Here is a 72,089-nt window from a genome sequence, read left to right as displayed (position 1 = left end):
CAAAAGCCTTTACACACACACATACACACACACACACACACACCCTTGATGGGATACATCCCCAAATCCTGGAAGGCCAGATCGTGGCGATCTGCTGGTCAGCATCTGTTTGCTGTCGAGAACAGCGCCTCCTGTTTCCACCTCCATCAGTCATCGCTCGCTCACGTGAATCTTTAGCAGACATATTGAAGGAATCACGCCACAACACCATTCTCCGTGTCATTAAATATCCTAAAGCTACGTGCGCCGGGTCGTCACAGAAGTGGAAAATCATTTGAGCATATTGACCCCCCCCCCCCCGGCAGGCCGGCCGCTCTTGGCTGCAGTGGCCTGGAGAGCTGATTCAGACGGGCACAGAGCAGCCGCTGGAGACGACGTGACGGCGATGCGGATGTCATGTTGGCTAGCGTCTCCGCAGCACCCAAGGGCACCTGATTCCTGGTTTGTAAGGGAGAAACTGTGAGCGCTGCACCCTGGGTTACCTGCGTTTAACACAGTGTTCTCTGGGCTGGGAGCACCATGGTTGTGGTGGGGGGGGTTAGGCTGGAACAGGCGTACGGTTCACCGTGGGGTCAGGACATGTTTATGAGAGGAAGATATGTTCATGTACACACACAGATAAATAAACCATGCATGCAATCCTAACGTGAATTTCAAATGACAGATGTCAGTGGTTCTCATTGTGTTGCATTTGTGGAAGAACATTTTCTTTATATATTGTAACGTCTCCTTTAACCTGTATAATGAGATGACATGAAGGAGATGAAACATTCACAAATGGAGTAACAACTGTAGATTGTCAAGGAAATCATGAGGCTTTAGTTTTTGATTGCTTCAAACACAGATATATTGTTCAAAAATCTAGTGTCCCGTATTTCTGACTCAAATTTTCTTTAATTAAAATCTAAATTTTAACTTATATTTTGCCATGTTTATACAATTTTTCATTGGAAAAAATGCGACCCATTGAGTACAATTAGTTTGTTTGCATGATAAACAGTCCATTAACCATTTTCTCTGATCCCAATATTCTATTTCAATGTATTTCTTAATCCCATTGCTTTAATGTATTTCCTTTATTTCCTTATCAAAAAACTGTGAATTGCTTTGGTTCTGAATGGTGCTACAGAAATACATACATTTTGCCTTAATCTGATAGGTGTTACGTTTCACTCCATTTCTGTACATCTGCATCCTCCTGCACGTGTTCAATGTTTCACACAGAAAAGATGTAATGTAATGCACCTACAGTGTGAGTCGCTACTAAAAGCGACAATCGAGTCTCGAACCTTCCTTCTGAACTTAGAGTTTCTTAACTGATCTGTTCAAATATGGACGTCAAATAGCAGTAAGATATTTCACAGCTGTTTTATGCACTTGGTATGATGGTAGGACACAGAAGGTTGAAAAATCAGATGGCGATCCATCTTAAGTTTTACTTAATTTGCAATCACAGAGGGTTGAAGTGTTGGTGTAGGCATGCAGACAGCACAAATCACCATTGGATGAATTTTTTTATGCAAAGAAATTAGTATTCTACTCAAAATGTTGTCTTTACCAGTTGGAAAAATCATTTTTTACTTTGTTTCAGTGACAATAAATCGAAAATCAGAAAGTATTAATAATGTAAATTGTAACTGTATATTTGCTCGACCTGAGATGTGCCAGACGCAAAGACAATTTCTGACAACAACAAAAAAAAAAGTGTCTATGGTCATTCACGTCCACTTATGTAAAGCAAGTCCCGCGACACTGTCATAACAGCTCCTCATAAGTGAAACGGCATCAGCTGTTGTCACGAAGGACGAATGTGTGATTTGCCCTCTTCACTTTCTCTGTACCACCATTAACATGATCCGTCTTTCTTTCCATTTAGCAGGTATTTTATACAGGCGAGCAGCGGGGCTGAAGTGCTGGAGGAGGGAGGAGGGGGGGGGGGGGCGTCGGTGTAACAGCAAGGAGAATGTCACAATAAGATAAACACCGAGTGCAGCTGAAGTGCCTTTGGGCTGACGTGACAAGAGTATCGGCTTGTGATTTGTATCCACTGCAGCTCTCAGCGTGGAGTGGTTCCCACACGCTCGCCGTGCATCCGGAAATATACGGCGTGTTACTGTAATCCGCTGCGATGTTACATCCACTTAATAGTTCCGTTGTGTTCTGTGTGAAGGCCCTCAAGGATTTGTTACAGGTTCAGTGATTAAGATCCATTAGACAGAATAACAAAATACATCTCGATACAGAAAATGGATTCTTGCCAATGGATTGTGTTTCGTCAGCCGCCGAGAACCAGATCAAGTAGTTGAGAATACCACTTGTGGGTAAAGTTAGACTCGACCAGGGGTGTTAAACATCAGGCCAGTGGGCCAAAACTGGCATGCAAGAGGCTCTAATCCGGCCAAAACACCAAGCAAATTGTAAAAATGTACTTAAAAATGTATTTTCATTTTTTTACTTCTTAAGAATAGTGATACAACACAACACTGATATCGGTGATACTGCCATGAAAGATATAGCAATCTGGTTGCTCTCAAATGAGCCTCAAAGCCATGCTGTCAGGGGGAGTTTGTAAAAACACCCAGAATGCTACAGCGAGAGGAGAAATTTTCTGAATATTTTACTGTATTTTGCACAAGAAGGTTTCATTCAAATTGGCTTTACGTAGAGATTGGAGTCATTTTCAGTTGTAATAGTTTGGTTTTGTGAAACTGTGTGGCAACTGGTGGCCCTCGGAGCAAATAGCAGCCGTCTCCTGCTTTTTTTGTGACCTCGACATTATTTCAACAAATATGATGCAATGTGATGCAAATACAAAGGTAAATTAAGCACATTGGCAAACAAAATTAGTTAAATTTTTTATTCAAATACTGTAGAACTAAATGTTTTAACGATGAAATTATCAAATGCCAGTGTATTTTCTTCAATTTGCAATTTAGGTCCTTAGTTAAGCTTCATTGTTAAATAGATTGTGGACTTTCACACACTTTTCCTTAACATTAGCGTTTTACCAAAAGATATTTTCAACCAGTGCAGATGTGATTCGATCGTTCACAGTGGCATTAGATTGTCAGTATGAATAGCTGGAATTTTGTGAAGTTCCACAATGTTCACACTGCAGGCGAAATTCAACTTTTTGTCCATATGGTTTCACAGAACAAATTTTTAATGACAGTCTGGACATCACTAAATCTATTTGCTTTTTTCAGGGCACTTCTGTCTGTGGTTCTAAGTTAGACCTCAGTTTAAATGATCGTGTTGTGATTTAGATTTTAACGTAATTGAATTAGGCAGTGAGCCATCCAGCCGGCATTTGGACGGTCAATTTTCAGAAAAGAGGGCCAAAAAAATGGGGGACGTGTTGCTCAAACTGTCTAAAATATGTGTATAATAACCGTCACTATTTGTCACCGTCTAATTTTGCTTGAATTCAGGGGACCATGTCTTCTGCTATGTGGTGAGTTACCGCGGACGTTAGCTTATGTTTTGGACTATTTTCGCCCAATGGTATTGATCTGGAAACGACTCACCGCCACACGCCGGTTGCTTTGGCTTCTTAGTTGTTGTCGGAAGGCAGGCGATGTTGACGTGACGTAGTGTCAAACACTCTTAATTTTCTCGTGGGTGGATTTGTAATGGTGGTATAATTTTGTTGTTCTGTTTACGTTTGTGGCGACGCTACATGTGGCACATTTTGTAAAACACTATTGTTTGTCCAATGTCTTCCTTCTTGAATCCAAACTACCGCCATATGATGAATCCCGTGCTCTTTTTGCTTTAGAATTAGCTCGTCTGATTCCATGTTTCATGTCTGTTCGCATATTCCGCTACCCGTTAGCACTCTGCTAGGCAAAGGTGTATGACGTAGCTCCCGCGAGAGTAAATCAATGATGTTGGACCTTGTTTGGTGCCATTATGAAACACTTTGGACACTACATTACCATTCAAACACAACTCAGTGTTTTTTGTTCTTTTTTTACACGGACATCACGTCCCGCTGGTTACTGTTGTTGCTGCCATTCTCTTGTTTTACATAAGCCATTCCATGGTGTTAACATCCAGAAGAGAGTATCTGTGAGTTAGATAGAAACCAACATTGAAGAAAAGCTCGTAAAGAATCAGGCTAGCTGGGCAGAGCTGGTTGGGAAAAGAAGCGCAAACACATCCATCCATTTTCAAAACCTTTTTTTAAATAGTGTCAGAGCTGGGTCTATTCGGTTTGCAAAAAAATATAGACACTGACAAACCTTTCACAAAACCCAAGACCAATCATTTCAAAATCAAAAATAATTCTTAAAAATCAAATCAAATGAGTTTCATGAAGAGGAAAGCATCAGTATAAAAGATTAAATAAATGAAAGGTGTTGTGAGAAGCAGCACACTGTTCCTGTGATAAGCTCTCAGCATCATGTTTGCACCTCTGTGTCACATCTAATTTTATCTGTAAAAATCTGTCTTCATTCGTTAGCTGTTTTCTTCCATCGTCCCGTTTTCCAATTTTATTTCCTCATGCTGAACTGTCTTTTTCCTTCTGAACTGTCTTTCTGTAAATGATTGGTGTGCTTAAACAAAGGGGGAGGGATGTCTTTGAGAAGCCCTCTCATCATTGCATTGAGCGTAATTAATAAAAGCAGCCTGTTCCAATTTAACAGTCTGATTAATGAACTCGATACGTTACAGGGAGGAGTGGACCATTTCTCTGGCTCATTCTCAGCCCATGAAAGGAAAATCACAAAGCGCTGTGTAATTCAATTAAGACAGAACGTTCCTAAAATGAAGCTTTGTTGACAGAATTGTGGCTTTTTTAAGGCCAAAACTTGCAATTAAAAAGGAATTAATGATGAGTTCACTTTCTGTTTGTTTGCTAATGATATATGCTTTTACAGCTGTGCCTTAAAACCTTGTAAAAGAGGGCAAGCAGTGAAGATTGGAGTAAAAAAAAATAATTTTTTTTTATGTGATTGAACTATTTCAGTTGCTACATGTTTATACCTTAAAAATATGACATATTTAGTCCATATGTGTGTGTGTGTGTGTGTGTGTGTGTGTGTGCGTGCGTGCGTGCGTGTGTGTGTGTGTGTGTGTGTGTGTGTGTGTGTGTGTGTGTACACTGCAAATATAAGTGTATATCAGGGTTAGAGTATTATTAGGCAAATTTAAAAATGTATAATGTCTTGAGCGCAACTTTGACTCTATCACCATTCAAACTAAATGTAAAATAGTAAGTAAAATTTTCAATATGAAGTTAGTAAATGTAAAAAGTGGAAATTAAATTCAAGAAATCTCTAGATTGTTATGTTTGTGGTCATCATCACCTTGCAAGTTTACAATGTGTGTGTGAGGACAGAGTATCACTTATGATAGAAAATGTCTGTCATGGAAAAACAATCTTTATTCTGAAAATCCATTCATGTTCTATATTGCTCCGTCCTGATGTGCATTTTATTTGTCTTGTGACCTTTGTTGTTGTTTTTCAGTCTGAAGCATGAATGTGCCTAGATGAACTGCTTTTGTTTATGATTTTGTTGCTTCCTCGTTCTTCCAGGGTTATCTGATTGGACGAGAGACATCCTATGAGTGCTGATCAATCCAACGCACATTTTATTTTTCCCCTTTGGTTGCTCATGTGATAGAAATGTTTGAATAAATTAACATGATTCACGGAAGCACTTTATTATTTGTGTTTTTTGAGAACAAAAACGATTCAAGAAATAATCGTACTTTTTTATGTTCATTACAGCCAGTAGTTAGCAGCATATGCCTGGTCATGACACGCCCTGCTCTGCCTTTGATTGTCTCCTCACATTGGATAGATTTAGGCCCCCTCCACATGAGCCAAAACCATGTTTTTTTTCTCCCCGTCATTCTTAAAAGAGCTTCCGTCCATACGTCACTTTAACACTTCACAAAACAATGTAGTACATATATCAGGCCTTTGGGTGGTGCTGTAACTGCCACAGAAATACCCCAAGGAGCTAGAAGACACGGAGAATACTCATGCTCCTTCTCGTCTTAGAGAAATCCAACATGTGGCCTTATTCAAGTGACCAGCATCAGTAGCTTCTGCAGCTCGATCTGGAGCATGTAGTATGTAGTCTGCCATTGTTGTTGTTAAGTGACGTCGCAGAGAGGGTGTCGGGGATATAGGTCAAGAGGTGGGTGATGACATCATGGAGAGGGTCGCAGGGTTATCGGGTCGCAGGGTTATCGGGTCGAAAGGTGGCGTGATGATGTCACAATTTTCAGCGAATGTGCATCTTGCCCATTCACACGTCAAAGCCGAGGCGGCATTTTATCCACTTTGGAACCCGTTTTATAAAAATATATAAAATTTCAGGCTCCTAACATGCCGCACTGTGTGGATTATCAGACAAGATCGTCGTTTACATGAAACGATGTTCTTGTGTGGACAGGGCCTTAATCAACATCGGATCAGTGAATGCAGTGAGTACTAGCTAATTAGAGGCAGAGTAGGGCGGGTCATGGCTTCACCATCCTAGGAAAAAACAATACCGGTACTGCTGAGTGGTGCATCAGCAAGGTTTAGGAATTGGGTGTATGCAATGCTCACTGAAAAATAAGTGGGTGTACGTAAAACACCCATTTATATCCTGGACGACACCACTGGGGTCCTCAGCTTGAAATGTTTGAAACCACTTATGCAAACAACAAACAGTTTGATGTTTCAATTTGCCGTTCAGTTTTAAACCCTGTGTCTTGTTAGGCCATGCAATTGGGGTCTTGAAGGATTGAGGAAAATACAGATGAAATTCCCCCCGTCCGTGCAGCATTGTGCTTTGGATAAATAAGAAAGGAGAAAAACAGGTAAGTGGTCTTTCCTTGTTTGGGGAAGAACTCCCTGGGGCTCCTCAACGAGCCCTGGTGGTCCCCGAATCTGACTTTGAGAAACCGCTATTTTGGAGCTGTGTAACCAATGAAGTACAGTAATGGAGTGTAGTGGCCTGAAGTGTAGCTATGAAGTCTTCCCTAATGACTCTAGCACATGTGTGTCTGGCTTTCAGCCCTCTCATTAACGTCACTGGACACTGTATACTTTGTAGACGTGTGTGTGTGTGTGTGTGTGTGTGCGTGTGTGTGTGTGTGTGTGTGTGTGTGGGTGTGTGTGTGTGTGTGTGTGTGTGTGTGTGTGTGTGTGTGTGTGTGTGTGTAAGCGAGAGCGAGAGAGAGAGAGAGAGACACGGCTGTTTGCCAATATAGCCGGGCTTAGAGTGCTCCGGTGATCTCATCTCCTCTTAAGAGTGCTTACCCTGTGGCTGTGGCTGTGTCTGTGTTTACGTGCGCACAAACCTACAGGGCATGCATGTGTGTGCCCGTGTAATGTGCAAGGGAGGACATTTTCGCCACAGGACCGCTTTCATTCTCCTGCAATTGGGACGATGCTTCACCTTTTATCGAAGCCGCCTTATTCTTCATTTCTCATTCTGCAGCAAATGTTTAGTGACTGTTTTTGGTTCAGGTACCGACGTAGCAGCTCCAGCCTGAACGTGTGTGCGTGTGTGTGTGTGTGTGTGTGTGTGTGTGTGTGTGTGTGTGTGTGTGTGTGTGTGTGTGTGTGGTAAACAGGGTGCTTTGCTCTGTGGAAGAAGGAATTTCCCCCAGCAGTCCCCATCAGTAATAGTGCCTGTAATGAGCTGCAGCTGTCAGCGTGGTTTCCGCACACACGCACACACGCACACACACACACACACATACACACACACACATACACACACACGCACGTACGCACGCACGTTCACAGCAAAGAGGAAGCAGTGACTCACACAGCAGTACGCCGTCACACTGTACGCTGATAAACTGTGGAACCCATCAGACTTTGCATCAGACGGCGGACACAAACATTTCCTCAGAAAATATCTGCGCCTGCTAAAAATATCTATGGATTTACTAACAGTTTACGCTTCGTTATGCAACCAAACACAAGCTTAATTGTGCTTCCAGTGGTAAAACATACAGGCAAATTTGTTGTTTAAAGTCTTTTTTTCTGCCGTCTCTTGATTTTAGGTAAACGGGTCGGTGACGGAACGGAGGCAGAAGATGTGCCAATATGAACTATTTTAAAACGCTTCTTTAAAAACGCAGCTTGGCTTGGAGATAAAAATGAAGCCATGTCTGACATCCATTCAGTCACGTTTTCGCAAAAATTATAATTAAATTTCCATTTATCTAATAGGAATTACAAAAAGACATAAACTTAAAGCTAAATGCATTGAAACAGCATCGTGCAGAGCAGTGAGGTGACCTCACTCTTTCAATTGATCGATGCCCGGCAGAAATTAAATGTACTCTTATTAGAGAAGAACAAATGTGCATGTAAGAGAGGCTGCTTTCTGAAGAAATACTGCAACAGTCCTTAAAATAATATGCAAATGATGGCAACAATGTAGCAACGAGTGTGGTCACATGGTCATAATCATGCAGCTGTTCTCTATGCACCTTTTATCATCACCTGTGAGCATGTAGTGATTTGAGTTCTACTTGTTTTCTCAAATTAAAAATCTATTGAAATTATTTATTTATAAAAAGAGATGCCAGAGTTGTTAAATCTGTACTTTGTGTTGCTTTTATGTAATTCATTTCTGTCTATTTTTAAGTTTCCTGAAAAAGCAACTGATGCAACCAGAACAATATGACACTTTTTTCAGCACATGAATGAATAAATAGCTAAAGGTTTAAATACATTTAAATATGTTTGTCTCTACATAGATAATCATATAGTTTGGTAATTGCAGGTTCACCCAGTCTGATTTTTAGTATAAAATTTGATTAAACTAAGATGATTACAACCTGAAAGTTGGAATAAATGTGATTCATCATATTAAAGTTTTATCTTTAACTAACCCACATGTCTAAACATTTTTTTTAATTTAAATATTATGAAATGAATAAACAGATAATGTTTCATCAGTCATAGGAGGGAACTTCTATTATACCTGTTGGTGAATTTGGTGTCACACAGCAGGGGATAGGCATACAGAGTATGAGATGTTAGATCATAATCTGGATTTAAACTAATAATTAAAATCTAAATCACATTTTTTTTAAATAAATGAAACCACAAAAGAGCCAGAAAAGTGCTTACTTTTAGTTACAGACAAAACTAAAAGAACAGTCTTAAAAAGCTCCAAAGAGCAACTTTCAGATCATTCTTGTGTTTTAAGTTAATTTTCCAAGTGTGCATGATAACAGACACATTTTCTCATTTTAGACTTGTCTTTCTCAATCTGGATGAAACAAGCTGATTCAGCTTAGCCTCAGTGCTGCTTCTTGAAACTCCCTGGTCATGTTATTTATTGACTTGTAATTCCAGCATGTGAGGACAGTTTTGTTTGGGCTCAATGCCACCATTCAGTAAAACAGGAAACATTTCTTTGGATTTTTGTCTGTAAATCACAGTGAAGTCTGTTAGTGAGTTAAGCTCAGGCATAATCTTTACCGAGCTTCTTAAATTCCATGTAGACTGCAAAATGCTTGTGCAACATAAGTTAACAGTTTGATTTATTGAACAGCATAAATATAAAGTGTGACTGCTTTATTTTCTTTTGTTTTTGTTTTTTTTGTTACATTTTCTAATGTGCAAACCAAGTTTATATTGAAAAATCAATAATTTTTCTTATCTTCAACAATTTTTTGAATCTGGCAAGTTTTCCTGTTGCAATGACTGTTTTTTTGTATTATCTGTGATAACTGATCTTTTTTTTAGATGAAATTAGAGAAAGTCTATTAAAGCTTGTTTTAAAACTAAGGTTTGTTCATCTCTCCTATTTGAAGATTCACGACTATACAAGAGTGCTAAAGATGGTAATTAAGTGAACTTTCAGATCTCTCGAAGTTCCAGAAGGTAATCAGTTATATGTTAATGGCTCACAAATAAATCAAACTTAAATTTAAAGTCTCGGTAGAAAAAGTTTGAAAATGTTAACAGAATGATTATTATAAATATGTACTTACACTAACAAGTTTGTTTGTGTGTATGTGTGTGTGTGTGTGTGTGTGTGTGTGTGTGTGTGTGTGTGTGTGTGTGTGTGTGTAGGTATGTTAGTAAGAAAATAGTGTAAATCTACCAAATCATGTATAATCGTGTTAATTATCCGACTCCTGTTGTAAATATGAGTTATTTATGATGTCTTGTTCGACTCAAAAATAATTTATTCTTCCAATGTTTGATTGGCTCTATGCTCTTTATGGAAATGGATCAGTCACATTCATGGCTTAGGTGAAAAAGAAAATCCAAATTGTTCTGAGTTATTATTCAATATTTTTGGGGCTATTTTATACCCAGACAACTGAGTGCAAATGAAGTGACCATTAAAAACATGAGAATTGTTGATCATTTTATAAATGTTTGAGAGATAATATCTATTTTAAATATAGTTTATTCAGTAGTATGAGTATTAGATGGTTACACCACAAGACTGATATGTTAAATTGATCAGTTTGTGATCATGTAGGTTTTTGAGCAAAAAGTGGCTGTCTCACCACAATATAGAAAATACTGAAAGATGAAAGACATTATTATTATTAGTAGTAATAGTAGCAGTAGTAATAGTATTGTTATTGTTGTTGTTGTCATTGTTATCAGTAGCAGTAGTCGTAGTATGTATGTATATATGTTGTATGTATGTATTTGCAAGTATTTAATGTTTGTGAATGTTTTTGAACCAACAAGTCTGATTCTTTTTCAGATAGAAGGTTAACTTAGTAAATCTGAGAAATCTTATCAATAGCTGACGCTGACACTGTGTGTAGAGTTCATTAAAACTGAGGCAATTATAAATTATAATAAATGCTCTGTGCTTTACTATTTAACATGCAAAATTGAACATAACATCAGGTTGTTCACTTAACCAGAGCAGTTTGGTCCATTGTCAGCACTTTTTTGACATGCATCTTTATAGGGTCAGAATAACTTTTTAATTGCACTAAAATCTCAGAAATGATCATTAAATATCACAACTGCAGGTTCATACGAAGCATCAAGTATAATTGCATGACCTCTTGTTTCTTAATCTTTTCACATCAGTTCAGTCTGGTTCAAGTGGTAATTTTGATTTGTAAGATTTGAAGCTAATTTCATTTAAACACATTTGCTCCAAAATGACGGCCATGATGAAAAATGGAATCCAAGTGAAGATTCCATGTAGCATTTTGTTCATAATTTGAATGTACTGAATTTGTCCAGTAAATCTCTGGACTCAACTCGGCTTCACCAAGTTTTTCCTTCCAAATAAACACACAAGATCATAAACCCGAGAGAGAAAAGCAGAATGCGTAGAGGACGGGAGGTTTGTGTTTTGACTGCCCCCCCCCCCCCCCCCCCCCCCCTCCCCTGCCCTGACCTCTGCCAATTTTTATCTCATTTCAGTCTAACTTTGTAGATCAGACTTTAATTTTGAGCCGCGGAGCACGGGACAGTGATGAATAGGCTACATCAAGGAGGGCTTAAATTACCCCTCTCCCTGGTGGCAACACTGACCACAAGGAGAGGTGTGTGTGTGTGTGTGTGTGTGTGTGTGTGTGTGTGTGTGTGTGTGTGTGTGTGTGTGTGTGTGTGTGTGTGTGTGTGTGTGTGACCTAGTAACAGCAGACAGAGAAAGAAAGAGGGCTGGTCAGCACTTGCCCTCTCAACCCTGCTAGCTCCGCAGCACACCCGACCTGGGAGGGGGGAAGGAGGGAGAGAGAGAGAGAGAGAAAGAGAGAGAGAGAGAGAGAGAGAGAGAGAGAGAGAGAGAGAGAGAGAGAGAGAGAGAGAGAAGAGAAAGAATCCACTCTGTCTTTTTCAGCTTCTCTTGTCAATGCATTGTCTTGTTTTTGGTGGGAGTTTGTAACTTTTGAGGTTGTTTGAGGAGACTCTCACCCTGGCCTCCTTTCTTTTTCCCCCCCCTTCCCTCGATCCTTCTTTTTTCTATGCAAATAGATGTATTTTCATTTTTCATTGAGTAGAAACCAACACTGGTTTGGGGGGCTTGGGAAGGCGAGATTAGGAGGTCACTGGGATATCGATGAAAGCTTCTCAGGCTGGATGTGGGAGGAGGCTGGGAGCACAGATGAGGCCTTACGAAAGCTAAAACCCAGTGACATGGACCAGATCTATGCAAGGGAAACAACAGCTAATAAAACTAAACCAGGAGCTTTATTTTTTTCCTTGAACTGTGATAAGGAGACAGTAAATTTCTACTTATTTGAGAATTCCATTCTGACTCATTAATTTGATGAAGTATTTTCTCCTCAAATAAAGTGTGACAAAATGTTGTAAAGAGAGTTTCCAAGTGGCATTTTTCCTCACTCAGGGGGGATATTAATTAAACACTGGCTGAAAATGTAAACTGAAGCTAAGTTGATGACCTACACACCAGATTTTTTTCAGCTTTCACATATTAATCACCTACATTTCCTTCCTGAATGTGCAACAATGCATAGAAGCGTAATAATGAATAAGCAGCGCGATAGTTCATAGTGGGAGTGACTCCTTTAATTCCTTTCTTTTTCTTTCTTTTTTAAGAAAGTCTATTGTGGTTTTTCCAGCATACTATCCCCTCCCCATGACCACTTAAACCATTCTGCTGGAAAGCAGTGTGATGGGATGTGGGAGATGCGCAACTCGCTTCTGCGCCACGCCGATTGACGTTAAATAAGAAAAATGCAAGACAATGTGTAAATCACAGACGTCTTATGGGCTGTTTGTAAATTTAAAACCATCCTGGTGTGTCAGAAAGATATCGAGTGGCTATATGTGTCGATGGTAAAAGCTTGCCTTTTACGCATCCCGTGAAAACTACGCTGCGCACAAATAAAAAGGCCATTTTTTTCTATTTTAATAATAATCCGCGAAACAAATAATGCATTGAGTTAGTTACTTTCAAACTCCAGTCTTTAAGTAAATAACAAGAGTGATGAAAACGAATAAGACTCCAGCTCACCGTCGTGCGCCAGCGGACTGCGCCACACCGTGCGCCTCTGTGGAGACACTTTGGAGTCAGTGCGTAAAGGCAGCAGCGGCGGCACGAGGCACAGGCGAGGCTCCGATTCTTGTATTCTTGCCCCCCTCCCCTCCCCTCCCCGACACACACACACACACACACACACACACACACACACACACACACACACACACACACACACACACACACACACACACACACACACACACACACACACACACACACACAGTGTATGAACGCTTTTAAGAGGCTGGACCAAAACGCGCGCGCCTGCTTTCACGCCGCAGCGATTGAGCCGCTGCTGGGATAAACAGTGCAACTCTTCGTGATTAACTTTATCTCAGCCACGTCTTCAAATACAGTTCACGGCGCACGGTCCGACACGAGCTGGTGGAGTTCGACGTATGTTCAGTCATGAAATTCTCTCTCTCTCTCTCTCTCTCTCTCTCTCTCTCTCTCTCTCTCTCTCTCTCTCTCTCTCTCTCTCTGTCTCTCTCTCTCTCTCACACACACACGCACACACTGCTTTGTGACGCGCAATGGTCAGGACCGGAGAAGCAAATCTCCATTATGGCCCCACTGGATATCTGAAATTCCGGCCAAAGTAGATAAAATTAAACAAGTGTTAATATCAGAGAGAAAGAGAGCAGGGGCAGATAGTGAGCTTAAATTCATAGGCCTTAAGTGTTTTTTTTTCTTTGTGTGGAAAAGAAATCAGTCGAATTTATGTTTCTGTGTGTAGTCTAATTAAAAAAAATATATATTATTCAGCCTTGTAAAAACACTTTGTAACAGATTTGTAATAATAAAATAGAAACGGATTGCGCATGAAAACAAGTTTGCGTCAACGTGGAACGTGTGTTCCATAATGGTAAAAAGATAAATTAAATACTGTGAATGAACACAATAATATGCATGTGAACTGATTCAGAATTACACTGCGAGTCAAATGACAAACTTTCTTTTCTGCTTGATCCATTGTGTGAGCTTCCTTTTCTGTCCTTTCTTTGCGATCAAATGACGCACACGGTTTCCTGATGTTTTTCATCAATTTAATCTTCGAACACTCAGCTTCGATTTCTTAGTCCGGAGGTTTGAAAAGTTTTTGCTTGGCTTTCTATTTTATTTGCAGATGAACGAAGACGTCTCTCTCACTCTCTCTCTTTCTCTCTCTCCCTCTCTCTCTCTCACACACACACACTCACCCACACCAACATACACACACACACATATTGCAGGACAATTAAAAGGCTAAAAAAGTTATAAAAATGTTTTTATTTCCTTAAAATGCAGATGAAAAGCGCACACACAACGTGTGATCAGAGTGAATTTAGTTTATAAAAGGACAATATCCGCCACATTCGAGCTCTGACAAAAAAAAGAAAACAATTCAGGGTGAAGTTATTATACGACTAAACGTGGAGCTGCTGTTCACGTGCGCGGGTTTTAACAGTTTTAACTCTCATCTCAGTGGATGAAGAGTCCAAAAGCTCCAGTCAACGCACTTCACGCGCACCGCCAAGTACAAATTATCACGCAAAAATGCGGTCACTTAACATGACTCGTGCTGTGCCAGCTCGCTGCAAACAAATAATCCCATCAAATAGAAATTTAATAAAGTTAAACAAATTGCACGTTTACATTCATTGGTAAATATAATAGAAAACATGATTTTTAGACTACACTTTGTGTTGAATTTGCTCCCAGGCACACAGACACACAGACACACCCACACACACACACACACGCACACACACACACACACACACACACACTCACACACACGCACACGCACACACACCTGGCTATGTCTCTGTTGTGCAGGCACTATGGTCAGAACACTTTTCACACACATTAAATAATCCAATGCTTTCCAAATTGGACACACACACACACACACACACACACACACACACACACACACACACACACACACACACACACACACACACACACACACACACACACACACACACACACACACACAAGTATTGTTTGAAAACAATAGAAATTTACAGCGTGCCGGTGAAAGATTTTTAAAGCTACTTAAATCAACATTTAATAAGTTTTATTTAGATCTAAAACAAGTTCTAAAGCGACTTGGATCATCATATTTAATTAATAGACGTTTTTCTTAAACACCTGCTGAAGCACGTGCACACCTGCAAGAGTAACTATTGAAGCATATGCACATATCTTTAAGTTTTGTACATTTAAAAAACGCAGCTGTGGATCCTGAGATAAACTGTAAGAACTGTCTCGTTGTGTTAAAGGTGCGCAGCCTGACACACCTGTTCTCTCACATCCCGCGAGCTGTTTGCGCCTCGAACAGCGTAAACACCACATGACGAAATAAGGCCGCTTATTTCATCCTTTTGTCTTTTATCGAGGTGTCAGTCAGATGAAGAGCAGGGAGAGAGAGAGAGCGACGGAGAGAGAAAGAGCAACCGGGAGAGAGAGAGAGAGAGAGAGAGAGAGAGAGAGAGAGAGCTCTCAGAGCGCGTGCGTGCCAGCTGCGTGCGTGTCAGGTTTGGAGTGTACACACGACGGGGTTGGGAGGGGTGTGTGTGTGTGTGTGTGTGTGTGTGTGTGTGTGTGTGTGTGTGTGTGTGTGTGTGTGTGTGTGTGTGTGTGACACTGATGGATGCGCCAATGGAAAGACGGACAGATGCTTGGGCGGATCTAACGGCGCGCAGTGGTGGAGCGGCGCACACAGTCGCGGCGAGATTAGGGCGAAAACATCCTCGATCTGCGGGAGAGTCACCGACCACCGAGCCCGCTGAACGGAGGAGCGGAACTGGACGGACTGCAGCCGGTTTACCACCGAGCAGCGACGCGGACAGAGAGAGAGTGATCTGATTCCCTTTGCGGATCGGAGCGAGAGAAAGCCGTTTCTCTGGGCTTATTGACGAGACGCAGCAGCGGCACATCTGGCTCAGAGGAAGACAGAAGGAGAGAGAGAGAGAGAGAGAGAAAGAGAGAGAGAGAGAGAGCGAGAGAGAGAGAGAGAGAGAGCCTTTGGCAACTCACCCTTGTTACCCTCCCTTGTTCTTCAATTCCCTCTACAAGAAGCTGTTATCCATTGTTTTCATCGCCGTGAAGCCACGCGTTCCAGTCTGAGGATTGAAAAAAAAGAAAAGAAAAACACAATAATTTCCATCCACTTGAAAACTTTTTATTCCTCAATGTGAAGTGAAGTCAAGGCGCAGGAAACATCTGATGAACTTGTAAAGGAAGATCAAGCGCTTACCTGTAGGGAGAAAGAAAATCCATCCAGTAATAATAACTGCAGCCTAATAATAAAAAAAAAAGACGGGAGGATTTTATTTTTGCGCCTCGCCGGTCAACTAAAGGCGCAGGAAGGAGAGAGCGGAGCAGAGCACTTTGAAGGGGAGACACGTCTGATTCGCTGCGTGGCTGATTTAAATAGCTCCTATCAGGTCACGTAAAGGAGAAAAAAGAGGGGGAGAAAAGTACCATCAGCGGCCAAGAAAGTGTTTGGCAGTCGGCGCCAGAGCTCGGCTGATCCGTGCGCTCCAGCCAGGCAGGCAGGCAGGCAGCCTGCATGGGAGCAGCTTCCTCCTCCTCCTCCTCCTCCTCCTCCTCCACCTCCTCCTCCTCATGTACATTATTACAACAAGGGAGACCCAATCAAGCACGTATCTCATCGATTCGCGCACACGCACGTCGCGCGCGCAGCTCCGCTCACGCGCGCGCACGCACAGCCACGGACTGAGAGAGTGACTTTGCCCCATCCAGTGGATTTTTTTTTTTCAAACCCGCCGCGCTACGGGACGAAACCAGGGAGCCGCGCCAGCCAGGCAACGAAAAGGGCAGCGACCAGTCCCGACCGACACCTCCTTCCTCCTCCTCCTCCTCCTCCTCCTCCTCTTTTCCCCTGCGCTGAGAATTAACAAACTGAAAGAAAAAAAAAGCCGCATGTGGCTTTTTTTTTTTTAGGAGGGGGGACCACGACGGGACTTGCCAAAGGCAAATGGATTTTTATGAGACATTTCAGCTGCTCTTGGCTTTGAAACGTGCGTGATTACCGGGGGACGGCGGAAAAAATCCCTCATGGATCCGAGAAGCAGCCCGTGAAGTAAGTGCGCGTTTCCGTTCGCGTCTCACAACGTGCGTGCGCGTCTCTGTGTGCGGTTTTTTTTTCCCCGTTTTTTTTTGGTTGAATGATACTATGTTTGTTTCTGTGCCATGTGACGGCGCGTCTCTCTCCATCCGTAACCAGTCCGATATTACGCACAATTTGACTACAAGAAAAGGGTCTCGGTTGGAAATAAACGGGGCTGGAATGAGACAGTGGGTGTCAGGAAGGAGAGTGAGAGGGGCTCTCAAGACAGCATAGAGTGGTGGAGAGAGAGAGATGGAGGGAGTGACAGAGAGAGGAAGGGAGAGAGATGGGGAGTTACGTGACGCCTATCAGCGGCGGAGAGGTTGAACCGTAGAAGAGGCGCAGGGTTTCAGTTGTGTCAGCCCTTGATGTGTGTATGCGTGTGTGAGTGTGTGTGTGTGTCCCCTTGTTTGCGGACTTTTTGACTGACGCAGTCATTTGGTTTTATCCCCTCAAGCTCGCCTGTTGCAGCCTCCGACACCAAGTAGAGGATCACACGAAGATACAAAGCGATTTTTTTTTTTAATTGACCCCCCACCTGTGTTTTTCTCCGGCGGAGACCCCCACCCCCCCCACCACCACCACCACCAGCAGCTTCACCATCCGAGAGGAGATCCGTCAAGCAGCGGACAGAGACTTACCAACCGGGGGAGACACACCGGTTCTCTCCGCTCCTTCATACGCCTCTTGATTTTTTCCCTTCTTTCTTTCTTTTTCTTTTTTGAAATTTTCTTCTAAAAAACAAAAAAAAAAACTGCACGCCCCCCTCTCGCTTCCTCTCACACACACCCACGATCTATGTGGGTGCCCTAGAGAGCGCACCCAAGGGGGGGTGGGAAAGTGTGTATCAGACGCTCAGCGGATCCCCCAGGCAGCCTCGGATCACCCTGCCGGGCGCACACAGCCGACATGCCGCGGAGGAAGCAGCAAGCGCCCCGGCGCGCCGCAGGTACTCGCTTACCTTTCGTTTTTCTGTGCACACCTCTCTCTCTCTGGCTCTCTCTCTCTCTCTCTCTCTCTCACCCCTTCTCCCTCTCTTTCACCCCCCTCCTCTCTCCTTCTGATACTTTCCATTGATATTTAACTCACCCACAGAGTAAATAGTAACGTGGACTCTGGGTGATGCTTTCGGTGGTTCAGATGTCTCATTTCACGAACGCTTAATCAGAGTTGCTGCACATTTCATGACATTCATTCAAAAATAATTTTTAGATTTGGAATGTTTCCTCCTTTCCCCCCTAAATGTTCATTTAATATTCAAAAGAAATTATTTTACTTGCCTATTTTGAAAAACAAAACAAAAAACATTGCCAATAATTTTGCTATAATTTCTTGAACTGACTTCCAAAAACATCAGTTAATAAAATAACGAATATATTTCTTTGTTTTTTTAAATAATTGCATCCATCTGGAACTCCTGCTTAGATAAATGAAGATTAATGAAGACATCCAGATATGTCACTTCATACTTTACTGGATTTCTATCTTTAATTTTCAAGTTTTAAAGATAATTTGTCATCCAGCTTTACTGATACTAAAACAGCATTTTTATTGTTTCTCTTATCACAATAAGATCCAGTGTGAGTTGGTTATTCCAGCGCCCATGCTCCTGCATCTGAGAGGTCAGAGCTCACTCATCCATGTAGAAAACACACCAAAAACTCTTTTCTCACCTCAGATAACTCTTTTGGAAGAGTCTGGTAATTCTTTTCCATCCTTTCTGGTGCCTCCTCCTCTGAGGTGCAGCTATTGACGGTCTAATTAGTGATCTATACCGGAGAGGTCTGCTGGAGCCCCCGGGGTCAGCTGACTGTCACCCACGCCTTTGATGCTGGCTGATTTCTTTTCGGATGGGAAGTCGGATTAAAACGTCCTGATAAATAGCAGGAAATCAACTGTTTCGTCCGTCATCTTTTTGCTTTCAGTGTTAGTTTGGTGGCCTGCATGCGTATGCCATGACTCCAGTACATTTTCTTGAGAAATCTTTGGTATATTTTGACACAAAATTCACATTTTCAGTGACCTTTTTAGGTTTTGTGGTGGAGATTTTAGTTTTGGTGCCTTCTGTGTCTCCATCTGTTTTCCTTTTCACCTCCTTCCCGGATGTTTGTAGCGATGTAAAGATTATTCCACCACCCGGTGAGGGCGTGTATACTGGAAGAGAGCTTTAATGGACAATTGCCATCTTTGATTTGACACCTGATTGATCACCCGTCATCCGGCCGAGCCTTTGATCTGTTCATTCCCAATATGTGTCAATAAATCACTCCCCTCCACTGGATGCCTTCTGTCCTTCCCTCCCTCTTCCTCATTCCTCCCTCTCTCCAGAAGCAAAGCTGAAGTCTCGCCCAATCTCGGGAACTTATGCCATTTCATTATGCTTTTTCTGCCCGTTTTATTTCCTCCTCCTCGCACTCGATTTCAAAGCATATGCTTGGCTTTATTTAATTGCAGCGCGTGGCAATCTGACACATTTCCACTCGTAAAGTAGTAACACTTTTTCCGTGACCTTTAACATTTGATTTGGGGAAATATCTGAAGGAATTCAGAGGTTTACAGGGCAAAACACACAATCGTGAAGACAGTAGTGTTTACACACACGCACACACACACACACACACACACACACACACACACACACACACACACACACACACACACACACACACACACACACACACACACACACACACACACACACACACACACACACACACACACAAGCAGAGCTACATTAAAACATGTAGCTATTAGCCTCATGTCGAGGCCTTGAGACTGGTTTGCGCCATCAGAAGCTGCCGTCACAGAGACTTTGTTTCATATTTGATTTAATTGTCTGCCCTCTGACAGCCACATTCATCAATGGCCCTAATGGTCAATCAGAGGCTGGCACAGAGAGAGAGAGAGAGAGAGAGAGAGAGAGAGAGAGAGAGAGACAGAGAGAGGGGGGGAGACAGAGAGAGACAGTCTTATGTATTCTCAGCTCAGAGCCTTTGCTTGATCAAAATGTTTTAGCCCTAATGGACACAACGGGCGGGGGCAGAGAAGAGGGTGGATGGATGGATGGATGGATGGATGGACAGATGGATGGATGGACAGATGGATGGATGCACAGTGGAATGAATGAAAGCCTTTTTATTCAGCGAGAGAGAGAGCGAGAGAGAGGGGGGGGGGGGGGTCCCGGAGTGAGAGCGGGAGAGAAAATGAGGCATTTATTTTCTCTGATGAGCGGATGAGAACAAACACAAGCAGAGGCGACGAAGGAGTTTCACTCGTACCTCGCTGCAACGTCCTGTTTCTTTTTTTGTTGTTTGGTTTTTAACCTTCTTTCCTCCTCTCTGCCTCCCCCACCTCCTCCTTCTGCTCTTCCTCCTCCCCCCCTCTGCTCTCCCCTCCAGCTGCAAGTTGTAAGGTTTTTCTGGAGAACTGCATGGCACACATGAGGAGTGATGACAAATTGATTGCGCTGCTGTACTGATGGCAAGAGTTATGGGAGGATGGCAAATGATAGGTCTTGATTAGGAATTTGGAAAGGGGGGGGTAGAATCAAGGAGGAAGGGAAGGCGGAGTGCCCCAAAGTTTTTTTTTTCTTTCTTCCTCCACAACAAAAGTCTGCTACTTTGCCTTTGTCTGACAGAACTCAGGAAACAGATGATTGGAAGGTCTGCAGCTATTTGCATGGTTCAAATGATTAAAACTCTTTTGGTGTATTCTAAGAAAAGTTTTGTCTTAATTCAGAGCTTTGCTTTACAAGTCTACACAAATAGACCGTGAGAAATCGGTTTTCTTGAACACAGTTTCAACCTTACAATCTTCAGCTGGACGACACTGGAAAACAAGTCCTGCATGCATTTCCCCCAAAAATGAAAGTCTGTCCTTGTTTCCTCGCTCCTCCTCCTCCACCTCCATCACCACCACCAGCTTCCCGCCCCGGTGACACCGCGCACTCAGCCATCTAAGAAAGAGGAGTTGTTTTGCCAGCTTCATTAGCGTTCTGCTAATTAGCCGAGCATCTGATGGATCCCTGACAGGCCTAATGATTGGAGATGACAAGCTCCACACGCTGTCACGCTCGCCAATTAGGTCGGTGGCGCGTTTGGATGTAATCAACGTGTTCTTACAACAATCCTCGTTTGCCCTTGACTAAACCCCCCCCACCCCCCCCATCTCTTACAGGTGAGGGGTTCAAAAACGAACATGAGGCCAACGCGCCGTTAACCTGCCTCCATTTTGACTGTATTTGTTGAAGCTCTGACCTTCTGCGTTTGCATGTGTGGAAGTCGATCACATGTATACGTGCGTTTCCCAGAAAGGGTTATTTATTTTTTTTAAGGGAAAGACAAAGCTCAAGCAAGTGCCGGGGCTTTTGTCCGCGGGCTTCAAAGCCGGTTCCAGACCAAACAGATCATTGTTATCAGGGAGGAAGCTCGAGCATCAAACAAATATTTTTGTCGCTGCGTGTTCTGAATTCTGCTGGATTTAAATCCTAATACGTGGAATGAGCGGCGTGGCGTATACGCAGCATGTATGCAGGATGCGTGTCATTCCGCCGCCGGCAGATGGATGGCGTTGACAGTGGTCATTATTAGCTATTCAATGACACTTTCCCGGAGTGCAGGGATTTTTCACCCGACGTTGATTTTTCCGAAACACCTATCATCAGCATGGCATCCAAAAGGGCTAAGCATGATTTATGTAAATATTAACATGGAGACAGATCTGCTTCTGTCCAACAGGAGATAGATGGCAGTCGAGGAGGAAAAGCAGCTGATTTCTGTGATTTCTCTGCCTCTGTGTGTGTGTGTGTGTGTGTGTGTGTGTGTGTGTGTGTGTGTGTGTGTGTGTGTGTGTGTGTGTGTGTGTGTGTGTGTGTGTGTGTGTGTGTGTGTGCGTGAGAGAGACAGAGACAGAGAGAGAGTGTGTGTGATTGATTGTAGATGAGAGCGGGAGATTAATCATGCTTGATGTGTGTTAACGTTGCACTCACGGTGGATCTAAGTCGAGATGCAGTGGCCCATTTAAATATACTCACTCATACACACACACACACGCACGCAGGATCACAGCAGGCATCGGGTATGACTAACACAAACACACACACATGGATTCCACAGTGAAACACACTTATTGAGATCGCGGCAATAAAAGTGACCTTGTTTTACTGCTATTTCAATATTGTAAATGGACAAAAATGAGAAAGAATTGTTAAAAGTAATTTTCTTGGGGAGGATGTACTATAACTCCCCCTTCAAAACATTCAGTTATCTCTTCTTCAAGTGTATCGTGGGTTCAGGATTGGTGGGAATGTCATTACATGATTATTTTCTGAGTAAAGCATCATCATTTCCTCACGTGTCACTAATGTTTCTTGTAATCCATACTCATAGCTGTGTGTATGTGTAACTTCCAAACATGTGGCCTTCTTCCAGGGCCATGCTTTCACTCATCACCTTTCAGTTTTTCATGTGTTTTTCTCCCAAGATTTCAGAATCATATCGGCTAGAAAGTTTAAGAACTCCTTTTACAGCTCTTCCTCATCCTTGAAATCAAAGAGACATTCTCAAAACTCCAATGAAGCAGATGGTTAATCAACCTTTTGTTGAAGCTTGAGCATTTCTGAAACTTATCTGGGCTTGCATGATTTTGTGTGTTTGGCTTTCAAGACCTTTGACTCCAGTTTTCCGTCTTCAATGCGAAGAATTGTTGCACTGACTTTCCAGAAGAGTCTATTGGTTTTAATGTCAGAATCTTGATGGATTGGTCTGATTGTTCTCTCTGGTTGAGATCGTCACAAAGAGTCTGCTGTGATATGCAAAGGATGTTTTTGAGCTATCTATTAGTGAAAAACTTTAAAGTTTCAACTGTGAGACAGAATTAAAATTTAAATAGATCAAAGAAAAAGCTTCAGTGATTTGACTTGTTGGAGTTTTTCCCGTGCAGCACTTAAAAAAAGGAATTCTAACAAGCAGAAAAAGTTGGTAACTTCACTAGTTGAAGTTGTACTAATCTGGTTCAGTTAAATGAGTTTTATGTTGGGTGAAACAGATTATGTCCGCCTCTGCAGCGGCTCTGATGAATGTAACATCTGAAGTCCTCCCTCAGCGAGTCTGGTCTCAAACTTAAGCACATCTAATGAAACCTTTGCATGTATGCTACGCTAAAGAAGCCGCTCTCTGGATGTGTGTGCGTCCCGGCACGCCGCGCTCAGCCCCGCTCCCTGCAGCACTTTGTGCAGAGTGAGTCTTTCCCAGGCAGCTAACTGACATTGTGATTTGTTATGGCCTTCCTCTGCTTTTCTCAGTGCTCCTGCCCGACTACGCCACAATGAACCCGGAGACGGAGGAACAGAGACAGAGAGAAAGAGGGAGAAAGAGAGAGAGAGCGAGAGAGAGGATATAAAGTGGAAGAACTCTAGCATAGTTAAATATTCTATCATCGGCAAAGACAGAAAGGGAATGAGATTGTAAAAAAGATTATGTGCACGAGAGAGAGGGAGAGAACGCAGGAATGAATGAAGAAGCAAGCAAGTAGACAAACGACAATCATAGAGAGGGAGGGAGGAAGAGGAGCTGGAGCCCCCTCATATTCTTCCCCCTCTCTCCCCTTCCTCCCTCCTCCATTCCTTGAGGATAAGTGGCTGATGGTTTATAAACAGTGTTTCTTTTCCTCCCTCTCCCCGAATCTTCCGTCATGGCTCCCATTAGGTTGACAGCTGTCAATTAGAGCTCCCTTGGTCTGGCGCGCTGCACTTTATTGCAGGCAGTTGATGCTGTCATTTCGCTCCCAGTTTCGCCTTGAGCGTTATCACGAGCGCTCAAACAGTCAATAGCTGATGCATCAGCAGTTATTTCTTAAATTGGCTCACAAGGCTGCATCCTCCTCCTCCCCCCCTTTCCTCCACCACCCCCACCCCACCCCAATTCTTCCCCCCCACCCTCTCTTCTGCCTATTTCCCCCTGGCCCTCCTTCCTCCTCCTCCTCCTCCTCCTCTTCCCCAAAGAATAATATTTTGTGAGGAGCGAGAGCTGAATGACGAATGTAAACTTCTTCCTTTTTGTTGCTGCAAAGCAGCAAATAAATATCAAATGCAACAAACTTTTTCATCGTTTTGGAAAAAAAAAGTGATTATCTCATATTTAGTCTGATGAATTAATTCCCAAGTGGCCAATTGGAAACAGGAGAGGTGAAGGAAGAAAGGTGGATTTATTAAAATGACTACCTTTGTGTTTCTCTGGGGCGTGTTAAACACGTTCCTCTTAACAATGATCTCATAAATTGACAAACATAACTATAAAGTGAGTATTCTTCCAACGGTTTAAGTGAAGGAAGGAGAGTGAAAATAATGCGGCCTGTTAAGTCGATTGGTGTGAAGTGAGGAATATTCATCCAAAGAATATCAAGGCTTAAATGAAATAATACAAATATGTTGAAAAATAAGAAATTCAACACAAATCAAGAATCAGCCACACTCTATTTTAGAATTATATAGGAGAAGCAAATCTTGGTGTTCTGTTTCAATTATATTAATATTGATGATATTTGCACTTTTTTTTTTTTTAAATAATAAAATAAGATGAATTTCCTCCTCATTCAACCAGTAGGTGCTCACTGTGAGGCTTGATTGAGTCTTGGAAGCATCCTGAGAAAAGAGCTCACGCACGTAAATGTGTCTACATAAATATATATATGGTGTACTTTACATTACACACTAATTCTCTGCTATAATCTTGAAGGTTTTGAGTTCACAGGGTTGATTTAAGTCAATGTAGCATCTCCCACTTTGGAGTAACTACATCTTCTTGTCCAAAGTGATTTTCTGAGGGAAGCTGATTGTCTTGATAATTTTTGGAGAACCTTCTGACAGACGATGTTCAAGACTCTCTCACATGGTTATTTTACAAACCTGCTGATACTTATTGCTAATTTTAGAAGGCATAATAACAAAAGAGATACTAAAAGATTGTGAAACACAATTACCTGCTACCTTAGAGTGCTAACATGTGCCACCTTGTGTTTTCAAGGAGCATTGCTGATGTTTCTAGAACAGCAGTACCATAGTTGCCATCATCTGGGTGGGCTTTGGGTAATTAGATAGCCTCCTATTTTTTCTTTTTTTTTTTTACCTCTTGTCAGAATAAAAAGAGAGAGTAGAGTAACTCATTAAACATGTTCTAGTTGAAGTATTGATGTGCTGGGTATGCTTGGGTCATTGGTTCAATACGCAACATAATCCGGTCAAAACCAACATATTGTTTTAACTAAAAATGCTTTCAATACAAAAATACAGACACATTAACAGTATCTTTAACCACCACACACGTCTATTCCTGAACGTTATTTCTGACGTAACCTAACCGTGTTTGTAACTTTAACCATAAAAAACACATCTTGACCCTCTAAATCCATGTGAAATGTTTCGGGGGCCACAGGTAGCGCCGACCCACCAGCTCTGTGTGTTTCTGGTTCCGGGGCCCCATAAAGAGAGTGCTGGAAGACCACACACACACACACACACGCACACACACACACACACACACACACACACACACACACACACACACACACACACACACACACACACACACACACACACACTTCCTGTGCTGACATCAGACAGATGTTTGTGAATTTACTGCCGCAGTTCTCCAGCCAACCGGCCATCTTTTTTGTCCGTGAGTGTTTAACTGCAGAGGTCTCATGTTCTTTCCACAGAACTACAAGATATTCCTCTTACATCTTACAATAAAACAAGTTGCATTAATCAAGAAAGTTGTTTAGATTTGGTCAAATGGCCTCATGTACTATGTCTTATCTTTACTTTACTGTTTTGTTGGATTTAATTGTTTGCTGTTTTTAGTACAACATTGATATAAGTGAAAGCCTATGGAGAATATAGGAAATATTACAATATTTGTTCCAAAAATATGGGAAAGAATAAGTATTACATTTAAAGTTTGTGTTCTGTTTGTATATATATAAATTCTGCATTGGTCAACCAACTCATACACAAAAGCAGTTTTCGGGGCATTATGTCTATTTTTCCACATATAATCTACAAGGGTCTTGTTAAACTATGCATGGTATAAACATCTTAGAAGTAATATTGCCATACGAAAACATTTATCTTTATTACACCATAGCTTGGCAGAGACTCTCAGTAGGGAGTTTTTCTATCTGCTGGGTAATGTGGAAAAAGAAGAAGAAAATAATGTCAAATGTGTATTTTATTAGCATCTTGTCTAATATAGAGAGGAACTGCGCGCAAGCATGGTAGTTGTTGTATAAGTGTAACCAGTTACACTGCTTAATGTTATTGCGTAAAGTCTATTCTTTTGCATGGATTTTCAAAAGAAATTATTTTTCAAATATATACGGGTGAGGATATAAAACATGGCTGAAAAACATCAAGAGGCCTGTCGAATTCCCACCAGACAAGTTTCTGTTTATGGTTATTTTATTTATTTATTTTTTAATAGCATGTACAGTAGCGTGTTCAGGAGACAGAGACAGGTGTGTGCATGTGCGTGTGTGTACGTGCACATGCTTTTGTGCACGCGCTTCTTTTGAGTGTCATCTGGGCTTGGCTCCAGGTCTGGGTTTCTTCTTACCCTCAGTGGGGGTTGCCTTTATGTCTGCAAAATGTGTGTATGTGTGTGTGTTTGTGCACAATCAGAACCTTTCACTCCCCTTTTCCCATTGTGGCTTTGGCCGAACCAAGACGAGACTGGCAGCCATCAGTTGTGTGTGTGTGTGTGTGTGTGTGTGTGTGTGTGTGTGTGTGTGTGTGTGTGTGTGTGTGTGTGTGTGTGTGTGTGTGTGTGGGTGTGTGTGTGTGTGTGTGTTTGTGCGCAAAACAGTGGGCTGATGAAAGGCAGGGGAGTTGGAGAGGACCCGTCTGAGGCCCTGGTAATCAGGGCCAGCCTGGGCTGACATCCTTCTCAGGCTGACAAGCGCCTTCCTCCTCACTCCTCACTCCTCACACACACACACACACACACACACACACGCACACACACACACACGGATGAATGGTCACCACTCCGTCACTGCCAAAAGGACAGACTGACGTGCCGCCGTCTTCCTCCTCCTCCTCCTCGCCTTCGTCTTTCTTGTTTCATGTTTCCGATCAGTTTCAGATGCTGGGAATTATTCTCACCCTCAGCATTGCTGCACTGTGTGTGTGTGTGTGTGTGTGTGTGTGTGTGTGTGTGTGTGTGTGTGTGTGTGTGTGTGTGTGTGTGTGTGTGTGTGTGTGTGTGTGTGTGTGTGTGTGTGTGTGTGTGTGTGTGTGTGTGTGTGTGTGTGTCAAGGTTTATGAGTCAGCCCGGAAAAACCTAGTTTGATATTGTCTGCTCTTTCGAGGGTGTGGTAGGAAATGCTTGTGTAATCCAGCGTATTTACTTCTGCGCGTGTGTTCGTGTCTGTTTTGTGCTCTCAAAGAGGGTTAAGAGTGAGGAGGCAGGTGAGAGAGAGAGAGAGAGAGACAGAGAGAGAGAGCACCCATGCTGAAAAGAGAGTGAGAGAGAAAGATGAGAGGAGTCGGGGAGAAGGCTGTTTTATTTTATACTGCGAGGGCCTGTTGCTAATTAATGTTTCTTGGTCGGTTTCTGTCGGAGCTGAGTAATGTTTTTGATCTTTATGCCTGATAACTGCATACCTAATGAGATTTCAAAGCTGGTGGAGATGGGAGTTGCTGCTCCCTGCAATTATTGACAGATGCCTTTTCTCCGCCACTGGCTGCTGCGCCATAAATCCTTCCTCAGTAATGAGCTTGAGAAGTGCCACCCTGCCAGTGAGCTAATGAAACCGAGCGAGGGGGGCCTCCAGCGCCCGCCCGCGTGCACGTGCGTGCGTGCGTGCAAAAAGAGTGCATCACACTCTGTTGACACATTTTCTTTCCTCTTTAAATGCACTCTGCAGATGTCAGCCACCTTGCCTGCTCGCGACAAAGAGGGAGAAAGATAGGAGGAAGAAACAAGAAGAAAGTGGGAGCCTCCCTCCGTTTCTGCGCTTTATGAGAAGTTTAAGGGGGAGGAGGTGTGTGTGTGTGTGTGTGTGTGTGTGTGTGTGTGTGTGTGTGTGTGTGTGTGTGTGTGTGTGTGTGTGTGTGTGTGTGTGTGTGTGTGTGTGTGCACGTATGCGCTCAGGTTACAGCCCCATGTTAGGGCTATTTGTCTAGCTTTGGCTGTTTTATTTGAAATACTAGTATCTCTGTTGCCAAACGGGACTGTGATTGATACCGCCTCTTCTCTCCTCCCCCTCTCCTCTCCTCTCCTCTCCCCACCCGCTGTCGCCGCTCGCTCGCCACTTCCAGCCCATCATACGCCACTCCTCTCTCTCTCTCTCTCTCTCTCTCTCTCTCTCTCTCTCTCTCTCTCTCTCTCTCTCTCTCTCTCTCTCTCTCTCTCTCTCTCTCCATCTTGGTTCTGTGTTTTTCCTCAATGAACTCCGGCTTCTGTATAGCTTAACACAACCAAACCAGAGGAATTAAGGAGGAATCATTCGCGCTTTGGTACAGTGTCACCTGATTCGAGCAAACGTTTCCAGAGGTTTCCAGAAACGGGGGAGGGGGGCACAAGAGGGGGAGAACAGCGAGTAGAGGAGCGCCGTCTCACTGCCAAACAGTCGATTTCCCCCTCTCATCGTCCCGCGCCATACATCACAGACCCACCCTTCTCTCCTGACACAATGACGTGTGTCATTTATCAAACAAGGCCTTGCCAGGCCTCGTGTGTGTGTGTGTGTGTGTGTGTGTGTGTGTGTGTGTGTGTGTGTGTGTGTGTGTGTGTGTGTGTGTGTGTGTGTGTGTGTGTGTGTGTGTGTGTGTGTTTTATGTGTGTTTTTTGGTGTGCAGGGCAGTCTTCTGCCTGTGAAGTCCTGCAGGAGGGAGGGAATGGGGAAGGGGAGAGAGAAAAGGGTGATTACTGCTTAAATGAGCGAGCGAGTGTGTTGCAAAGTTGGGAGAGAGTCGTGGAAGGAACTTCTTTTCTCTCCGAGGTTGATCAAAGACAGAACAAAGAGCCGTGTGTGTGATATTGATACAGCAACTTGAGCTAGCATTTTGCACACAATTACTCAAATTTTACATCATGAATAAGTATAGATTGTCAGTCAAGCCTTCATTAATCTCCCATGTTTGTGTGTCAATGGCAACCTGTGTCTCTCTCTGTCCTGCTCCTGTGTCTTGGGGGTTTTCTTGCAGACGTGTATCAGTCATGATGTCTTATCTAACACACACACACACACACACACACACACACACACACACACACACACACACACACACACACACACACACACACACACACACACACACACACAAGCTCTGGCGAGTTTGTCCCGTGGGTTTGGGTCGTGCAGTCTCTCTCTTTCCCCTGATTCAAAAGGAGGCCTTATGGAAGATGGATGCTCCTTAAAAAAAGAGCCCGTTGATGGATATGAATCTGGCCCCGCCATTCATCACTGCTATATTATTTAGACTGGATCTCCACAGAGCTGTAACCTGAGCTACAGCGATGTGTGTGTGTGTGTGTGTGTGTGTGTGTGTGTGTGTGTGTGTGTGTGTGTGTGTGTGTGTGTGTGTGTGTGTGTGTGTGTGTGTGTGTGTGTGTGTGTGTGCGTGTGTGAGTGCGTGCGCACGCGAATGCATGTGTGAGAGGACAGTCGGGGTCTCAACAAAAAGGAGGGTGACCAGAATTAGAGTGAAATGAGGTGAAAGAGTAACGAAGTTCTGCTGTAAATTAAACGCCCATTCATAGTGAGTGACTGTCCTGAGAAGTCAAAAAGTTCTTGCTTTACACAGACTGTACACAGATCAGTCAGTCCTCTCAAAACAATACCAGCTTGTCACCATGACCATTTAAATCAATTTTGAGAGACAACATGCTTCTGTCTTTAACAAAAATGTTGATCAAAGAAGAAAGTGCATTATCTGAAATGCAATCATAAACTAAATACACTTTTATCTTAAAATGATCATATTAATGAATTTTCATTCAATATACTTCTGTCCTAAAAGGGCACCTAAAAGGGAAACTTTTCACTGGAAACGCTGTTGCGTGAACGGGGTCTGAATTTGCAATGTGTGTTGTACTTTACTTTAAATCAGTTTCAAAAGTCTTAAATCAAATAAACAATCACTCAGTTTTTGTAAATGACATCAGTGATGTAGTTAGAAATGAATTGTATGTAATTGTATGAACGCTAAATGAAAAAGTTAAATCCATCCAGGAAAACAACATCAAACACAACGTCACATCTTCCTTGCTATGACTATTGGACATTTTGGGCTCAGATGCTTTCTGAGTTTTGTGTGGCTTTAGTTTAAAAACTTTTGGTTTTGAGTGATTTGTATCACCTGGTCTGTGATGAGTGAGGATGCTGGTATTTTCATGTTCATTTTGTGGAGATCTGAATGACATTTAGTGTTGAAAACATATCTAAAAGGAATTTCAGGAATTTATTAAAGGAATTTTGTGTAGAATCACGGATTATTGGACATCCAAAACAAAGTAAAAATAGCGATCGGAATAGAAATGTATATTTTGAAATCTGTCAAATCTTGCTCCCTCTGTATGCAATGCATGAGCTTCTGTGAAACTAGTCTTTTGCATGCATGATTAAAAAGAACATCACACCCACTTTCAAGCCTGATGCTTTTTCTTATCTGGTGGCATATCCTGTTTCTTGACCACTGACCGATCAGACGATGTCAATCATCAATACAGTAGATGATCGTTCCACAAACTCACCTGATTTTACTTGGTGGTGAACAAAAGACTGGCGGGGCGTCACAACCCGCTGGTGCCTGGGACACTGTGGAGCATATAATTGCTTTGCATTTGCTCATTAAACTAGGACCATGGTGCAACCTGAAGGTCTGAGGGTCGGTTCTGCCTCCACAACACATGAAGACATCCAGACTGTCACACCGGTTTAACTTGTTTAAACTCAGCTTGAAGCATTCTTGAGAAGAAACTGTGTATCATGATCTTGGTTGGTTTGGTGAAATCGATTCACATCAAGCACAACAAACTCCGCTCCTGTTCGCTCAAACTCCGTTCAAGTGTACGTGTCCAATTTGGATAACAACCGTAGCATTTCTGAGCTTTTAGCCTTGCTCTCTCCTTCCCTCTACTCCAACTCTCTCACTCCTTCGCCCGGTTTCTATAGCGCCAAGGCAGACGTGGTGATTTATTGTGGCCATCCATCTCTTGTACTCATCCATCACTGGCCGGTTGCTAGGCGATCATGGCAGCAGCTGTTTGCTTTTGAGTTCGACAGAGGGGCCGTCAGTCAGCGGCGGCAGGTGAAAAGCATTACCAACGCGCCCGTTGTCACGCCGAATAATTAATCAAAGGCGGGAAAGATAATTAAAAAGATATGACCCTTGCTGGTACTTGGTCCTGAATTTGCCCAGGAAAGAAAGAAAGGAAGAAAGGGGGGAGGTGGAAAAAAAACAAGAGGTGAGAAGAGGAGCCATCTTTTTCTTCTTCATGTTATGCAGAAATGTAGGATTGAGACATTTATAGGACTCCTAAACAAGAAAACTACATATTTAGGGGGTTTTGTTGTTATTCAATTCAATTATATTTCTGTCATTTGAAATACAACACTCATTTGAAGGTACATTTACAGAGAAAACCCAACAATTCCATATGAACAAGCAGTGGAGATGGTGTAAAGAACAAATCTCCTTTTAACAGGAAGAAGCCTGCAGAACCAGACTCAGAGGAGGAGACTTCCTGCTGTTCCAGTTGGGGTTAGAGGACAGAAGGAGAGAAAAGGACAGACAGACAGAGTTTAGGGAGGGATTCAAACTTTTGTTCTTTATTTCTTGTTTCGTGGCCAAAAAGCTGCCATTGCACATCATTTGGTATCAAATATCTTTATCGTGGACTGGAAGGAGTCTCTTCATCTGCATCCAGTAGAAATGCTTCCACTGTTTAAAATGTGTCGTCAAACTGGCGGGATCTGTGTAATTTTCATTTTCAGTTGTCGACTTCAACGAAAACATATAACTGTCGATCTTTTTTGTGCACAGAAATTCAAATAGCCGTCGGATATCATTTCACAGGATCTTTAAGATTTGACCTCTTCCTGAACAATCCCGGTAGAGATCAAAGACGGCCTGAGGGGTCCGCTCTGATCCTGTCAGAATTAGATCTGCACATGTCAAAGAAAACCACAGAATGACACTTTTTACAGCCAAGAGCCGACCTGAGAAACTGAACACTGCTTTCATTTTAGATCCTCTTGCTGCTGGGAGTGAAGGTGGCCATCAATTAGCCAATTAGAGATCAGAGACATTGTCCAGAAGTTAAAACTGAACAAACATGGATATTTTCTGGGAAAATATATTTCTCCTCTTTGCAGGATCATGCACAAACAGTTCAGGCTTCTTTCAGATTCACGCTGGTCTCAAACAGTCCCTTTTTGACCCCAGCCAACCCTGTTACCGCTTGAGAGACTTGAAGGAGTGCAATGAGTGAGTGCTGATAAAACAGCCTCTCCTTTTAGTCAGTGGCACTGCTCTAATTAATTAGGAGTAGATGGGCTGGAAATACTAGAGAAAGGATTTGAGAAAAAAAAAAAATCAAAGATAGAAGGGCTGGCGGAGGTAATGAAAGAGCTCTTCAAACTGGTGTGGATTCATCCGTCACCTCCAGTTGCGCAGCTGAATGCTGAGAACAGTCTGGCTGTCAGCGTCTCCAATAATGCTTATTTTCCTGGCAGCTGAAGTTTTATTTTATGGTTTATTATAAAGGGGAAAAAACAAATAAATGGGAGAAAACAGAGGAGAGAGTCATGTGACAGACGTCTAATGTCTGCTTTAGCCGGATAAACCATTAAGGCATCAGCATGCTCCGCCAGACGCGCTTGTCAAACAGTATGGAAATGCATTGCCTCTCGGATGATGTGACTAAGTGAGCAGGAGGTGACAAATTGGCCGAGGTTCCAACTTGATCATTTTTAATTCCGTACCCCGGCTTACCCTCATCCTACTTTTTGTATACAAACAAGTTTGATGGCGCGAGTGCCTTTGAGGAGAGAGTGTCCCAAAGTGTCTGCTCGTCACCCCTGTTTTCTTTTCTTTTTTTTTTTTTTTTAATTAATAGTGTCTGGTGCCTCTTTGGAATGGTGACATCACAACACATCTGTAAGCACTTTGCTTCCATGAAGGCAGCATGTCAGCGGATGTTCTTCTGAATGTAGATCACTTGGCTTTGTGCCTCTATAGGCGCCAACCAATAGATGGATGGATGGATGGATGGATGAGAGGATGAATGGATGGATGGATGAGAGGATGAATGGATGGATGGATGGACATTACTGGTCTTTAGTGTTTTGAATCCTCTTCAACTTTGAATTGTTTTGAAGAATATCCATTAAAAGATACAAAGAAAGTTTACGTTTATCAAACCAATCTCGGTCCTCCTTTGTTATGTCTGTTATGTCTGTAACTAAGGAAATCATTAGTTCGGGATTGTTTTGATTGCATATACAGGAAGCTGTTCAAAGTTCCTAGAATTTCCTCCACCAAAGCTGAACTGGAACCTCATCTGATTTTGAATTAGTTCCCCCAACTTTGATTGGCCTGGCGATGTCGTTATGTAACTCAACCATCTCAGGGTTTTCATTAAGATTTGAGGAAACAATTTTTTGCAAAATGTTTGTGTTTTCTTGAACAGTTGGGTGAAACATGGATTTACATTTCTCAATGTGTACCGATGACTTTATTTCACTGATCCTCACTTTTAGCATCAGATCAATGTGGGTTAAGGGCGATGTTTCTTTCTTGGCAAATGTGTCTTTATCTTTACTTGTAGTGCGTCAAAAATCACTCAAGGTAGTGAATTTAATATCATAATGTATTAATTGATGTTTTTCATGTCTTCTTTTTCTCAATCATGACTTTAATGAACTTTTACAATTATGTTTATACTTTTGAATTCATCCTTGCAAACACAACAGAGCGTGTAGTTTTCTCATTGTAGTGAAATCTCAACTATTTGACAGTGTTTTCAAGTGAACACAGAAAAGTTTTGTTGCATTTTGGGTGTCCGTTTACATAACGACGGTGTTGGAAGCAACTGAAAACACAACTTTTTGAAAATGCTGTAACTGCACATGCACACCCCAGTATTAATAAATAGTTCTGCAAATGCTCAGGAGGTATACAATAAGAACAATGTTTGCCGATTCCAAAGTTGGTCGTCTCAAAAGTTCACAGAACACATTTATGCCTCTCTTGTTTCTGGACCGTTAAGTAGTCGCATTTCTTCTAAAAACCTTCTTTTCACATTTGGTTGATCTTCTCACTTCAGACTTGTCCTATGATCACTTTAATAACCATATTGACATTTACATGTAAATATGACTTTTACTTTTCTAGATCGCTTAAATCCATAGAGGCGTAACTTTTTTGGTGTTTGTAATCAAACCACACCTGCATGTTTGTGGTGTTTGAGTGTGTCTCTGTGCATGTGCTCTGCGTGAACCTGCTAATGCTCTGCACTTGCACTGCATCACAAGCTGTCATCCCTTCATTTACATCGCCGGTGAGGAATCAGACAGAATCTCAAACCTTCTCTCCTCTTGTGTCACGGCTTTGATCTCCCAGGCCGGCTCCCAGTGTGTTTTGACGTCCCTCATTTTTCCCACCACCATTTATTATCTGGAGTTTATACAGAGCGAGCACACCGGTGGAACCAAACGTTCTGTACACACAGGCAGAGCCCGACTCTGAGACATAACAACGGCATGGGAGAGGAACGCACACATGCAAGCAAGCAGACAGATAGACTGACTAACAGGATGACACAAAGACATTATTTTGCTCATTTCAGCATGAAGGAAAACATCTGAATACACCGGGATACAAAACATGACTTTTTTTGTTCTCATGGAGTATAATTACACTTTATTCCCTCTTATTTTAATGTTTTGTTTTTTCCCCCCGATTGTTTATAAACGATGGTAACTCACAAGTTAAAATTCAGGTGTTCGCTTGGATTACTGCTTGCATTTTCCATAGAGATACTGACTATAATGCCGCCGAGAGACATAAAACAACGCCAGAGTGGTATAAATAAAATAGAATTTGGTAAAATCAAATTGAAATAATAGCTTCAGGAAAGATTGCCAGACCACAGAAGTGGTGCAACACAGAAGCTTCCCTCTGTTAAAGACCAAATCTAAAAGTTGTGGGGGGATAGCTGGAGAAATGCTCCTCACTACGACAACAGCAGTTTCTCTGTTAGTGTCTCTATTAAAATAAATAACCTACATGTCAATCCCACATTGTACCACAGCTCAGGTCAGATCAATTTTATTTAGAGCAGGGTGTCAAATATAAGGCCTGTGGGCTCAAACCGGCCTGCAAGAGGCTCCAATGAAGTCTGCCGAACCACCACACAAATTGTAAATATTGTAGGATAAAAATTTTAGAATTTTAGAATTGTAGACTCTGCGCTACAACATAACAAATGTAAAATTTTAAGGTTATTGTGGTAGTATTTTGCGTTTGGCAAGCTCAAGTTGAAATTTTGGCTGCATGTGTCCCCTGAACTAAAACGTGTTTAACATCCTTGGTGTTAGGAGTTGCTTCATCACTTTACCACATTCACCACTTTCACTCCACCTCCACACATGTCTGAACCAGTTCAAGTTCAGGGCCCATCGTCCTGATTTCCACATGGTTCTGGAGCTTTAATCACAGCGGCCAGCCATCTCTTACCTCCACGGTCATTCGCAATCCAAATCCAGCCCAACTCAACACTGTAGCCTCTCCCCACTGGGAAGCACAGTATGGAGGATGTACTCCTGCTTTATGATTACAATATATTCTATCCTGAATCTGAATCTCACCATGATTGTCTGTTGTCTCCACAACTCTCACAGATTTTTATTTTACTGTGAACATGAAGTCAAAAGCTTCTACTAATGTACAAAACTATACATTTTCCATTAATCATTTGAAACATGCTTGAATATTTTTACTTAGAGGGTTGTATGTTCTCTGAGGACTGTTCTCATGGAGTAGTGAATTATGGTGTGTAACTTGTAGTAATGGGGATCGTCTGCAGACTGAATATTCTTTCAGACAGCGAGCCACAGCAGTCACTGCCCGGCAACATCGCCTCTCCTCCATCCTGTGAGTCGTGTCGCAGCTGAGCTCCAGCATGGACCGCTCTTTCATCAAAATGCCCCGCACATTTCAATATCTGTCACGATATCCAGTCACCGTAGACGCAGAGTTCAATTTCTTTGGCATCTGTGGACTTCAAAGAATATAAACGTGATAAATAAACGGAGAAACAGGAGTTAATCCAACATGATTAAGGAAATTTGTGTAACACAAAATACTTTTCGCATGTGCAATATTTGGACGTGAGGATGAAGACAGATCAACAGATTAGGAGGAAATGAAGAGGGAGTGGAAGTAAAAGTGTGGAGATGCACGGAGCGGTGGAGGAAGGAAGCAGACAGCAGCAGCAGGGAACGAGCAGCAGACTGAACATCAGTCAGCATTTAACATTTCGCTTTCTACCTGTTCTGTCACTCTTCCAGGAATGATTCAGCCTCCAGCCTCGCCCCGGGTTATACACACACACACACACACACACACACACACACACACACACACACACACACACACACACACACACACACACACACACACACACACACACACACACACACACACACACAGAGTCCAATCTCCATGACTTGAGGGGACGTTACATTGACTTGTATTCACTTCCTGGAGACTCATACTAACCTTAACCATACCTTTTTCTGCGTTGAGTCTAAAGTTAACCTTACACTATTTTTTTAAAATTAAATCGTCCTCTTAAATTCAGGCCTCATTTACATGACAATTTTTCCAGTGGAAACTCGTAATTTTTGCAATTATTCTGTCTTGGAAAAGCTTTACGTTTCCATGGCAACATTTTGAACACAACATCAATTTACCCAGCAACGGCAGAGACACTGAAAACCATGTCATTTTCATGTTGGGTCACAAGTCTATTCTCTATTCTCTACCCACATAAGTGGGTAGAGAATAAAACACTCTCAACATTAACAATTGGAGTACATGGACATTGGTATGAACAAGTTGAATTGGTTATTGCAGTGACTGTCAACTATAAAACTACCAAGTCCGAGGAGAATATGGACTGGGAGTCATGACACTTTGGAAGAAACATTGTTCTGATTGTCCAGCTACTGAGCATGTGCAGAGGAAAATGTACTATGGCCGTGGTGCACATGGACAGGAGCAGCGTTTGTCCCATCTATTTGGCGACTGAGCCTGAGCGTTTCCAGAAAGTGTCATTTTCTCAACGATGCCAGAATCCAAAAATTTTAAAAAGTTACAGTCTGGGAGCCACTCCCAAAAAGTTGCATTTCAGTGGTTCTGAAAGCTGTTGTCATGTAAAGGCACACCCAAAATATATTGAAGGTTTTTCATTTTCACAAAAAACATTATGTGAAAAGGGCACTCAGTTTACCTTGCAAGACTTTACTTTTTTTCCCATAATGCCATTCAGGAAACACCTTTGCAATAGGCCTGCAAGAAAAGTGAATTTCTATGTTTTTCTGAATTAAATCAAGGCATGAAAGGCACTATAATATACTTTAATTGGTAGCCATTCACGGACAGGGCAGCAGACATATGGGAGGCGGGGTGTGTGCATGTGTGCTCATGAGCACTTATAACCTTGTCAATAGATACTTGATTGGCCAACATGGAGCTATTGATTCATCAACCATTATAAGCTGGGGTGTTAAACAGTCCCCATGCACACATAGCAACAGCTGCTGATGTGTGAATGAAACGTCTTCCCAAACAATTTGCTGCAGAATGTGATGTTTTCTCAGGAGATCTGAAGTCAAACAGAAATATTATCTGGGTGTACCAACGCCAAAGCCCGTGAAACCAAAACAAGTGGCTGGTTCCTGAGGAGTCGCTTAATTTTCCAAGCATTCTTGAACTCTTATCAGTTTTGATTAAATAGAAAATAAAGTCAATACAGAGTGTTTATGACCTCCCCCTTGTCATATGGGCTTCATTTGACTTGGCAGATGTGGAGGAATCGTCACCACATGGCTCAAGCCAAAGCAACTATTACATATCGCAGTCAAGAATTTCAGCAATTACAAGTGATGGACTCACTCCGTCGGACTTCCATTGTGGGAAACCGGAGCTGTGTCACTCTGTAAAGAAAGCAGGAGAAGATAAGCGAGCCGCTATTTGGATTTTTAAAAAAAAGATCCTTGAACTGAAGAGTAAAACTCACTGTGAAATGTTATTGATATAATGGATTGTCCAGAGACTGAAAGGCTTGGTAGCTCCTTGGAGGATGTAAATATTTGTACATTAAAATTAATGAGCATCGACTGTGAGATAGTTCTATTTGGTAGTGCACAAAGCATAAAATTAAAAACACCGCTCGCACTCTTTGAACGATAGAAGCCACGTCGAACTGGATTTCTTCTTCAACCCCAAATTATGTTCAGCTTTTCTGTGAAACGTCTCGTTCATCAGCATCCGAGGCATCAGACGGTGCCATGTTTGTGGAAGTAATTATATAATCTGTGTTTGGTCCAATTTAAAGTGTTTTAAAAAGTTTGACTTGCAATTTACTTTAAAGAGAACACGTGTTCCAGACTTAAAAATATCCTTTTAATTCAAGTTAATATATGTAATGTAATATAATGTAAGTAATGCCAGTTATTTGCTTTAGGTGGCAGCAGGGAGTTACTGTTCCAAAACGCTTTGTTGACTTTCCTATTTGCACAAAGTGATATTATGAGTCTTATTTGACTTTGGTTTGCATATTAAATGATGACAATTGTTTTGCATTGATCGTTCTCCGAGGATTGTTTTTAGGTTGTTTTTTGACAGAAAATATTGTATAGCGTATCTTTAAACCCGTATGTCTTGGTGAAAGAGCAGGTTTCCGCATAAAGTCATGTAATGTGCATTTGTATCCTAACCTGAACCAGGGTCTGCTTTTTGTCCCCTACCTAAACCAAGGTTTGTATCCCCCCCCCCCCCCCAAATCTATTTCTCTGTCTATCCTATCCTTTCCTCTCCTCTATCCCCTCACCTCAACTGGCCAGCAAGAAAAGCCACCACCTCTAAGTCTGGTTTCTGCAAAGGTCTCTTCCCGTGAGAGGGACTTTCTCCTTTCCACAGTCGCAAATAAATGTTTCAATTATTTTTTTTTTAGAAACTACTAAATCTGTGTTTGTGTGTGTGTGTGTGTGTGTGTGTGTGTGTGTGTGTGTGTGTGTGTGTGTGTGTGTGTGTGTGTGTGTGGGTGCGCGTGTGTGCGTGAGACAGAGACAGAGAGAGAGAGCCTGTGTCTTCCTGTCAGAAGGGAAACAACTTTAGACATAATCCTGACAAGACCATGTTTATGGATTCCTCAGGCCCGATACAAATGCAGACCAGCACACACAAATATCCACACATTCTCATGATCACACAATGTAAAACACACACCCACTTGACAGAATGTGTGTGTGTGTGTGTGTGTGTGTGTGTGTGTGTGTGTGTGTGTGTGTGTGTGTGTGTGTGTGTGTGTGTGTGTGTGTGTGTGTGTGTGTGTGTGTGTGTGTGTGTGTGTGTGAGAGAGAGAGATGTAAATCACACTAATCAATTGTGGCCTGTGTCAAGGCGAGCCAAACATGGTGAATGGTCTGTTTTACATTGTGTGTGTGTGTGTGTGTGTGTGTGTGTGTGTGTGTGTGTGTGTGTGTGTGTGTGTGTGTGTGTGTGTGTGTGTGCGCACGTGCACATGCAGATGCAGCTGTCACATGATGTCCTGCACACAGCTGTCACAAATCACAGTATGTGTCTCCAACACCGCAGATACTCTCTCGCTCATGCTGGTGTGTTTATAATTGTAATTGTGTGTGTGTGTGTGTGTGTGTGTGTGTGTGTGTGTGTGTGTGTGTGTGTGTGTGTGTGTGTGTGTGTGTGTGTGTGTGAGATGGAGAGTTTTCCTGACAGTATGTATGTGAGGCGGAAGCGGTCTGATTCTGATGTGGGGGCGTCTCACATGTACACAGACTCCACAGATGCTTGCAGGACACATGGGGAACACAGTCGAAGTGGTTTTCGTTACTCTTTCTATTCCCAAGATTCTCAGCGGTTCGATTTCATAGTGACATTAGAAGACACACACGGGGACGAGGGGTTCACTTCCTCTAGGCAGCTTACACACACACACACACACACAGACACACACACGTATTCTTCTTCCTATTGATGCTTTGAGTCCTAATGTAAGTATAAACTTCAGAATTTAAGCATTATTTTTTAGAATATTCAGGCTTTTATTATTTTCTGTAAGAAAAAATATACTTGAATATAAGAAAAAAGCACCTCTACAAATCATTTTATTATCAATAAAAAAATGTTCTTGTTCTTTATGCTTCTCTGCATCTTGAAGTCTTTTGTTTTGGAAAATATGTGTCTTTGGTTGTATAGCCATCATATGGAGGTCTTCCGTATACCGTACAGACTTTTTAACAGACGACCACACCTCTGTTGGTGTTTACAAAACTGAAAAAGATGATTAATGGCATTATTCAACATGTCAGCCTCCCTCCTGACATAATTCATGGCTGTCTGTGTATTTGCTACACACATAACCAAAGATGTGTAAATCCAGGTCTTTGAAAATGAAACCAACATGTTAACATCACAGTAACTCAGAATCAAAGTCCAGGAAACAGCCTCACCTTGATCCGGATCTCCGGTTCCATTTTAATTACTTACGTACTTTAAAACTCAGAAGATGGAAAGGAGAAGGGCTCATGTTGGACGAGTCGGTGAGATGAAGGAGAAAATGTGCAAGCTTCATTTTCACCATGTAGGAAATGAATTCAGAGAATGTATAAGTAACACTTAGAAACTAATTCTAGAATATTCCACAATACGTCGTCCATCTCATTCCACGTTTACGTTTCAGCTGTGTCTAAGGATCTCCAAATGAAAACGGAAAACTCTGTGCTCCGAGTCACCGAGGCTTCATTCACATTGCAGGTCTCATTGATGCTCAATTCCAATTTTTTTGCTGGGATCCCCTTTTTATTCCAAATGTTTTGTAAATATGAGCCATAACATGACGAGGGAAAGAAGAATGAGGAAAAAAGAAAGCACAGCTTTTAACATTCAACATCAATCACACGTCAGTGACGAGGCAGTCTTATATAGAAAAATATCCAAATCGGTACCAGATATGATCGAGGACTGGGTCTGGTGTGGAAAAAAAAAAAATCGTAATTAAAGCATTCACATGGCCACAAAACAGGTCGGATATGCGTCATTTGTGAGCAAAAAAAATCTGTATTGGGTCGCGTTTCCCTGCAGTGTGAACGAGGCCTAAAACGCAATGCGGAGGAGGGATGATTGGCCTCAGCTGCAGGTTGTTTGAGAGCCGATCATCCATCTTCCCATAAGGGGAGGAGCCGACCAGACACGGGGCTGACAGGCGGAGGAGGACACACAGCAGACCCTGTGTGTGTGAGAGTTTAGTATAGATTTAAGTTATTAAACATGGCGATGGGTAAACCAGTGTCTGTGCCTCTGACTGACCCGAGGGTAGCAGGCACATGTGCAACTTTTTGAAAATGGAATGGAAGATGGGAACTTTTTGGAAAATTCTGTCTCAGTAGAACCCTAAAACATTGTTACGTAACACTTTTTGGGAACAAAATTGCTGAAATTATGTATTTTCAAATTAAATGTTTTCATGTAAATGGAGCCCATGTCCATTTTTGCTTTTTAGTTTTTTTTTTAAACAATGGCTTTAATCCCCTTGGGGTAATTTTGACTGAATGACCCATTAGTAGCAAGCACACTGCGCAGCGTTCGGGCTGAGTTGGTGGACGTCGAGGGTCTTGCTCGGGGACCCATGCTGCATGTTTTGGGACTGTGGGGGGAAACCAGAGCTCCCGGCAGAAACCCAGACACACACACAGGGAGAACAAAATAGGCCCCTGCTGCTGTGGGGTGAGAGCACTAACCACTGTGCCACGGTGCGGGAGATGGTCCAAACCCATTCGGAGAGAGAAAGATGGAGTTCCTGTTACAAAATGTTATGAAACACAATTTTAGACCTTTAAAATACCTCAAACATTTTTAATCTAAACCAAAGGCCGGGTTTTAGTTGAGGTAAAAGCATTTTCTGTCACTTTGCAACTAGAGTTTATTATAAACGTTTATACTCTTGATGCACCAATATCAATGCAAGTATCGGTCCGACACTGCACAGAATACTCGGGCACATACTCGTATGATCATCCTCTTCTAGAGCCTTCAAGGCTTTCGAAAGTATGTGCAGCATCGACACAGAGCCTGTGCGGAGGTGATTCACGGTAACACACAATCTTCAAGTATTGTTTGTGTATGAATTAAAGTTAAATAAAGGTTAGTGCTCCTACTTGCACTTGTCCTTCAAAAAGGTGATGTCGGTGCATCTTCAACTCTCAACACTTTATGGTTAGGAATTCAACCCTCCACTACTTTTATGTTGTGTGTTTTCTCAGCTTTGGAACCTATTTATTTCCTTGAAATTTGGAGAGTGAACCGAAAATCCCCACTCTCCTCCTTCAGGCCAAAAATAAATAACGTCAGAAGCCGTTTTCTCTAAAAGGTGTGTGAGTGTGTGTGTGTGTGTGTGTGTGTGTGTGTGTGTGTGTGTGTGTGTGTGTGTGTGTGTGTGTGTGTGTGTGTGTGTGTGTGTGTGTGTGTGTGTGTGTGTGTCTAAGCTTCATTAAATGAGCCTTATACTTGGCTTGGTGCTGTAAACATGCTAATATTTCTTAATGGCACTCTCCTGCATTGATATGCATGTGAACTCTGGACCGTTAACCCCCTACAGCCCACCCGTACTCCACTGCTCATCAACACACACACGCACGCGGATACGCAGTCGCCACCATTACGGGGCCCGCTGCCTCTCTGTTTTTCCATTAATATCAAGTGATTGAGCGTAACATTAGCAGATAAAGCGGAGACTAAGATGACATATATGCCGTAGACTGAGGAATTAAAGCCTAATATAATCACTCGGCCCTGCATAGGGGAAAAGCCATCACTCGTCACTACGCCTGACGTTTTGATTTCCGACGTTTCTGGCGCAGCAAGAGAGCAACAAGGAACGGATGGAGACGGATTCCTCTTTTAAGTAAAGAGATGCTTAAGTGATTGTTCAGCAGCGAGTTCCCACAATCTCACACACACACGTTTTACCTTGTAAACAAAAAACACACACTTCAGGAACGAACACAGATCCCAGTATTGATCGTGTGGCTCTCAGGGAAGAGTGTGTAGGTGTGCTGGTGGGCGAGTGTGTCTTTAAGCTCTCTGTCCAGCTGGTTATTTTCAGAGCAAGTGGAGAGCACATCAGTTTTTATTAGCTTAATAAATCACCTTTGTTGTCAATCAAGCAGCAGAGAATAATTGGATATGGTTGAAGCCTTGCGTGATGGATTATAAATCATTCAAGATTAAATTAAAAGATAATGCACAAACTTAATGGTTTGTGTTTTGCAGTCTAAATTGCCTCGGAGCAGTGCTGTTTTCCAGCTTTATTGCAAGCCGTTTTTCTTGCCTCCAAAACCCCTCACATTTCACACCTTTTATTGCTCACACCGAGCTCTGCTGCTGCTCTTTTACATCTGCGGTTTGTTTGTTGTGCAAATTCGTTTTTTGGAAATCCTCCATTTGTCGTGAAGGGGAGATGCGCTTGTGTTTAGATCCATAAATGTTTTGGAGAATTTGACCACATGCCTGTGAGTAATTCACAAAACCAGTCGATTAAATGTCTTTAATGTTGAATTGTTTGAAAAGCATTACAGAGTAAAAATTTCCAGGCCTCTGTTTGTCCACGATTGCATTAATTTGACAAAAGATCACATCTTAAACCTCATGAATGCTTTTAAAAATGTTTCTTATATATTTATCAGATTTTCCAGATGAAGATTGCATGCATACATGCAAACAGATCTGCACAATATTTGCAGGTATTTTAAGATCTACGTTTTACTTGTTATGCAGATTAGTTTTCAGAAGTCGTCAATTTTTTGAGAAGAGGAAATCCTCTTGTGTTTAGATTCTCTGAAGTATTTAGCAAATGTGTCCCCACAAAAAAGAAAAGGAAGAGATGTTTGATTTTATTGAGTTAATTTGATGTAAAAAAAAAATATCTGAAACGGATTGCAAAGTTCTCATTTCCACACTCCTCCGTTTGTCCACAATTGCATTCAGCTGCATATCTATATGACACAAAATCAACAGTACCACAGGTTAAACCTAATGAATGCTCATTGAAAAGTGATTGCACAATATTTAGCGGCCGTGTCATTAGAAAAAGGAAGAGGTGAGATTAGAAAAGTCTGAGAATCAATACAAAATGCACGTTGTTTCATGCACATTCACCCGTATTCTTGTACGCAATTGTACTGAGAGTCTTTCAAATGACATGAGATCAATTTGAACACAATCTGCAGACTTGAACATCACAAGTCAATCATTTCATATGTGCATGGATTACGATGACGTATATGGACCCTCTGCTCTATCAGTCCCTGCAGGAAATCCTGGAATTGCAATTCCAATAACTGAGTGATTTCAACACCAGTGACCATAAGCCTGCTATTTCATTGCAGCACACTGTTTCGGCATTCAGTATTCAGTATTCAGTGCTCTTATCTGCCAGCAGAATGACTAATTAACAATCTTCTTTGACTCTGTGGTCAAACCAGCCACTATTTCCACCAGAGACACCAGAACATGCACTCTATTTTCCAGGCTGGACAGCCACAGTCAATCAGCGTTCTCTGTGGGTTGTATAATGTTTCTACTAGATGCAGTTTGCATGTTCTTCAACAGGATGACTTTTTTATAGCTATATCACAATCCCACAGCTAAGTCTATCCAATAAAAAGAGATTTGGAGCATTTACAGCTACATATGTCACTAATATTCTGTTTTTCACAAAAGCATGACTCTTTTTAGGCAGAAGTAAATTAAATAACTGTCTTTTTAGTGTTAAAATATTTAAATTGATTACAATTTTTGAGAACACTGGCCATTAAATGAAAGTTCTACCTACCGAGTTAAAAGTCTGAAATTGAAATGCTCCTGCAGTTAAGATCTTTTTTTCCCTCTTGGTAAATGCATGAATAAACAAAAAGGCATTATTGGACAGGAAATGTGAGGGAGGGAAAAAAAGAAGAGAAACACAGCGGCAGGCAGAAAAACACTGGGTGAAAAAAGAAAAAGAGCAATATCTTGTATATCATCCTGCGGCCGGTGAATTTAAGTGTGTCCGTTTGCGTTGGAACAGAGCGGGCGTTATCATAATCGCCTCCTGCCTACTTGACAGGACCTTAAAGTGATCCTGTCACTTTATTTACACCCAGACCACTGTGTGATTTACTGGGAGGACGCACACACATGCGCGCACGCAAACGCTCCCCATTTCCGACTTCCTCGGCGGCGAGCCCGGCAGAGTGGGTCGAATGACATCTTTTGATCAGAGCTGTCCGAAGAGATCAGAGCAGACTGACAGGTAATAGATACCCAGCCACTAACCAGAGAGTGGTGTGTGTGTGTGTGTGTGCGTGCGTGCATGTGTGTGTGCGTGCGTGCGTGTGTGTGAGGAAATACACCTTTACTTCTACTCTTTCACAAATCTCTACATTCCTGCTCAGCTGTTGCTGCCATTTCCCTTCATTATTGTTTGTAATGCCCCTTCTCCTTCCGGCACGATAGTATTTTCTCGTTGATTTTGTTCCTTGCATGCCCTCTTTCTACCCTCCTGGCACGTCTGATCTGTCCTTCGGTGAACTGATGAAGGCCAAAGATGAAGGAATTAAAAGAAAAAAAAAAGTGGAAACATTCCAGTGTGTGGAGCAGATGGGAGATGATGGAGGAGTGAAGGGAGAGAGGACAAACAAACTGGAGATGGTGGAAATGATGGATCTTGCTTCGGCCCTGCTTGGCTGACTCTGCACACCCTGCTGGTTTCTCTTTTTGCGTGCATGCGTACACACACACACACACACACACACACACACATCCCATGGGACCAGTGCTCATGACCTGAGGTTGCCCTGTGGGCTTTGGGAGAGCGACTGCTCCAAATGCAAGCCATCTGAATAACACAGGCAGAGACAGAGGAGTGTTTACTAACTGTCAGCCACTCATGATATTCTATGTAGTTGTGGGGAAGATATTGTCTCATCACACACACACGCACACACACCCACACACGGCCACGTGCACATGTTCTTTTGAATATATATATGTGTAGTGAGACGCCCACATAGGCACCGTTTGCTCATGCAAACTCCATCAACTTCCAGTAAAAAATAATAATGAATGAATATGTAGGGAATAGAATAACAACAAAAGCACCTGAAAACTTGTGAAGGCTTAGTGTTTACTTATATATCTGTACCCACAATCACGTACTTAAAATAATGCAATCAAGTAAGAGTTACTGAGAAATGGAGATGCCCAGCAGAATCCTGCATGTTTCTATGTATTCTAAATGTTTACATTCATATAAATACATAAACAAAATGTAATATGAGAGGGGGAAAATAACATATTTAATCACTTTTGCATTAGCCATTATTGAGAATCTGTTATACAATCGCAATCATTTTTTGTTCAAAGCTGATGAACGAAGCCGTCCTGTTACGTATGAGTGGAAAAAAGACAGTATCTTAGAAAATGTGACAGATACAACTGTTCAATATCGTACTCAATTTCTTTTCTACCAGTTTCTTATAGGAGATTTTTTTTTTCTCAGCATGAAATGGGATTAAGAAGAGTTTAATGGTGGTGATAGTGAGATTACAACATTTGAAAGCCAGAAGTGTAACAGAGCCAACAATTTCAGGGATTAATATAAAGACATACTTTCAATTTTGTTGAATTTTGTGTGTAACAAAAACCATTCAGAGTATCTAGCATAGTGAAAATAAAGGTATAAAAAAAAAAATCATACTACGGATGATGCAACAGTTTAGAGAAACTCACGTCATTAACTCTATCGATGAGTTAAAGTTCCCAGCTCTTCCCTTCTGATGATTCTAAAAGACATTTACTTCACTTTCTGTTCTACTGGAAGTGGATCTTTAATTACTATGAAGGGGATCTAGTAGAGTTTATGCTTGTGGTAGAAATGATTTAGATAGACCAGATAGACTGCATCCTTCCTGTCAATGTATCAAATATTAATCTCAAAAAATCACAAAAAAAATCCTATTCTATGTTCAATTAATTCTTTTTTCATTGTCAGTGTAAACACTGGACAGTACAGCTACTATATATTATTACGTACTATATAATACACCCCATTTGCATGATGTTTTCAAGTGAAAACATAAAGCCTGTGAGTCCGTTCATGTGACAACTTTTTGAAAATGCGACAATGCAAATTGGTCATCTGTCCATATGGATTTCTTTGTCCTCCCATTGCTAATGTTTAGAGCGTATCAATCTCTGCTGCATGTGTTTTTGGTTTCTTTACACAAACAAACAGACCCAACTTGTGGCCTGGCATGTAACGACATCGTCTTCATTTGAAACATTGTCATTTAAATTGGACTTTTGTGTGTCAATATCGTTCCTCTTCTGGAACCTGTGCTTTACTTATTGTTTCCACTGCTGAATTTAAGTGTTTCAATCTGAATAATGAAATCATGTGCATGGGTAATACTTAAAAGGGATTTCTTGTTTTTGCCTGTGTTTGAGGGGCGGGGTTTATAGGAGGATGTGACATCACAAACAGTCATGAGGCAAATTTGTGCTGTGTGCTGCAGGCAATTTATTGAACAGTGTATCTCTTTAGCAAAATAAATCCTATAAATGCAGCTCTCACACACACACACACACACACACACACACACACACACACACACACACACACACACACACACACACACACACACACACACACACACACACACACGGCTGTATCAGTCGCTCTGTAGGCCAGACAATACACATACAGACATGCACTTTTGCATTAGCATTGTAACAGCGGGATGCAGATACACTGTCAGGAGCTCGCCAGCTGAGTGGCGTGGGGAGATGATTAGCCAAGCCAACACAGTTCACACACACACGTCTGTGGACATACACAGTTGTGCTCCAACAGCATATGTGTCTGTGAGTAATCACAGCATTTCAGATATTTCTTTTGCCTGGGCTGTAGCCAGAGACAGACACGCTAACTGTTGCCACTCCAAATCTAATCTGCTCCTTTCCTCTCATCCGCCTTCACTCTGCTGCTAACTGTGTACTGTATATGCTAATATTATCTCAGCTTTCATTTGAATGCTGCTTTGCATATGCTGTGCTATCAAGCTGTTCATTACCACTTATCAGCTTCCACACAAAAGCCATTCACATACATACTGATGAAGGACCTAAAATGCATTTCAGGGGACTAGAAAAACACGTAAACACAGAAAAGCAAGGTTTTGGAGGTGGATTAGTGGGCTTAATCATTCGGATAATTAATGACCAAACATGTTAGATCGCTGTAATATGACTTTATGGTATAACACTATAGTCTTTGTGTGACATTGTCAAAATAAAGTGAGAAGGCATTCTAATTTTTGATTCAAAGTGTTTTTGGGATGTTAGTCTTAATTGCAAATAGCAACTTTAGAAAAAAATGTATCATCTCATGATAAACAGATCTCAGATAAATGATAAAGATAGAAATTACAAAAATATGTGATATACTTGAATCCAATTAAAAGTGTTGTTCATGCACCATTTAAAAATGGTTAAATTACAGTCATTGTTGAATAGGATAGAATAGAAATTGTTATTAAACCCTAAGAATTATATATGAAACATGTGCTCAAGTGCAAAAACACTAACAATGTGTTTTTACAGTAGAGATCAGTTGAATTAATAAATACCAGCTATATATACTATTGTGTATAATCTATATCAGTGAGTCCCTGCCCAGGGTTCACAACACATGGGGGGAGTCGTGAAGACCTCTTCATTTCAGAAGTATAACATTTTTTGTGTCTTAAAAATAGGTGAGTCAGCAAGGCAGCGGGAGAAAGAAAAGGCGGCACGTCAGGTTATAGAGAAAAAAGTGTACGAAAAGATGTACATAACATAAGGCTTAATTGAAGCGAAGGGCACAATTAGAGCTGAATAAATTGTTTGTGGCAAAAAAAACCTGGAGATTGAAACTTCAAACTGAAGCGACACCCGACCACCAAACACCCCAAGACGGAGCTGGGCTCGAAATATCTCGTCAAGGTTTCATCAGTAAGAATGTGTCTAATCGCTGCTCTACACTACCAACACCATGAGTTTTAGGTGACGGGTAGTCGCTTTTTATTGCTCCATTCCTGTTTTTGTATAATCTTGATATGTCAAACCAGCATGAAACAGGTAAAGCGGGATGATGAAAGATGTTCAGATTACCAAAGCTTTATATCAAATATTGATATCAAATAGTGAAGTCAAAACACCTTCATGACCTAAAACTTGACCAGGGAATACACTGTTTCGACTGTAACATTTGAATACAAATAACAATATTAAAACATAGAGTAGCAATATAGCAGTAAGACCACTTGCATGCCAATATTTTTACTTTTTCATATTTCAAAAATATGTTGTAGTTTTTAGTATTTAGTATTGTGTATGAAAAAGTAGTATTCATTCAATAAACTTGTATTACAACATGAAATAATGGAAGAGCTGTAAAATCATATTGTTGTTAATATTTTTCACTTTTTAAACTGTGTAGTTTTTTTTTATCCATATCATTTTATATGAAATACAATTCAGACAAATATTGTAGTATGAAGTTACTTTATTGAACAGAAGTGTGTGTGTGTGTGTGCATGTGTGTGTGTGTGTGTGTGTGTGTGTGTGTGTGTGTGTGTGTGTGTGTGTGTGTGTGTGTGTGTGTGTGTGTGTGTGTGTGTGTGTGTGTGTGTGTGTCATATTCCTGGTGTTGTAACTATATTACCAGTCCGGAAAGTCGTGTGGCTCCATGACAGAGAAGCTCCATTCGTCAGCCGCTCGGGTCGATCACACACCTCTCGGGATCAATCGCATGCCTCGCCAGTCCCAGGGCAGCTGCTGCACACACACACACACACACACACACACACACACACACACACACACACACACACACACACACACACACACACACACACACACATACACACGGAAACCATCTGACCAATTTGTCTGTGCATGTCAAATCACAATAATTAAGCATTATCGATCTCAGATTCAATTAACTTCATTAACGTAGGTTGCACTGGTGATTGGGGGATGGATAGAAATGGAAGGGGATGGAGGTGAGCTAGGAGATTATAGGATCTCATCAAGGCGGGGGAAGGGGGGAAGGAAATGGCAGAGGAGTGGATGAATGTGGCACATAAATACATGGAAAAGACACATCTAAAGGGAGACTTGCTTCGTGCGAGGCCCAGAGCATTGTCTCTAAAAGAACAAACCTGATAAAGTCTGTCTCTCTTTGTCCCTCTCTCATGCACACACACACACACACACACACACACACACACACACACACACACACACACACACACACACACACACACACACACACACACACACACACACACACACACACACACACACACACACACACACACACGAAGACAGACATTGCATGATCTAAGCTGAAGTGTAAACAGACAGCGCTGACGTGCCTGTGTGTCTGATAGGGCTGTTAAGTGGTTATATAAGCATGATAAACTGTTTCCTAACATCGTAACATCTGTGGAGTGCACAAGCATTTCCTCACACGGAGATTCTGTCGTTCAGCCTCGTGAGCTCTCCAAGCATTTCTGATGCGTCCAGATTTTTCCATTTGCTTCTGTTTGAGTGCTCCTTATTTGTTATTACAGAGGGGATTTGTAAGTTTGGTTCTGATGTCAGGAATTATTTCCAAAAAGCCTCTCCATGCTCTCCCAGAAACAAACGCTGGTGTTTGCTTGCTCACTCACTCGCCATGGTTTTGGGAAGCCAGCAATCTCATCCAGCTCAGCTCTCATGAAAATGAGATCAAACCTTGTCGTCCACCCTGCTGACAATTCATCTACAACTCTCTTGGCTAATTAAAAGAGCACCTGCATACCTGGTGTGTCTGGCCCAGGCTTCTTCTCGTGTGTGTGTGTGTGTGTGTGTGTGTGTGTGTGTGTGTGTGTGTGTGTGTGTGTGTGTGTGTGTGTGTGTGTGTGTGTGTGTGTGTGTGTGTGTGTGTGTGTGTGTGTGTGTGTGTGTGTGCAGCCCCATTCTTGACTTCTTTCCAAGATCTGGCTCCCTCCTCCCTCTCTTTCTCTCCTTTCTCCTCACACTCATCCACGTCTTCTCCTCCATTCCACAGTTTACACTATAAATCCTCTTCTGGATTTAATCGACTGCATTTACTGCAACAATAAATACAATATTGTAAAGAAAAAAGTGAGAAGTGACACCCCCTCCCCTGTCTTGCCCCACGTGGTCTCGGACTCTTTTACATTTATTGTTAACGCAGTAGAAAGCTTTTTGGAAGACGTTTTGGCGACACAGTTTAGAGCAAGACAATAAACAAACACTGCGATGAACCCATTAAAAACATCTTACAGTGAGTTAGACAAATGAAAATGCCCTGGTAGGTGGTCAAACATGGAGTAAATTTAAAAAGGTTAATGCAAAGCATTTGTACTGTCTGCCAGCCAATATTAAATGATGTGATCACATTTTTATCAATGAATGAATGGAGAATCAATTGGAGTTGGTGTATGTTGTAATTATCTTGATATTCACAGAGTCATTCGTCCCTTTATTAATGTTCTAGTCTGATATGGAAAGTTCAAAAGTAACAATTGCTGTTACCCTTTTCCTAATTGGAAGTAAAAGTACCATTTCATAGTTTATTTGTGTAAAGTTGACTTTTACTGTTATTCACCGAAGCATAGGCTCAGCTAAATCCACTAAATGTAAGAAAAAAAGACTATAATAGCTGAGGTTCTAATTTGTTCTCAGAGGGGGGAATGCGGGGTTCCTGAACCACAGCTTGGGAACCATGATTGTAAGCCATTAGGAAGACATTGAGGACATGCAGGTGGGGATGATTCAGCGGTGGTGGAGCTCATCTCTTGGGGCCATTGGACAGCAAAGGTTGTAAATCATTAACACTGGTGATGGATGTGACACCCAACAGAATCTGAGGTAAAAATAAACCTAAATAGGACATTTTTGGACAAAGCAGGTATTATGTCAAGGTGGATGGATTTACAAACCAATTCAGAAAAGCCTGTATAAATTTATTGCAACACCATTTGTGTTTAATTGTTTCCATCCTTTGCCTCGAACCAGAAACCGTCCATACACTTCACTCTGCATGTAGGAGGATGAAGCCTACATGCGAGTCTGCCTGGCAAATTGGATTTTCTCTTCCCCTTCCTTGTCTCTCCATACATATCACACGCAGGTACACAGATGGGCCAATGCACACTCACACACACACACAAAAAAAACACGCTGTGTTCTTATCAGACAAAGGCAGTTAATTTGAAGTGTGTGTGTCGCGATTCAAAGGTGATTCGCCATCGATGTTTTGGCCTTGACGAGAGCGGCCATGCTGTCGTGTGCAACCGTCTTTTTTTTTTTCTCTTCTTTTTTTTTCTCCCTCAGCCACGGCATTGTTCTCTTAAACAGCTGTCGTTTTGGCTGATTCAGAACAGATGGCATGTACATGTGGGTCTGCTTGGCTGCACGTATGTACAGGCGGGTGGATGTGTCTCAAAGAGGGAAGGGGGTGGGCGGGCGGACGGATGGACGGCGGGGAGAGACGAAGACGAAGTTCAGAACCGTGGCGAGTGGGTGTACTCTGTGGTGTTGTAAAAAACACACAGCTGAAATACCTAATCAGAGCTTTAAAATAGATTTGCTAAAACACAACAACATTGTTAAAAAGCATCACATGAGCCTGAAATTTGAAGACAGCGTGTTGGAGGTGTTTCAGGTGGATCCTCACTGTCAGACTGGAACAGATTGTATGTTGAACAGAGGAACTCCTGAGCTTGCCCGAAGGCAAAGAGTTGTTAGACTACAACACTTACAGTACAACTGTGGTGTGTGTGTGTGTGTGTGTGTGTGTGTGTGTGTGTGTGTGTGTGTGTGTGTGTGTGTGTGTGTGTGTGAGAGAGAGAGAGAGAGAGAGAGAGAGAGAGAGAGAGAGAGAGAGAGAGAGAGAGAGAGAGAGAGAGAGAGAGAGAGAGAGAGAGAGAGAGAGAGAGAGAGAGAGAGAGAGAGAGATGTGTGATGGGCTCTGGGATATCTATGTCTCCACGCATCTGTTTATCCCACGGCGGTGTCGTATCATCGCCGATGGCAAACAGTGGCCTGACAATGACAAAGACTCCTGTATGTTTTGCTGCTGATGCAGTGCTAGCAGACACACACACACACACACACACACACACACACACACACACACACATACACACACAAGCTCGCGACTCGCTGGGATATGGGAGTTGGCAACAACTGAAGTGTGTGGCGTGATGGTGCTGCCAGGTTGCGCAGCTTTTACTTGGCGAACCCCCCTTCCCCCCTCCCCCAAATCCTCTGTTTTGTTATATTCTCACGAAGTGCAAGGTAGAGTGTGGAGTTTTGCTTGCAGCCTAATTACCACGCACTGATAACACACATGGGCCAAAATAATATGACAAATTGCAAAATATTCCGTATGGTTCTACTCTTTTCTTGCTGATCATTGAAACATGGACACCAGCAGATATCTGAAGGTATCTAGCAGCATTAGTATCCAGTCCTTTAAGTCCTGAACCCAACTTGGCTAGTTTGGCACATGAGGTAAAGTTGATGTGTTTGTCAATCCATTCCTGAAAGATTTAAAGTTTCTGGCATAGGCTTTGGTTTCTCCCATAGTGCATCTTAGTGTTACTTGTTTACTCAAAGGTATTCAGCAGGCCAGACCACCTTGAAGTGGTATGTGTCTGCACAACTGTAATTACCAGTGATTTCTAACATCGCTCCATAAGAACCAGCTGTGACCTATGCAGCAGTTGGAGCTACAGTTGCTTCTATATTGGATTGGACCACACGTGTCAACACTTGACTAATCACATGCATCAATGACCCTGCGCATGATGTCAGTGGTGCACCTTTTCTATGGATAGCCCTATCAAGAGTATAGCTTTAACTGTCGGACTCACAAAAATAGCCCGATACTTCTTCCACTGTAGAAGGTCACATTGGTTTACTATATAACAAACCTTAAGTGGTGCCTAGATTTAAAAAAAGAAAATTATTCGTAATCACTTTGCCTGCCAGTGGTCATAATGTTAAGGCTGATCAGTGTATACATTTTCCTCAAACACACTAATGTCTCATTTCTGATTTGTGTGTGTGTGTGCGCTCCAATGCCACTCCCATACCACTGACCGCCTCGCTGCATGTTTACATACCAGGACAGAAGAGTGATGGCCTGTTGTAGAAAGGAATGTGAGACACAAGGCCACTGAGGTTCATACACATGCTCGTCTTCTATGCCAGCATAGCTGCCTGAGCCGTGCTGCAATCATTTCTCACATATCCAGCTTTAATCACAAAGTGTGAGCATAAAGCGTATCTCTTCTGATGTTGTTTCATCCCTTTGATAGACTTATTAACAAAAGAAAACATTCATAGAAGTGCAAAGAGGCAAGATTACGATTTGTCTTGATACATCTTTTCTCCGTATGATTTCCATTGTATTATTTTTAAACTAGAAGGATTTGAATATAAATTGAAAGCCTCAAGCCCTCTCCCTGAAGCTAAACTGTAAATAATAACTCTAAACTTTTTTCTAATCTTTGGTAATTGAAGCAAATGGGTTTTGCGGGGAGAGATTTGTCGCACGGAAACGTACATGTGTTTTTTTCCCCCTTTTTTATTTACGAGGAGGCGAGAGGGCTGAGCAGTGTAATGAGTGAAAATGCATGCTTAATTTAAATGGCGAGTGTGTCTGTTAGTGAATGCATTAGAGTCTGCAGAAGAAGCGTAAGACATATTAATTGACAGACAGGAACCGCTGTCTCCGAGGTTGATACAAGTAATTTATTACTTCAGAAACGAATGCCACCGCCAGAATGTGCTTCATTAATTTCAAATTTAGTTTTAATTTCAAGCTGTTGCCCCTTGAGAAGAATAAGGTGGCGAGTTGTGTTTGAAGAGACATTTTTTCCCTTCTCCCTCACTTCATCTCTCTCTCTCTCGCTCTCTCTCTTGCTCTCGCTCTCTCTCTCTCTCTCTCTCTCTCTCTCTCTCTCTCTCTCTCTCTCTCTCTCTCTCTCTTATTTTCTGCAGTACAGAACAATAACCTGGGGGTGGGGAGAGAAAGTGATAGTGACTTGATTCTAATTTGAAAACAATATCATTGTAAAGGGGAATGTTAGTACAGAATTACTATTTATGAGAGTGATTTCTTAGTAAATGTTGATGGATGATCGCATTGTCTCCTATGGAGCAGTTAAAACTTCCACCAGTTCCAACAAGCAAACACAGTTCAGAATTTCCATGAAGGTATACTCTGTCAGTATGTTTCTAACAAACATTTCTCTATCTGCTTTTCTTTTTATCTGCCTGTGCAGCATACGTCCCTGAAGATGAGAAGGAAGCTGCCCTTTTAGATGACGACCTGGATGGAGAAGACTCTGCTCCAGAAGGCGAGGAACCTGCAGTCAAGCTTCTCTGTCAGGACAGGCCCGGATCCACTGGTTTCCATGATTCCCCTAATGCTGCTGACTTCTCTGGTCAGGAACTGGACAGCGAGTCTCACCTGAGTGAATCCAGTGACAGAATGTCTGATTTTGAGAGCTCCTCACTCAGAAATGAGGATGATGTCCTTCTCTCTAAAGACTCCTCCTCTTCTGCACTGGCAGCTGCTGCAAACGCAGCCGCCATAGTCAGTGGAGATGAGGCCATGTTGCCTGCAACAGGCTCGGTGGCCGACAGCCTGGAGAAAATGAAGGCGATTTACACCTCCTTCCTGACAAACTCCTACTGGTCAACACTGAATCTGAACCTGAGTCAACCCCCTGCCGAGAAGCCCCCTCGCAGTCACAGCAGCAGCAGTAGTAGCAGCAGTAGCAGTAGCTGTGGAAGTGGAGGTTATGATTGGCATCAGACAGCGATGGCTAAGACCCTCCAACAGGCCTCACAGAACCACCACAACAGGCTGGGTCTGGTTCAACATCCCACTGTAGCTATGTCCACAGCATCAACAGAACCCAACCTTTTTAGTACTGTCCAGCTGTACCGGCAGAGCTCCAAGCTCTATGGCTCCATATTCACTGGGGCCAGCAAGTTTCGATGTAAGGACTGCAGTGCTGCATATGACACACTCGTGGAGCTCACGGTACACATGAATGAAATGGGCCACTACCGCGATGATAACCACGAGACAGAAGGTGACGGTGCCAAACGGTGGTCGAAGCCCAGAAAGCGTTCTTTGTTAGAGATGGAAGGAAAAGAGGATGCACAGAAAGTTCTGAAATGCATGTACTGTGGACACTCCTTTGAATCTCTCCAGGACCTCAGTGTCCACATGATCAAGACTAAACACTACCAAAAAGTGCCTCTGAAAGAGCCTGTTACACCAGTGGCAGCTAAGATTATCTCCTCGGCTCGAAAGAGAGCGCCTCTTGATATTGAAATCCCTAGCTCCCCCGACTCAAACGGAGGCAACACACCGAAGCCCACCTCCCTAAATGACCCTAATGACATACTTCAGAAGGTCACCAACCCTTATATCACACCTAACAACCGCTATGGTCACCAAAATGGTGCCAGTTATGCCTGGCAGTTTGAATCCAGGAAGTCACAGATTCTTAAATGCATGGAGTGCGGCAGTTCTCACGATACACTTCAAGAATTAACTGCCCACATGATGGTGACGGGACACTTCATCAAAGTTACCAACTCTGCTATTAAGAAGGGCAAACCAATTATAGAGTCATCTATCCAAGCACCAACAACTAATTTAACAACTGAAGAGAAGGTGCAATCTGTTCCTCTGGCTGCCACAACCTTCTCACCTCCCCCTGCCCCAGTGCCCCCTCCAGTCAGCATCTCTCCCACAGCAATGATTGTGGAAATAAAAAAGGAGGAGAAGGAAGAGGAATGCACTAAAGAGTCTATTGTCAACAATGGTAACAACCTCAACAAGGAGAAGAAAGGAGGAGGTGATGAGGAACTTGAGGAGAAGTTTGACATTTCCTCTAAATATTCTTATCTGACTGAAGAGGATCTGGATGAAAGTCCAAAGGGAGGTCTTGACATCCTCAAGTCTTTGGAAAACACAGTAACCTCAGCGATCAATAAAGCCCAGAATGGAGCTCCAAGCTGGGGCGGATATCCTAGTATCCATGCTGCCTATCAGCTGCCAAACATTATGAAGCTCTCTTTAGGTAATACTGGAAAGAGCTCCCCCCTCAAATACATGTTCCCAGGTGGGGATATTCTCTCCACGACTGGAAAGAACCAGCCGCTAATTTCTTCACCCAGTCGCCAGTCTTCTCCGCTTCCCAAAAACAATTTTCACGCCATGGAGGAGTTAGTGAAGAAAGTGACAGAGAAAGTGGCCAAGGTGGAGGAGAAAATGCGAGAGCCTAGCGCTGCTGTGAGGGCTTCTCCTCTGAGACGCACCACGCCCTCACCCTGTGACAGCGAGGCAGGAGACTCAGCTCGAGTAGACTCCCCCAAAGTTAACCGAGTAGGGGGTTGTAAAACTCCAGAGAATATGATTGGAGTGGAAAAAGCAGTAGATGGGAATGGAGCCAATCACAAAGATGCAAATGGTGATATTTCCCTGAAAGAGTCTGTGGAGAATGGAGTGGATTCCAGAGCAGTGACATCACCCTTACCTGGCTCTCTGTGTGGCGGAACAGCCATCATCACAGACCATCCACCTCCTGAACAGCCCTTTGTCAATCCTCTAAGCGCACTGCAGTCAGTAATGAACGTCCACCTTGGGAAGGCCGCTAAGCCTGCCCTGCCCTCCCTTGACCCAATGAGCATGCTGTTCAAAATGAGCAACAGCCTCGCAGAGAAAGCAGCCGTGGCTGCCTCTACCCCGCCAGCACAGACCAAAAAGACTACTAACGACCATTTAGACCGCTACTTCTATCAACAACATCTAAACAATGACCAACCTATAGATCTCACCAAAGGAAAACATGCAGAAAAAAGCAGCAATGGCGGGTCTTTAGGTTCAGCGGCTCTCTCTTCCACCACCTCTACCCCTTCCTCAATTTCTCCCGCCTCAGCTGTCACTATGACCAAAGCCTCAGCTGCAGTAGCCTCCTTTATGTCCACCTCCCCTTTGAGAGAAAATGCCCTTTCAGATATCTCTGACATGTTGAGAAACCTAACAGAGAGTCAAGCTGTTTCCAAGTCCTCTACACCCACCAGCCAGTCCGAGCGCTGTGACATTGACGGTATCACACAAGAGGAGACGGAAGACATCTCGCCAGCCCAGAAACGTAAAGGCCGCCAGTCCAACTGGAACCCCCAACACCTCCTCATTCTACAAGCCCAGTTTGCGTCCAGTCTGAGACAAACAAGCGATGGAAAATACATGATGTCGGACCTGAGCCCGCAGGAGAGAATGCACATCTCCCGTTTCACTGGCCTCTCAATGACTACAATATCCCACTGGCTGGCTAACGTCAAGTACCAGCTGAGGAGAACCGGTGGCACCAAGTTCTTGAAAAACTTGGATTCGGGTCACCCGGTGTTCTTCTGCAGTGACTGCGCCTCTCAGATTCGCTCGCCCTCCACTTACGTCAGCCACCTGGAATCCCACTTGGGCTTCCGGCTGCGAGACCTGGCCAAGCTTTCTGGGGAGCAGTTGCTCAGCCAGATATCACAGCAACATCAGCAACGCCACACCAAAGGACTATCTGAAAAACTCTTCTCCAGTCTACACCTGTCCACCCACCCATTACCATCATCCCTGCCCACAACCCTACCCTCCACGTTACCCATCTCCCTGTCCTCGTCATTAACAACCTCTTTGCCCTCGAACAAATCCCCGTGCCCCTCCCCGGACGAAGATGACAGCGGAGCCGTGTACCAGTGCAAGCTGTGCAACCGGACTTTTGCAAGCAAGCACGCGGTCAAGCTCCACCTGAGCAAGACTCACGGGAAGTCCCCCGAGGACCATCTCATGTACGTGTGTGAACTGGAGAAGCAGTAGCAGTGGCTGTGGACAATGCTGCGCTCGTTTTCTCGCTTTCCATAGCCTTTTACAGACATTAAAGAAAAAAGATGAAAGGTTTATTGAAGTGACAGAACTGCACAAGATGCCATACAACTACTGCTCTGAGTTTTGGCACATGATTAATACACATTGTGTTGTAGCAGTTTTTCCTTTTTCTATTATGTTTGTTGGTGAGTTTGACTCACTTGATTTTCGTGATCTTCTTTAACAGGAAAATACTTTTTTCCCATTTTTTTTGTTTTGTTTGTTTGTTTGTTTGTTTTTGTTTTTTTAAAGGGCATATGGGAGCTCTTGCCATTTTGATGATACTGTGTATGAAGGTTTAAAAAAAAGAGATTCTGAAAGTGGTGTGTATTTTAAAACTTGTGTAAATGGAATCAAGTTCTTTTTTATATTTTGGCGTCACTGAGGTGTGATAAGCTGCATGCATAAATAAAACAGTTAAGTTAACATTTTATAACTAAATCTGGTGCACTTTCTATAGTTTTTCTTCTTTTTTTCCCCACTCTCATAATTGCTCTATTTGTTCTGCTTAATTAAATTTTTTATTTTTTGTGCTGAAATCAGCATTGAACATTTAACCCTCTGAGTACGTCAAAGCACTTCTCCACAAAGATTGGGAATTACTAAAGTAAGCATAAGGATTTGATGTAAACAATGTGTTTACCAGACATGTGTTGAGTCTAGACATGAAAGTTTATTTTAAAAAGCTATTCTCCATTCGGTGTAAGTTTTTCTTCATACTTGTGTAGCAGATGCTCACAGGACTTGCATTGTAGTAACGTGGGTAACAAAAAAGAATTAAAAAAACAAAAAAACATGTCTCCTTTGTTAATCAGGGACCTATATTAATTCAGGTCTGTGTAAAATATGTAAATAATATCATACGAAGTAACTCCTGTCTAAATTATGCATCATTTCTATATTTTTAATTTAAAAGGATTATGACTATCTGCTGGTGCACACTATATGAAGACGTAAATAAAAATGTTTTGCACAATAGTTTTTATAAATGTGTTCTGTGATCAAAGGATATGAAAAAAAGGGGGGGCAGCAGGTTATATTCCCAACTCGTGCTCAAAGGGTTAAAAAGTTGTTTTTAAAAATCCCTACTACTCCTATCACTACTACAGACACTACGCTACATGTGGCCCTGTATGAACACGGAAAAGATATTACAAAGGTTGTAAAAAACAAACAAAAAAAAAAAAGACTTTATAAAGATATTTCACATGTAAACTGTTATTTATAAGCACTCTTGGTTGTTCCATAGCATTTGAATGCCTTTTTGGATTGGTCTTTTTTTGGGGGGTTTTGTTTTTTTCTGTCTAATTACTCTGCCATGAATCCACACTGCAGCTTTATCTTTTTGGGGGATATGAAAGGAAACCATGGTTACAGTAACCTCTTGAGTGACAAGTTCTGCTACATTTTTGGCAGTTAATTTGCTGAAGTAACTGACAGCTGCCAGTGTAGAGAAATAATGTTTAAAAAAAAAGATCCCTATGTGTAAAATATCGGCATGTACACAGCACAGATACTGTTATGCATTTCTGTGCTGTTAGTCTTTTTCATTTCGTCCTTTTTTCTGTTGTTGTTGTTCTTGACAATGAACTCCCCATTATATGACTTCATATAACCTTGTTTTCTACTGCAGCATTAAAAAAAGGAAACCGTTTTTTTTTTTTGCAATAATGTGTGTGTGTGTGTGTGTGTGTGTGTGTGTGTGTGTGTGTGTGTGTGTGTGTGTGTGTGTGTGTGTGTGTGTGTGTGTGTGTGTGTGTGTGTGTGTGTGTGTGTGTGTGTGAGTGTGTCATGGCTATCAATTATGTGTGTGCTGTGCAGTCCCTAATGAGCACATTAGACTGGGAGTGTGTCAACGTCTGTCTGTGACGAGCTGCAGACTAGTTTACAGTGAGTGGCAGCAGCAGCGGGGCCGTGTGGGAGACAAACACACACACACACAGACACACATGCACACCTACACACAGACATGCAAACAGACACCCTTATTGTTGGGTTTCCCTGTAGCCTCTCTGTTGTCTTGGTGCCTGAGACTAAAGCAGACTGTGTACATTTAGGGTCAAGCTTGCAATGCTATAAAGTTGTAATGCTACTACAATCTATCATCACTTTTAACACAATTAGTACTCTTTCACCTTCTTCGAAGACCAACAAAAACTCCCACAAAGTTTCCCTCCCGTGTCTGAACTTCTATAATTACCCCGGACGTCCGTTTTGCGCCTGCTTCCCACAAAGGTAAGAAAGCTGGCAGGTATATTTGTTTTGGCTTCATGGGAGATGACAACAATGCTGACAAGATGAGCGCGTCCTTTCAAGTGTTTATTTAGTCATATTTTCTTTCTCCTTTCCTGAGGCTAGGGCTGTGATTAAATAGGAGTCGTATCACTATCAATTTGATGATGTGTGCAGCATGACGGCATGATATGGAAAATGAAGCTGATGGAATGAGGAAATTAGGTTCAACAAAAAAGAGGGATGGAGAAAAAGGTGTGTTAGTCTTTTTTCTCTTTACTTCAGATCTACATAACAATCCCAGTTTGTTCAGCGCAGATTTTAGAGAAAGAATATAAAGGTACGTACATCATCAACATGTAAATCTGCTCATGCAAACACATGCACGTTACAAAAATACAAACAACTCACGCAGGATAATATAAACGAGACGTGTTTTTCCTCTCCAATTCAACAAATTTAAATAGCATGCCAAAAAAGGAAGCACGTGCACACATGACTGAGCATGCACATACACATTACACAAACAGCTCTCAAATTGTACAGACCAGTAATTTTACACTTTTTCTTCGCACATCCGTGCATAGGTGCACAAAAAGCATGCATGACACACACACACACACACACATCTCAACAGCCAGGTAGAAGGACTTCATCTGCACTGACAAGGTGCCACAGTGTGTGAAAATGTCAGCCTTCAACAGTACAGCCTGAAGTCTGGCACCATATTTAAGGCTCTCATTAGCCTCAAAGAAAATATGCGTGAAATTGAAGTGTAAAAAAGCCATTTTCTCTTTTTCCTTTTTCTTCACATCCGGTGAGTACAGGCGAGGGCTTATTAAGGTTCAGAGCCATCGTGCAGGGAGACAATGGGTGCCACTACAGTGCATGTGGACGCACACACACACGCACACACACTGAAACATTTCAGTCTGTATGAAATCGCAATGTGTACTAACTTAAACAAATAAAACAGCATCCATATGCCGCTTATTGTAACCACTGGGTAAAGATAGTACATAATGTGTCTCTTAGAGCAAGCAGTGATCATCCTTGGTGGATTATTTCTTGCAACAGTGACAACACTTTGGGGTGCAACAATAACAATCCCTGCACACAGTGTGCCAGACCAGACAAGAAAGCATATCAGCAATGTTCAGGGTGGAAAGAGTGACGCAGCTCCTTCTGGTACAGTCTGCCTGTGCCTACTTAAACCTTCTAAATTGAGTAGTTTGTTCAGGTGAAGCATGCATGAACCATTAGATGGACATGCATTGGAAAGGATCACCAGAGGAGATGCCGGGGCTGACCACTGAAGTGGCCACCCCAGGCTGCAGGTGAACTCACTGTGTCGTGACCCATGTGCCAAACCAGCCACTGGAATCACTGCATTCCCAGGAGACAGTAACAGGAGCTATCCAAGCACCAAAGTCACGGTCCCCCTGGGTATGGAACAAGACAGACCACCCAATCCTACACAACTCTTGCATCCACGGACATGTGTAGACCCTAAAGAGATACCTGTAGTTTCTCAAGGATTACAATTCTAGAAGTGGGTCTGATAGACTGAGGGGTATTGTTTTATTCAATAAAATGTTTGCACGGTCACATGAATTGCATTTAAACTGGGTACAACTCAACTGAGGAGTTTCCTTACCTTGGCACTGTCAGGTAGCGACATCACCTCAAGCAAGGCCTGAAATGTCTGAATGATGACCAATATTTGGGAGTCATCTTAGTACAGCACCAAGATCAAACTAAAACTGTACCGGAGGTCTATGTTCTCCACCTGGCTGTGTGGCTCAGAATGCTGAAGGACCCATTGTGACCTAAACAAGTTGTCCACCTTCCATACAAAAAATGTCAGAAGGATCCTGAAACCATCTCCAACCAACAACGTCTTCAAAAACAACCAACTCAGCTTGGCATGGTAACTACATCATTTTCAGCTTTACTGCCATTTCCATATAAATGGACATGGATTTCAAAATCTTCCACTGTAAAGTTTTCATAAACAAAAAATAGGTCTGTAACACAAGAGTACAAATGTGTACATTGAGATACCCGTCCATCTTTACAATGCAGAATAGTAGCTCTTAATAGCTTATTTTTTTCCCGGATGGACAACAGCTTCCTGGAGAAATGGACTTCATCATGTGACCCGGGCTTTGGCAGTGAAAATCTTTACACAGGGTGTGAAGACGGTGCTGTACACCGACATACCACACCCTCATTGTAGCCCACACAATGCAACCGTCACAGCCCCCCGAGGAGCACAGAGAGAGCCTCCACCACACTAAGCCGCCCGCATGCATTTGAAGAAGGTGTGCTGCAGATCCAGATAGCTTTATCTAAAACAGGGGGGTGGTGGCGGGAGGATGGGGAGACAAGCTCAGTGGGTCTGTTCCGCACAATGGAGTCACACAGCATAACACAAATAAAGCCAAGGTACAAGCAAGCACACTCCTTTAACACACACACACACACACACACACACACACACACACACACACACACACACACACACACACACACACACACACACACACACACACAGACACACACTGGGAGAACACCCTGTCCATCTTGCTTTTCCTTGATTTCTTTCAGCGTTCCTGTTTGTGCTTTTTCAATTGTATTCTTCACATGCAAACACACACCATCTGAGCAAGGCCACTAGAGACCACATTCAAGTGTTTCTTGCCCAATTGCCTAACTCACATTATATTGTCCTTGTTAATATCCTGAGGGTAATTAAACTGAGAAGGTTGAAAGTTTCCAATGCCTCTCTATTAGACCCTTACACTCTGTGTTATCAATGGTAATTATCTATATGATCACATCAAGGTCAGAGTATTCTGTCTTTGCCCATGAACAAAGCAGAAGTTCAAGTTCAAAAGTTTGTTGCTGTTGTATGACATAAATATGAATATGAATACATACATCGCTGATCTCTTACACCTGGTTACTGATAATTGAATCTGATTAGATATGGTAGCTGCTAATATGAAGCAAGTTTTGTGGTACTTGTCTTTTTCAGTTCATCTTGTCTTGATGTACACATAGCTGAATTATGATGTTGCTGTTACATTATTATGTTTTTTATTATTATGTTTTCTGTTTATAGTGTATGTATTTATTTTTTGGTTACAATTGTATATATTTTATTTACATTTATTTTTTGTATTTTTTTTTCAATATGTACATTTCTTGTTTATATGTAAATATGTTGTTCCATTTGCTGAGCTGGACTGACTATAAATTCAGGGAAGAGGTTCTATAAATCTGACATTTAGTGCATATTGAAACAGACAGATTCCACCTATGACGACAAAAAGAAGCAGGCAGAAACAGAGATGAACTTCAAACAAACAGACAGCTCTAAGAAAAGTAGAAGCTCACATTAAGGCCTTGTTTACACAATGTTTGCAAGTGAAAAACCAAATGTTTTAGTATCTCTGAGCAACTGAAAACACAACTTTTTGGAAATGCTCATACTCCATGGAAAGGGGGAAAACATAACTTTCCTGAATTGGTGTTCTGCACATGCTCAGTAGATCACATGTGTGTCTTTCTACCAGCAACGTTTCAGAAGCAGTTTTGTTGATGATGGGTTTTTTTTGTAAATTTTCCCTCATTTTTGTGCTTTTGTGCTCAGCTTGTGTACTACCAGACATGAAATACTGAGTGCTCTCATAATATTTAATAATTTTGATAAGCTGGCTGTAAAATTTCTGTGATTAGTCATTCACACTTTAATATTCAAAGTTGTGTTATTTTGTTTTTACAGGGAATGGATGCATGGAAAGATCATTTAATGAGTCTTTCAAGATTAAAGGGTAAAATAGATTTGTAATCATTTGTGCTTTGAAACAACCTGCGAACACCCTGCGATTCAAGCAAACTCTTTTCACCCACAGCAACAAAACACTTTCCCTTGAACACAGCATTGGCACTACAGTAACAAACCAAATCGAACTCATTCAGATGCGAAACATCAAAGATCCAGTATGTTCTCCGAGACTAAAAGATCAGTTCATCTTCAATCCTCTTAATTCACCAGAGAAACTCTGTTGGTAACATTACCAGGGCCTTGATTTGCTAATGTCTTGATTTGGAGAAAGTTATTCATTTGTACAGCAACTGATGTCTCAGATCAGAGGAGTGACATATGTAAATTCTGTTTGAGGAGGTTTCTGGGCTCGACTCCTTAAGAAGACTATAGGGAAGTGTGCCAAGAGACTGGGAAGTTGCACATCAAAGTCACACATCAGACGCAGCTGGGAGGTAGAATGGTGACACTTATCTGCTTTTTAATGAAATATTTAGAAGAATCCTAAGAAGGGTTAACTCTCACAATCTGCTCTGAATCCTCTTTTTTAGTGGATGTAGGAGAAAGACAGACACTTATCGAGTTAAATAGTGTGGAATACACCCATTATATACAGTATATACATATATGTTTATTCTATGGAGGATAGACTTTACTAACTGGGTGTGGATGTATATTACAGGGGTTAGTTTCAACTAAATGCATTTCTTTTTTGAGTGAGAAGTATGTGTTTTGATTCTTGTCATGAAAATGCTTGAACATACATTGATGGTGAATTGATGTTATTTCAAACCAGAGCATTTGCTTCGGATGAATAGACCTTCTCTAATTCCCCAGTGGTCCCAAGTTTTTAAAGGTACCATACATACAATATAGTTGTTCATGGCAGCACTGAACAGCAAACAATGAGAAAAACACTTTAGCTCAGTTCTCATATTTACAAAAGAAAACAGAAATGAATAGTCACAGATTAAATGGTGTAATCGGCAGAACATGGAATACAATCCTGAGACAAGAACCTGTAACTTATCAAATGGGTCAGTTGGAGGTTCCATCCCCTATGTCCCTTTGTCTATATGTTAAAATGTCCTTAGTTAAGACACAAGACCGAAAATGGCTCCCAATGGTATGAAAGACATATGGAACATGTGCTCTTGTGTCTGACTTCTGCAGGTTTTGAAATGGCAGGGTCAGCAATTATTGTGTTGTCACACTGGACAACAGCTAAACATCTTATCTTGAAACACTGGGCAGAGACAATGGTTGAGACATCATTGCACCCTATGGTACTATACTCAATACAATAAAAGATCCCTCAGAATGATCTAAAACTCAATAAGTCATTAAATTCTAATTAGACCTGTTTTACATCTTTTAGGACCTGTTTACAAAACATTTCAAGTGAAAGAAGTTTTTGCATTTGTTTCAGATTTGCATGGTGACGGAGCCCGAACGCTTTCGAAAAGTTCCACCTTGGGAGTTGCTTTCAAAAAGTTTCATTTTCAGTGGCTCCAATCACCGTTGTCATGTAAACTGACAACCCAAAACACAATGAAAGTTTTGCATGTTTTTACTTACAGGCCCCTAACTCAAACAGTAATTTTATCTGAAGAAACACCACAACCACCAAAACTCTGTTGAATATTTCACAAAACGGGGGGGCTCCCTGCCCGCGTGGCCTGGGGGCGCTGCACTGGCCGGTCCCGGCTTGGCGGCTCGGTCGGGGCCCGGGGCTCTGCGCCCTTTATCCTTCTCCTGTGGGCCCCTCTGGCCTGGGGGGGGGGGTCCTCTCTCCGCGCTCCGTCTGGTGCCTTCCGGGTTGGGGCGTGGCTCTCCGGGGGGGTTTGTCGGGGCCTCCCTGGATCCGGTGGGTCGCTGGGTGCCGGAGTGGCGGCGTCCGGCCCTGGTGGCCTTGGGCTCCGGGGTGGTGCTGCGGCCCCCCCACAACAGTTTCATTCACATCCAGAGGACAAACCACACACACACACACACACACACACACACACACACACACACACACACACACACACACACACTCCCACTCCTCATTGACGAGATTGTTCTGTTAATTATCAAAACCAAGTTGTTGTTTGCTTTTGTTGTTGTTGTGTTTGTTTGTTTGTTTTATTTATTTATTTATTTATTTTTGTTCTATGTCCTTTTGCTTTTTGCTTTTGTTATAATTGTTGTCATTATTTAGGTCTTTTGCTCTGTTGTTGCTCAGGCTGGTCTTAATCTCATGGCAGTTGGAAACTATTTAGATCACTGTGGTTAATGTATTATCAAAAAAAAAAAAAAAAAAAAAACAAACAATTGTATGTAGCACTAACAAGGGTATTGTATGTATTTTGTATTTTGTATTTTTTGTATTTATTTTGTTTCACCAAGCCTTTCTCTGTCTCTCCTCTCCTCTCCTCTCCTCTATCCTCTCACCCCAACCGGTCCGCAGAATGCCGCCACCTCTGAGTCTGGTTTCTGCAAAGGTTTCTCCTTGTTGAGGGAGTTTTTCCTTTCCACAGTCGCAAACACACCTGCTTGCTCATGTGGATATGTTGGGCTTTTCTATTTTCTCTATAACAGCAAATTGGAATGACTGTAAAGTATTTAAAAAAAATAAATAAATAAATAAAAAAAAAAAAAAAAGGGAATTAAAAAAAAAAAAAAAAAAAAAAGAATATTTCACAAAACTAGGCCAGTAATAGACAGAGAGAATCCATTTCAATCCATTTCCTAACCTCTATTCATGTATAATAAAGTCTGAGTATACCTTTTAAACTATGTTGGTCTATTAATTATACATTCAATACAAGAGTTCTTCAGACAGTTGTTGTGGAACACTGGAACGCTGTAGATCTTCTCTGGGTCCAGCACATTCCCAACGTATCTTAAAATAACGCATGTGATGAATGTGCAATTTCCCTAATTTACGGCCGAGCATCGTACTCAGGGCTGTGGGCTGGATGGAAATCTTAAATGGGGCTTGAACAGCAGTCCTCACAACAAGAAATCAATATGCCATGCAGCCTGGAGAGTCGACCTGCTATGTGCTGTGGCCGAGGCATCGCTTGCAGGGTAATTTCCTCTAAACGCTACAAACACAGCTCAGATACTTCACTGACACAAATAGAATCCCAGTCACACGCTCTGACACACAAACACTCGCACCAGACGATGCATACTGAATACGTATGGTGTGGTGTGTATGTGTGTGAGGCTGAAATACTGCTGAATGTATCGGTGTGGTGTATATTTGTGATGTCTTGTGTTTTGTCTCTTCTATTGTACCAATAGAATATTGTCATTGTATCCATGACCACAGTTTGGATGACTAAATGCCTTAGATGAAAGCTGTTTTTTGGGGAGTTTTTTTAAACAAATTCCTCTATATATGATCATTATCTTCCAGGTGTAGCACAATTCAGATAAGATGATGAGCATGGTGTCAAATTGCATGTAAGAAAATTTGTAGAAGGAAGCACTGGTACAAGAAATGGACTGAATGGCTGCCTGATTGAACTGGTTCAGCTGTTAAAATGTTAAAACTGGAAGTACCAAACAATATTACAGTAGAGTGCATAAATATCACGACCTATACCTGAAATTAAATTGACAATCATTGTATTAAAGTTTGATGTGTGTGTGTGTGTGTGTGTGTGTGTGTGTGTGTGTGTGTGTGTGTGTGGGTGGGTGTGTGGGTGTGTGTGTGTGTGTGTGTGTGCGCGTGTGTGTGTGGATCAACCATCCATCCAACAATTCACTATAAGAGAAAACGAGTAAACCATGAGTGTCAGCAGTGTATAAGAGTATTATATAAGTATTGTCAATAATCAAATAAACATGTCTGCTGCAAAAGTTTCTTTAATATGTTTCTGTGTGACGGCTGCATCTTCATAGATGCCCGAATTGAAGTAAATGCATACTGTTGCTTTGTTGTTTAAAAATGCTGATTTACAATTACAATTACAGATACACAATTTCCCAGTAAATCTACACTAATGATTTCCAATGGTTGAGTAGATTTGACAGACCCCCAACACAAAAATTTGAAAAGTTTGCATCAACTGAAGGAAATGTTTTTGTTTGATTGAAGCTAATACAGAGACACTTTTACAAACTTTCATTACATGCAGGATTGATTGTTCGGACGCTTTGCTTTCTGGTCTTTCAAAAAAAACAACAACAACAAAACAGCTGCAACTGATCTAAAAAGCAGCTGCTTGTGTGCTGATGAGAACTAGAAAAGAGCATGTTACACTCAGTTCAAAGTCTGCAGTGGCCACCTGTCAGCACCAGAATTAATTCACATATTATTTATTAGTTTATAAATCTCTCAGTGGTCCTGCCTGTTTATAAGTCTTTCCTTTGTTAAAGCCTTATGATGTGCTTCTGAACCTGGCCTTTATCTGACATATGAATTATTCTATTGTATTCTATTCCTGTGGAGATGAAACATTAAACATCACTAAACTAGCTTCATATACACTGTGGTAAGCTGGTATTTAAAATGGTAACAGTGACATATTGTGTATTTTGTATGAAAATTGTCGATCATTTTAGTCTAAACTTATTTATCAATATACATCCCCTTTAAAAACATTCAGCAAAGAAACAAATCAATAAAACAAAGACACACAGGTTGAAAACATGAACTAGAAAAAGACATGCATATGAGGTTAATTGGTGAACTTCATAAGTGTGAATGTGAGTCTCTGGGTTTATCCTTTGATGGACTGGTAGCAAATCCAGGAACAACATTTGTTGTCAGCTGGGGTCAGCTCCAGCACCTTGCTATCCTGAACTGGACATGAAATAAACCTCCACCCATCCATCCATCCATCCATCCATCCATCCATCCATCCATCCATCCATCCATCCATTCACCCATCCATCTTAATTCAGCTCAGGGCCGATCCCAGCTAAACTCTGGCCTGATCAGTATTTGAACTCATGGCCTTGTCAATATGAGGAAAGAACCAATGGAAGCTCTATAGACATAAACCATTCATGCCAATGTTTCCAAATATATATATTTTTTTTTTTTGCAGACCCATTCCTTTATTTTGCTAAATTATTACATTTAAAATAAGAAACCTTAATGGAAAAATGGAAATAAAGGACAGTTTTCCAGGTCTATTCTAAAAACTGCCTTTTTCTTTCTTTCTTACATGTTTTCTTGACATGTTTTCAAGTGAAAACACAAAACTTTGGTTTTGTTTTGGGCATCCATTTATGCGACAATGGGGCTCCGAGCCACTGAAAAGGCAACTTTTGGAAAATGCTCTGACTCCCAGTGTCTGTATTTCTTAAGCAAAGCCATTGTGCTCTTACAGAGCAGCTAGGAAAAGTAAATACACCTTTACATTTCAAATTTCATTTAGTTTCTGGTTAGTAAACTAGAAGTCTTGCCAATGAAACGAGAAATTGGCTGAATATAGAGTTGTATTACTAGTAGAAAAGAAAGTACAATGTAGGCTTAGTAGCATAAATTGACTGATGAATCACATAAAAAACAAATCTGGCTGATGAAGCAGGACAGTGAATAATGCTAGTAATATCACGATGATAACTTCAAGAAAAAAATGTGGGGGAAAAAGACTTGAATCCATTGATGCTTCTGTGGAGGAACTCAGAGAAATGTTGACATTAAACAGAAAAAATGGGTCAAAGAGTCTCCTGAACATTGTGCAGCTCTGATCAGTCATGACTGGAAGGACAGAAAGGATCCTGATGAGTCCGCCTTGCATGTTGTGGAAGCATTATTGAGTAAACAATGAATCACTACTGTTGTGCCCATTGTGTTAATGCATTTGACTCTCAATGGAGTCATGTTTGTTCTTCCCACTGCTGTTTGGTGCTGCAGATATTTAAAACCCAGCTTTATTTTCTCAGAACAGTTCGGATTGGAAAATAGTTAAAACAGTGACATCTGCATGGCAGACAGTAATGATACTGATATTTACACAATATTGTTTTTAAATATCCACAGGGTGTCCCCAAGTCATTAGTGAGAATGCCACCAGACTTACGTAATAAATAAAAGCAACATTGGGGCAAATCAGAGGTCTAGTGACAATCCAGAAGCGTGTTTATGCTTTCAATGGGCAGTACATAAAGGTGGATGATTTGATGACTCCTTAAAAGGAAACAGGAGATAAAATAATCTACATTTCTCAACAGCTATTATTATTATTATTACTCAACTACACCTTAAATAAGAAGCGTCAATCTCATTGTAGTTCAGTGGCCACATTCAGCTCTATTTGATCTTGAGTGGGCCAAGCCGGCAAAATAGTGCCATAATAACCTTTAAATTTCAACAACAATGTTTTTTTTTCTTGAACGTTGATATTTTTACAAAACCGAACTACTATTGAAAATGACTCCAATCTGAAAATAAAGCCGATTTCGGTGAAATCTTCTGGTGCAAAATACTGTAAAATATCCATGAAAACTCCTATTGCTGTTGCATTCTGGGGGTGTTTTTACAAACTCCACCAGACAGCATGCCAGGGGTCGTTTGTGCCGGTTTGCTATCTTCATCATGGCAGCATCACTGACATCTCGGGTCTCAGTGTTGAGTTATGTCTGCTACT

The 72,089-nt window shown here is 41.9% G+C and overlaps 1 protein-coding gene across 1 annotated transcript; it reads left to right on the top strand.

Moving 5' to 3' along the window:
• Positions 1 to 17,733: 17,733 nt before the first annotated feature.
• On the top strand, positions 17,734 to 61,053 carry tshz3b (teashirt zinc finger homeobox 3b). Its single transcript, XM_080494975.1, has 2 exons — positions 17,734 to 18,031; positions 55,777 to 61,053. Exons 1-2 carry the CDS (start codon positions 17,992 to 17,994, stop codon positions 59,382 to 59,384), a joined length of 3,648 nt encoding a protein of 1,215 aa, XP_080351101.1. The 5' UTR covers positions 17,734 to 17,991; the 3' UTR covers positions 59,385 to 61,053.
• Positions 61,054 to 72,089: the final 11,036 nt, after the last annotated feature.

Source organism: Blennius ocellaris (assembly GCF_963422515.1).
Source record: "Blennius ocellaris genome assembly, chromosome: 1".
NCBI lineage: Eukaryota > Metazoa > Chordata > Actinopteri > Blenniiformes > Blenniidae > Blennius > Blennius ocellaris.
This window is presented reverse-complemented; position numbering and strand designations above follow the sequence as displayed.

Coding starts and splice junctions, on each gene's coding strand:
- tshz3b (XM_080494975.1), top strand. CDS start 17,992: ATGCCGCGGAGGAAGCAGCAAGCGCCCCGGCGCGCCGCAG. Junction 18,032..55,776: donor AGCGCCCCGGCGCGCCGCAG/GTACTCGCTTAC, acceptor CTGCCTGTGCAG/CATACGTCCCTGAAGATGAG.